The 72,089-nt window shown below is 38.4% G+C and overlaps 3 protein-coding genes across 3 annotated transcripts; 1 reads left to right on the forward strand and 2 right to left on the reverse strand.

The window, feature by feature from the left end:
* Window positions 1–1,561: 1,561 nt before the first annotated feature.
* Window positions 1,562–46,480, reverse strand: LOC134662633 (caprin homolog). The gene is made up of 4 exons (XM_063518906.1): window positions 46,268–46,480; window positions 45,322–45,504; window positions 44,382–44,548; window positions 1,562–2,591 (listed from the first exon to the last, which is right to left on the reverse strand). The coding sequence occupies exons 1-4, from the start codon at window positions 46,388–46,390 to the stop codon at window positions 1,562–1,564; spliced, it is 1,503 nt and encodes a 500-aa protein (XP_063374976.1). The 5' UTR covers window positions 46,391–46,480.
* A 2,163-nt stretch (window positions 46,481–48,643) lies between these two features.
* Window positions 48,644–49,667, forward strand: LOC134662872 (single-stranded DNA-binding protein, mitochondrial). The gene is made up of 3 exons (XM_063519179.1): window positions 48,644–48,680; window positions 48,962–49,052; window positions 49,270–49,667. Exons 1-3 carry the CDS (start codon window positions 48,663–48,665, stop codon window positions 49,611–49,613), a joined length of 453 nt encoding a protein of 150 aa, XP_063375249.1. The 5' UTR covers window positions 48,644–48,662; the 3' UTR covers window positions 49,614–49,667.
* Window positions 49,668–50,925: 1,258 nt separating this feature from the next.
* LOC134662324 (ets DNA-binding protein pokkuri) lies at window positions 50,926–53,863 on the reverse strand. The gene is made up of 3 exons (XM_063518510.1): window positions 53,560–53,863; window positions 52,922–53,476; window positions 50,926–52,702 (listed from the first exon to the last, which is right to left on the reverse strand). The coding sequence occupies exons 1-3, from the start codon at window positions 53,825–53,827 to the stop codon at window positions 52,107–52,109; spliced, it is 1,419 nt and encodes a 472-aa protein (XP_063374580.1). The 5' UTR covers window positions 53,828–53,863; the 3' UTR covers window positions 50,926–52,106.
* Between the last annotated feature and the right edge of the window lie 18,226 nt (window positions 53,864–72,089).

The following is a 72,089-nucleotide window of genomic DNA, read 5'->3' on the forward strand; positions in this document are numbered from 1 at the left end:
TGGTCATCCGACTTGTCTTGATGAGCACTTGGGAGACAAGTACCCAAGATAGAGCTGATGCTGAACCCTGGGTGTACCTAGTGGAATTCAGGTTTGGTGCAACATACACACACGCCGTTTAGGCTATTCGACTCGTCCCAATGAGCCAAACGGAATAATGGAATTTGTATGCAACATTCCAGTCCCGAAATCGAGACTGCAATGTTTTTAACTGAACATAAACTACGCACTTCGCGACCTATTTTTTAACCGGCAACGTCGACTTTGCCGTCCATTTTTGAGAAAAAGTTTTTATTTAACTTGCAATGTACCTATGTAAATATGTATGTATGTAGACTTCGCCGAAAAAAGAATTGAGATCTATTATCGGTGCCAAGTTCTAGTTCGCTTGGGATGTAATTGAATTGAAGTTCAGGATTTGTCTTGCGTAGTTTTTATACCACCAAACTAAATTTTAGAAAAGTAAAATAATATAGCGTGTACGTGTAAAACTAGCCAAGTCAAATCCTGAACTTTAATTACATCCCAAGCGAACTAGAACTTGGTGGCACCCATTTAGATCTCAATTCTTTCTCCGGCGAAGTTAACGACGCATTTTTTTAATATTGAACTTGGCTCTCATTTCATATTTATGTTTTTGATGGGATAAGTATCTTTACTTCATCGTCATCTAACACGCTTTACCAGTTGCATAAAATAAAACAAAATGCAGTTCATAGAATACTTTTAATTTGCTTGCACACAGCCTCTATTGAGAACAATGTAGAGTCAAATAAAATTGGAGGCTAGAACCAAATATAGAGTAACAATCCAGTGACAATATTTTTATGGTTATAACCTGCTCTTTTATTTATTTATCACTGGTTTAATGAAAAAAAGTACTAATATAAATACCCAAGCATACAAGTGTTTATATGCTTTTACATTTTTAATTTGTTAAATAAAACCTTAACAAATCACCACATTACTTCAATGCAATATCATAATCAGTGGTCACCGACTTCAAAATAATTCGGCTCAGGAAAACAAAAACATGTTTATAGCTGGTCAACCAAATCTTGTCAGTAAAAAAAAAGGCGCGAAATTCAAATTTTCTATGGGACGATATCCCTTCGCGCCTACATTTTTCAAATTTGCCGCCTTTTTCTACTGTCAAGATCTGGTTGACCGAGTATAACATCGTAACACATGTAATTAATGAATTAATATGAACGGTATGAAAACTAGAAAGATCAATGAGATTTGGAATCAAGGTCCCGGCAGTTAGAAGTGGAGCCGTGTGCTCCCGGCGCGGCGCTCGCCCACCGAGGCGACTAACTTATACAATCTAGAATTACGTAACTTATTATAATTGCATATATCGTACATCTAAATTCAAGTAACTTATTTTTATTCAGTTTCATCTTTTATCATTTTACTTTTTTTTTATTCTTTTTTTCATTTATTTTTGTATTGTACCATAATCTCCGTCTGTCGCTGCCACAGCGCGTTGTTGCCGGTGAAATCTGCCTTCCGCGAACGATTTAGTCCATACAGAAAAGTTAGGTTTACATGGCGGGGCTCACTGGTCGGCCGGGTCCTGTCGGCGCGGCGCGCGGCGCGGCGCGGCGCGCGCGCGCGGGCCGCCCCGGCCGCGGCTCTTGAAGCCGTAGCTCTGGCCGTTTTCGTGGTGCTCGCCGTCGCCGTTGCCGTACGAGCCGTCCCTGTGCCGGCTCTGGTAGTTGTCGTACTGCCGCGGGGGCGCGTCCTTGTTGGCGCGCGGCTGGTACTGGTAGCCGTCGTGCCGGTAGCCGCGGCCGCGGTACCCGTTGGGCGCGGGCCTGCCGCCGCGGTACCGCCGGAACCTGTTCTGGCCGTCGCCCTGGCCCTGCGTCTTGCGCTCGGGGCTGCGCGTCTCCGGCCACTCGTCGCGCTTGTCGGCCTCGGGCGTCGGCTCGCGCTCCTCGGGCGGGGCCGGCGGCGCGCAGGGCGCCTGGAAGTGCGGCACCGGCAGCGGGCCCGGGTCCGGCAGCGGCACGAAGTGCTGGTTGGTGAAGGTCTGCGTGGGGATGGGCCCCGGCGAGGGCGGGTTCACCGGCGGCGGCTGCGGCGTGCCGACGGGGCTGTCGATCTCGGACTCCTGCAGGAAGAAGAAGTTCTGCGAGCCGATGACCTCGGCTATGGGGCGCTGCTGCGGGTACTGCTGGGCGAAGTAGGCGTGCTCGACCTCCTGTAGCGTGATGGGCGGCAGCGGGCATAGCGGGTAGGCGGGCAGGCCGTGCGGCGCGGCGTAGAGCGGCGCGGCCTCCACACCCACACCCACACCCACCTCCACACCCACACCCGCCTCCACACCCACACCCGCCTCCACACCCACACCCGCCGCCTCCACACCCGGCGAGGGAGCCGCGGTGTCCGACACTTTGTCGAAGTAGCCGCAGCTGTGTACGGTCATGATGATCTCTTTGATGTGCGTGTACGTGGTGCCCAGAATCTCCTTCGGTTTGCCGTCGATGATGGCGTAGATGTGCTCGGCCGCCTTCGTCGTGTGGGCGGGGAATCCGGGCTGGCCCTCCTCGTTGGCCTCGTGTTTCGGCGTCACTTCGGGGTACCTTGGATGAAGGGAAAATACGCTCAATATCGTCTCTTAAAAAAATATACTTAATTAAAACGACACGCACGAACAACTTTCAGTCAAAACTCCGAGGGTAGGGCCAACGTATTATGAGCGTCTACCTGCGGAATTGCGAACCGAACCACCTGACGAAGCATTTGAACGCCAATCGAGATCCTTTTTATTAAAAAATCCATTATACTCTGTAAAAGAATATATGGAAATGACATCTAATATTATGAATTGATTTTAATACCTATATGATATCAAAATTGTTACTCTATTCTAATATTGTAATTATGCCTTGTAACTATGTACTTAATTTGACGATCATTACGAGATACGTACCTAGGTATAAGTAGCCATATTGATATCTTTTCCGTAATAATCTAATAATACTATCATTTGACATTGTATATTTATTTGACTTTGTGATGAATTTATTTTGCTATTGATATTTGATGATGATTTTTATCTATATTGACATTTGTATATAATAAATAGTTGACGATCATAATCAGGGGTCGGACAAAAAGTGCCGATGACGTAAAAATGACGTAATCTTGCACACAGGATGATGTTTGAGTTTGTATTTAAACTTCCGTGTGACATGTAGTAACAAAGTAGTATTAATGAAGTAACAAAATAATCGTAAATAAATCCATGGAATTAATAATACAGGTGGTAGGGTGATGTAGTGAATAAAATAAATTTCTTCGTTGGTATATCTTGATTACAGCAAGAGCAGTATACGTGTTTGTCACGTACCTCCAAAAACGGAAAATTGCCACAATATTCGAGTACAGATGACATTTTAGAGCGTTTTCTTATACATTAGTAAATATACATTTTAGCTAAATATAATCGTGAAGATACAATAGCTAAACAATAACGAAGTCTATTTATTGTTCATCTGATTGACAATGTGTCAATCAAAAACGTACTTACTCCTTTCAAGTGGCGATATCGTTTAATAAAGAGGTTGATAAATGATAAGTGATAATTGTTTATGAAAATCAAAAATACTATTTGAAATCATCCTATAAGTGGTTTGACGTCATCCGCACTTTTTGTCCGACCCCTGATCATAATAGATCATTCGTATAGATTAGCTTAGAATAATTTATAATGTAATTTCATAGTATGAAATAAATAAATCTAAATCTAAATCAAATCTCTCCCTCTCTGTCTAGTAGCGTAATCAAATTAGGGAAACAAGAGTGCTCAGCGCACCGGCCGATTATTCGTAGTAGATGCTCGTACTCTTATAGGCCTACCGGAACGGTTAGCATATATGTATTACTAAAACAACTCAACATTTATCAAGTAGGCCTGCTGACGGAGGTAAAGGAAAAACTTAGCTACAGCCTCTCTTGTTTCTGGTGTGTGAAATAATCGTGGCTTCGAGATTCGTTCTCATCGTGGCGATAAACTAGTGACGCGAAAGTACAGGTCTCGCCGTTAATGTGAATAATCGGCGATCAGAGATTGATATGTAGATCTTTTTCTTTTGTAAGCCCATTGGCACGCACGTCACCCCTCGCAACGCCTAGCCCACTCCTCGAAGGCTTACCCTTTTACCGGGCCCAGGCGAAGGTAGAGTAGAGGCGGCATCTGTTGTCGCTAACTTTGCTGCATTTCGCAAGTCGTGCCATACCAGCAAAAACGACACTTGTGGCGGTAGGTATCCATAAACGCGTTACAAACCGCAATCAGCTATTAATCGTTTGTCTTAATCTGCTATTTTGACTATTTGTAAGAGAATGATGTATTTGTAAGAAAGGGATAAAACAAATTGACTAATGAGGCTTGTATAGTTTTATGAATATAGTTAGTTATTCTGATGTTTCGATCGCGAAGGCTGCCGCAAATGCGATGTTCGTGAAGTTGACCGCCCCACATCGAGCGCCCGCAAATGGCATATCTATATCGTTAGTTCATCGTTAGTTCACGTTAGTTCAGTATATTAAATCGTTAGGATCCGACTACAACATCGATTTTTTTTAAAAACAAAAGTGGGGAGGTCAACTTCACGCAACCGCCCCAAAATCGATTTTATGGTTTTTATCAATTAGAATCGATAGATAATCGTTAGTTCACGTTAGTTCAGTATATTAAATCGTTAGGATCCGATTCTAAGTATTTTTTTTTTCAATTTTGTGGGGCGGTCAGCTTCACGTGAAGTTGACCGCCCCATATCGAGCGCCCGCAAATGGCATATCAATATCGTTAGTTCATCGTTAGTTCACGTTAGTTCAGTATATCAAATCGTTAGGATCCGACGCATAACTTGTGTGCGAATTTTTTAAAGTAGGGGATAGCGCCAGCACCGTCTTCCACTCTAAAACCGTATTTATGGTTCCTATCAATTGGAATCGATATGTAGTCGTTAGTTCATCGTTAGATTACGTTAGTTCAGTATATTAAATCGTTAGGATCCGACTACAACATCGATTTTTTTTTTAAACAAAAGTGGGGAGGTCAACTTCACGCTACCGCCCCAAAATCGATTTTATGGTTTTTATCAATTAGAATCGATAGATAATCGTTAGTTCACGTTAGTTCAGTATATTAAATCGTTAGGATCCGATTCTAAGTATTTTTTTTTTCAATTTTGTGGGGCGGTCAGCTTCACGGGAAGTTGACCGCCCCATATCGAGCGCCCGCAAATGGCATATCAATATCGTTAGTTCATCGTTAGTTCACGTTAGTTCAGTATATCAAATCGTTAGGATCCGACGCATAACTTGTGTGCGAATTTTTTAAAGTAGGGGATAGCGCCAGCACAGTCTTCCACTCTAAAACCGTATTTATGGTTCCTATCAATTGGAATCGATATGTAGTCGTTAGTTCATCGTTAGTTCACGTTAGTTCAGTATATTAAATCGTTAGGATCCGACTACAACATCGATTTTTTTTTTAAACAAAAGTGGGGAGGTCAACTTCACGCTACCGCCCTAAAATCGATTTTATGGTTTTTATCAATTAGAATCGATAGATAATCGTTAGTTCACGTTAGTTCAGTATATTAAATCGTTAGGATCCGATTCTAAGTATTTTTTTTTTCAATTTTGTGGGGCGGTCAGCTTCACGTGAAGTTGTCCGCCCCATATCGAGCGCCCGCAAATGGCATATCAATATCGTTAGTTCATCGTTAGTTCACGTTAGTTCAGTATATCAAATCGTTAGGATCCGACGCATAACTTGTGTGCGAATTTTTTAAAGTAGGGGATAGCGCCAACACCGTCTTCCACTCTAAAACCGTATTTATGGTTCCTATCAATTGGAATCGATATGTAGTCGTTAGTTTATCGTTAGTTCACGTTAGTTCAGTATATTAAATCGTTAGGATCCGACTACAACATCGATTTTTTTTTTAAACATAAGTGGGGAGGTCAACTTCACGCTACCGCCCCAAAATCGATTTTATGGTTTTTATCAATTAGAATCGATAGATAATCGTTAGTTCACGTTAGTTCAGTATATTAAATCGTTAGGATCCGATTCTAAGTATTTTTTTTTTTCAATTTTGTGGGGCGGTCAGCTTCACGTGAAGTTGACCGCCCCATATCGAGCGCCCGCAAATGGCATATCAATATCGTTAGTTCATCGTTAGTTCACGTTAGTTCAGTATATCAAATCGTTAGGATCCGACGCATAACTTGTGTGCGAATTTTTTAAAGTAGGGGATAGCGCCAGCACAGTCTTCCACTCTAAAACCGTATTTATGGTTCCTATCAATTGGAATCGATATGTAGTCGTTAGTTCATCGTTAGTTCACGTTAGTTCAGTATATTAAATCGTTAGGATCCGACTACAACATCGATTTTTTTTTTAAACAAAAGTGGGGAGGTCAACTTCACGCTACCGCCCCAAAATCGATTTTATGATTTTTATCAATTAGAATCGATAGATAATCGTTAGTTCACGTTAGTTCAGTATATTAAATCGTTAGGATCCGATTCTAAGTATTTTTTTTTTTAAATTTTGTGGGGCGGTCAGCTTCACGTGAAGTTGACCGCCCCATATCGAGCGCCCGCAAATGGCATATCAATATCGTTAGTTCATCGTTAGTTCACGTTAGTTCAGTATATCAAATCGTTAGGATCCGACGCATAACTTGTGTGCGAATTTTTTAAAGTAGGGGATAGCGCCAACACCGTCTTCCACTCTAAAACCGTATTTATGGTTCCTATCAATTGGAATCGATATGTAGTCGTTAGTTCATCGTTAGTTCACGTTAGTTCAGTATATTAAATCGTTAGGATCCGACTACAACATCGATTTTTTTTTTTAAACATAAGTTGGGAGGTCAACTTCACGCTACCGCCCCAAAATCGATTTTATGGTTTTTATCAATTAGAATCGATAGATAATCGTTAGTTCACGTTAGTTCAGTGTATTAAATCGTTAGGATCCGATGCTAAGTATTTTTTTTTTTCAATTTTGTGGGGCGGTCAGCTTCACGTGAAGTTGACCGCCCCATATCGAGCGCCCGCAAATGGCATATCAATATCGTTAGTTCATCGTTAGTTCACGTTAGTTCAGTATATCAAATCGTTAGGATCCGACGCATAACTTGTGTGCGAATTTTTTAAAGTAGGGGATAGCGCCAGCACCGTCTTCCACTCTAAAACCGTATTTATGGTTCCTATCAATTGGAATCGATATGTAGTCGTTAGTTCATCGTTAGTTCACGTTAGTTCAGTATATTAAATCGTTAGGATCCGACTACATCATCGATTTTTTTTTTAAACAAAAGTGGGGAGGTCAACTTCACGCTACCGCCCCAAAATCGATTTTATGGTTTTTATCAATTAGAATCGATAGATAATCGTTAGTTCACGTTAGTTCAGTATATTAAATCGTTAGGATCCGATTCTAAGTATTTTTTTTTTTTTTCAATTTTGTGGGGCGGTCAGCTTCACGTGAAGTTGACCGCCCCATATCGAGCGCCCGCAAATGGCATATCAATATCGTTAGTTCATCGTTAGTTCACGTTAGTTCAGTATATCAAATCGTTAGGATCCGACGCATAACTTGTGTGCGAATTTTTTAAAGTAGGGGATAGCGCCAACACCGTCTTCCACTCTAAAACCGTATTTATGGTTCCTATCAATTGGAATCGATATGTAGTCGTTAGTTCATCGTTAGTTCACGTTAGTTCAGTATATTCAATCGTTAGGATCCGACTACATTACGTTTTTAAAAAAAAATAACATAAGTGGGGCGGTCAACTTCACGCTACCGCCCCAAAACCGATTTTATGGTTTTCATCAATTAAAATCGACAGATAATCATTAGTTCACGTTAGTTCAGTATATTAAATCGTTAGGATCCGATTCTAAGTATTTTTTTTTTCAATTTTGTGGGGCGGTCAGCTTCACGTGAAGTTGACCGCCCTAATCGAGCGCCCGCAAATGGCATATCAATATCGTTAGTTCATCGTTAGTTCACGTTAGTTCAGTATATCAAATCGTTAGGATCCGACGCATAACTTGTGTGCGATTTTTTTAAAGTAGGGGATAGCGCCAACACCGTCTTCCACTCTAAAACCGTATTTATGGTTCCTATCAATTGGAATCGATATGTAGTCGTTAGTTCATCGTTAGTTCACGTTAGTTCAGTATATTAAATCGTTAGGATCCGACTACAACATCGATTTTTTTTTTAAACAAAAGTGGGGAGGTCAACTTCACGCTACCGCCCCAAAATCGATTTTATGGTTTTTATCAATTAGAATCGATAGATAATCGTTAGTTCACGTTAGTTCAGTATATTAAATCGTTAGGATCCGATTCTAAGTATTTTTTTTTTTTCAATTTTGTGGGGCTGTCTGCTTCACGTGAAGTTGACCGCCCCATATCGAGCGCCCGCAAATGGCATATCAATATCGTTAGTTCATCGTTAGTTCACGTTAGTTCAGTATATTAAATCGTTAGGATCCGACGCATAACTTGTGTGCGAATTTTTTAAAGTAGGGGATAGCGCCAACACCGTCTTCCGCTCCAAAACTTTATTTATGGTTCCTATCAATTGGAATCGATATGTAGTCGTTAGTTCATCGTTAGTTCACGTTAGTTCAGCATGTGAAATCGTTAGGATCCGACTACATTACGTATTAAAAAAAAATAACATAAGTGGGGCGGTCAACTTCACGCTACCGCCCCAAAACCGATTTTATGGTTTTTATCGATTAGAATCGATAGATAATCGTTAGTTCACGTTAGTTCAGTATATCAAATCGTTAGGATCCGACGCATAACTTGTGTGCGAATTTTTTTAAAGTAGGGGATAGCGCCAACACCGTCTTCCACTCTAAAACCGTATTTATGGTTCCTATCAATTGGAATCGATATGTAGTCGTTAGTTCATGTTAGTTCAGTATGTGAAATCGTTAGGATCCGACTACATTACGTATTAAAAAAAAATAACATAAGTGGGGCGGTCAACTTCACGCTACCGCCCCATAATCGATTTTATGGTTTCTTTCAATTAGAATCGATAGATATTCGTTAGTTCACGTTAGTTCAGTATATCAAATCGTTAGGATCCGACGCGTAACTTGTTTGCGAATTTTTTAAAAAGTGTCTACCAAAAACGGTCACCCATCCAAGTACTGACCCCGCCCGACGTTGCTTAACTTCGGTCAAAAATCACGTTTGTTTTGTTGTATTGGAGCCCCACTTAAATCTTTATTTTATTCTGTTTTTAGTATTTGTTGTTATAGCGGCAACAGAAATACATCATCTGTGAAAATTTCAGCTGTCTAGCTATCACAGATCACGAGATACAGCCTGGTGACAGACGGACGGACAGCGGAGTCTTAGTAATAGTTGGTATTAGGGTCCCGTTTTACCCTTTGGGTACGGAACCAATACCAATATGTACAATGACAGCATTATTCTAGACACCTATGATTACGACTTTCCACTGCCGTGTTGCTTTGGGCTTTGTACTAACAAATTTTGACTAAAGCTTAAAACTACTGGGTCTATACAAAATAGTTCGTTACCTATAGATGGCAAGAAAACCTAATAGAAATGTGCAGTCAAGCGTGAGTCGGACTAATTACGTACATTTTGAATCCCTACGGGGTTTTAAACGGCAATTCTCTCGCGTTTCATAAAAAGAATACATTGTTAAAAATTGGGTAATGTACGGAACCCTTGGAACGCGAGTCCGACTCGCACTTGGCCGGTTTTTTTCAACACAGTTTAATATTGTCAATATCTGTGTCCGATTGTTTTCCTTTTTAGAGCATAGAGGGCTATTGCCATAGTAAATTTTGTAGTCACGGTACATTTACTGCCATCTATCGACACACGATTAAAACTTAAAATAAAATTGAAAATGTATAAATTAATCAAAATATGTGTACGGATAAATGATTTTTAATTTTTATTGTTCCATACTGACCCATGTTCTTTCCCTGATATGTGTTCAAATTTTTAAATATCAAACGGTGTCGTCAACGCCTTCTAGCCGAGAATAGGCCAAAGGTATGGCGCCATCTATTCGAGAATGACTTTTCTTGATTTCCGAGGCACGTTTTTTTCTTAGACTTTATTTATTCTTATACGGAGTTACATATATCTTTGCTAGAGCCGAAGGGCTGTTTAAAACGATAAGCTTATGCGATTTATGCATACAATTCCGATCGAACACAGCACAGCGCCATCTGTTGTATACTGCTTTAACTACGTGGCCGGCCACTTCTCCACTAAAGATGTCACTACCAACGCCTATGCCCTCCTGTAAATATTAATTGGATTGCAGATTTTATTTTTATTTTATTATTAAGGTTCACCAACAGTGACAACAACAACTTATGCACTAAGACACTTGCGTACTATTCAATTGTGATTGCCCCACCAATTACAGGCGAACACAGCACGCATATTACTCTAAACATTTTAATATGATAAGAAGAAGGAATAAGGATATTGATTGATTGACTTCAGTTACCTAAAATCAAGGAGTACAAGATGTGCAATCGTCACTTAAGTGTTTGCAGTAGGTACAGTTTTAAGTCGCTTTTAAACTTATTCTTATTTGGCTCATGCCGAATGTTCTCGGTTAGACTATTCAGGTAATACGAAATTCTTTTGCTAATAGTTCTGTCACCATAATAGTTACTAACCCGGGGGACTTCAAATTTTCGCGCGGTTACTGCCCTTGTATGTATGTATGTATGTCACTTTATTGCACATAAACAGGTTTACATAAAACGGACAAAAACAAAACAAAAATAAGAATGTTATGTACAAAGGCGAACTTATCCCTAAAAGGGATCTCTTCCAGCTAACCTTTGAGAAAATGCGAAAGGATCAAACACTAACAGGTGAAAGACAATTTAATATGGACAAATAGCAATATAAGAATTTTGGATACACATAAAGGAAGACGAGAGCAATAAATAAAGAGAAAACCAGTACTACCTACTCATAAATACGCATAAACTATAAACATACTTATACATATATAAACCTATATACACATACATATACGTATACATAAACATACCGCTGTTTACTAACTACATAAACACATAATCTATATATAAATAATATATATATATATATATATATATACAAAGTATTCAGTTCTAACTACATCAGGAGTCTAATAACCACAACTTTTTCAACTTCTCCTTGAGTGAGGCAACAGATTGCGATTTCCTTACGTCCACTGGTAGATCGTTCCACAGCTTAAGAGGCCGGTATTGATTTTAGCCGCAAAAATGTAAAATTGATAGATTTAGGCAATGAAGTTGTACACCTTTTGTTACGTAATAGAAATAACAAGTACTCGTATCTATTAGCACGTCTTCTTATCTTCCACTTCTACAGATCAATTTTTTGAAAACAGACTCACTAAGTTAGTAATGATTGTTTTTCTGATGGACGTTTAGGTAAACGCGCGTTAAGCACTGATTTAGTCGATCTTATTTGTGAATTTCGTAAAGTTTGGACTGCTAAAAATGGTAATTTTGTATTACACATATCCTGTACTTCAACTGTCGTAGACTACATTTTTGTTTTTATGACTTTGAAATAGTGTAAATGAAGGTTAGACGAAATCAATTTTCTCCAGAAATTACCTCAAAACAAGTGGCAATTTCTCCGAAAATCTACTTATTTTCGACGTAGTTTTCATACTCAAATAATCTGCAACGTTTACTTAAACTGTTGTGATACATAATTTTATATAAATTGCAACTTTTATTTTTTGACGAATTTTTAAAAACTGCTCTCTTTATTCGTATAAGCAGTGACGCGCGCTCGCGGACTCATTCGCTCGCCAGAGCTTATAGAGGCAGGACGTGTGCTGATCGGCTCCGCACGTTGCATCGACGATCGCGAAGTTATTTATCGTTGTGTGCGTGCGCGCCGTGAAATAGTACATTATTGTCGAGGTTCGGAAGTAGCTACTTGCTGGCTGAGGATTCGTTTTAAACGGACGACCTTGGGAGTCCGTTTAATTGAATCCGAAGCCAGCAAGTAGCCTTCCAGCCGAGTCATATATAGTGCTTTTCTCAAAAATGGTGCAAGAAATAGAAATATTATATCTGTTTGCGTCTTTGGCTGTTATGGTATGCGTGTATACTACGACCAGGAACTTTAATCCTTGGTTGTAAGTACTTCTTTATTTTCTTGTATAGTTTATAGTATTATCATCGAACGAGCGAGCGAAGCGAAGCGAAGTTCTTACATTCGACTTTGAACACACGGCTGGCTAGGGGCACGTCCCGGCATTTCAATGTTTTTAAGCTGAACTTTCAGAGGATAGTTTGATACTCAATAACTTAAGTAAATTTATTCTAATTTAAATGAAATTGGGTGAACGTATAGTCGAGGGCATTATATTTTAGTAATTAAAATTTGAGCTGGCTTGAACAAGAGGTTATTGAGCTAGAAGAGCTTAAAATGCTAAAAAGCCATTTGTGAGGGGTCTTGCTATTCTGGTCATGTTAATTGCAAGAAAGTATGGTCGAGTTTGGTATCAAATGAACAATTTTGGAATCCAAGATGGCGGCCATGCACTGTCATTAAATCGTAATGGATATCATTTTATAGGTTTTAGGGGGCGCAGATTTCGAAAATGATGATTATTTTGGATTCCAAAATGGCGGCCATGCACTCCATGCACTATGTCATAAAAGTCGTCATGGATGTCGTTTTATATGTTTTAGGGGGCACAGATTTCGAAAATGATGACCATTTTAGATTCCAAGATGGCGGCCATGCACTATGTCATAAAAGTCGTCATGGATGTCGTTTTATAGGTTTTAGGGGGCGCAGATTTCGAAAATGATGCAGGGACCGGAAAACCCCTTTTAAAGATTAATCGTATCGATAAAGTAACCCTATTAAATGCTTACCCAGAGGTCATGGTTACCCTATCGTTTGGCTTACCCTATCGTTATGGAAACCATTTTGAATATGATTAATCATATTAGATGTGGTTACCAAATCAAATAGGGTGTAGATAAGGTAGTTAAGCCTATAATATTTACCGCTTACCCCAAGGGGATGAAAATTCGTCTTGGGGTGCGAATTTTATTTTAAGCTAGGAACTTGAAACTTCGCAAAAAGGTATTAAATTAAAATACAAGAAAACTTGTTTCAGCTTTTTTGAAAATTCATCCCCTAAGGTGGTGAGAAAGGGGTTGAAAATTTGTATGGATATCAAACATTTGTTTGAGTGCGGGACTTGAACCTTTGTATTGGGGATATTATTAGAAGACAGGAAAAGTAATTTCAACGTTTTGTAAAATTCATCCCCTAACAGGGTTAAAAAGGTTTTGAAAGTTTGTATGTGGTTTAAATTTTATTTTAAGCGAGGAACTTGAAACTTCCTAAAAGGGTATTATTTCAAAACGGCAAAAAACGAATTTCAGCGTTTTTGAAAATTCATCCCCTAAGGTGGTGAAAAAGGGGTTGAAAGTTTGTATGAAGATCAAACATTTTTGTGAGTGCGGGGCTTGAATCTTTGTACAGAGGCATATTATTAGAGTACAAGAAAAGTAATTTCAGCGTTTCTAATAAATTCTTCCTTTATAAGGGTTAAAAAGGGGTTGAAAGTTTGTATGGAGATCAAACATTTTTGTGACTGCGGGGCTTGAATCCTTGTATAAAGGCATATTATTAGATAACAAGAAAAGCAATTTCAGCGTTTTTAAAAATTCATCCTTTAAAAACTTTTTACAAAAAAAATAAAACCGACTTCAAAAAGGATGAAATAAAATATTATCCTTTTTGAAGTCTATGCGTTACCAACTGATATGTTTGAAGTCGGTGCCAAGCCAAGTAGTAACAATACCAGTTAAAAATGGGATTTATAGCCGTAAAGCTGATTATTTTTGACTGGTATGGTATTGTTACTACTTGGCTTGGCACCGACTTCAAACATATCAGTTGGTAACGCATATACTTCAAAAAGGATAATAATTTATTTCATCCTTTTTGAAGTCGGTTTTATTTTTTTTGTAAAAAGTTTTTATTTTTCCATTTTTAGTTTTAACGCATTGTTAATAGCGCGACACATGAATGAAAAAAATCGGACTACTCTGTAAAAAGTTATGCGTAAATATCAATCATCCCCTATTTTCCTACCCTTAAGGTTGGATTTTTTTTTCCAAATTTATATGGGACCAACTTCGGGGTATACCAAATCCAATAAAAAAATAATTATCAAAATCGAACTACTCTGTCAAAAAAAATATGTGATCATACATAAAAAAAAATACGCGTCGACTTGAGAACCTCCTCCGTTTTTTCGTCAGTTAAAAAGGGTTAAAAAGGCGGGGGTTGAAAGTTTGTTTGGGGTTCAAATTTTATTTTAAGCTATGAATTTGTAACTTCGTAAAAAGTTATTTCATTAAAAAAGAAGAAAACCTATCTCAGCATTTTTCTAAAATTCATCCTTTAAGTTAAGGTGATGAAAAAGGGGTTGAAGATTTGTATGGAAGTCAGACATTTTTTTAAGTGCGCGACTTGAATCTTTGTAAAATGGCATATTATTAAAATACGAGAAAAGTCATGTCAGCGTTTTTAAAAATTCGTCTCTTATAGGGTCGAAGGGGGGTTGAAAATTTTATAGGGTTCAAATTTTATTTAAAGCTACAAAGTTGAAATTTCGTAAAAAGGTATTTTATCAAAATAAAACTAATTTCAGAGTTTTTGATAATTCATCCCCCGAGGTGGTGAAAAAGGGGTTGAATTTTTTTTTTGTTTTTCGTGTTTTTTGAATATTACTTACGGGTTTCAAAGGGGAACGAAAATTTGATTATTTTTGCGCTACGACGCACGGTTTAGGAGATACAGCATTATAAAGTTTTTTTTTGTTTTTTTTTTATTTCTCTTTTGTGTTTTTTTTTAATATTAATTAGGGGCTTCTTACAGAGGAATGAACATTTTAATATTTTTGCGCTACGACGCACGGTTTAGGAGATACAACCCATAAACATTTTTCTTTCTTTTTTTAATTTCTTTTTTTGTTTTTCGTGTTTTTTAATATTACTTACGGGATTCAAAGGGGAACGAAAATTTGATTATTTTTGCGCTACGACGCACGGTTTAGGAGATACAGCATTATAAAGTTTTTTTTTTGTTTTTTATTATTTCTTTTTTGTTTTTTTTTTTATATATTAATTAGGGGTTTCTTACACAGGAATGAACATTTTATTATTTTTGCGCTACGACGCACGGTTTAGGAGATACAACCCATAAACATTTTTCTTTATTTTTTTTATTTTTTTTTAGTTTTTTGTGTTTTCTAAATGTTACTGACGGGTTTCAAAGGGGAACGAAAATTTGATTATTTTTGCGCTACGACGCACGGTTTAGGAGATACAGCCCTATAAAGATGAAAACTGATGATGATGATGATGATTAACCAAAACATGTCTATGGTTCACTCATCTGTCAGAAATGACAATTAAAATTAGGTTGCCAACAATTTATTCCATACAATATTTTTTAAGTGGTGATTACACGAAGTATCGTAAACGTGCCAAAAAGATACTGCGTGTATGCACAAATACTTTTTTGGGGAATAGACTAAAGACTTGTCTTGACAACTATAAGAGAGGAGTTTAAAGGTGTGTGTACGACCCTTTAAATGACAAATAAAAGTACGGGAGTAGAAAAAACATTTTTTTTATTTTGGCCATATGAAACGTAGAAATGTAGGTATATTATTATTTACCAAGTCCAGCCCCCTACTAAATAACTATGATTTTTAAGCCGGGACAATTTCCTTATCGGCCGGGACGCCGGGACACCGTGCTTCAAACCGGGACATGTCCCGGCGAACCGGGACGTATGGCAACCCTACCTTAGGGGCTTGAAACTTCGTAGGTTGTGAATAGGGTTGCCAACTATTTTTTGGTAGAATATAGTATTTTCCAGAATAGGGCATCAAAAATATAGTACATTTCAAAAAAATATGGTACTTTTAGATAAAATACTAAACATAAGTGTAACATACGTTTAATCAGAAATATAGTATTATAGCGTACTATATATTTTTCCAAAAGTATAGTACAGAGAGCCAAAATATAGTACAATACTATATAATATAGTACGGTTGCCAACCCTAGTTGTGAAAGACAAGTCTCATGCGTTGTATAATATTAATAATTAACAACTGATTAATCGTCCTACTGCAATCTTTTGCTGCATAATGTTCTAAGCTAACGTAGAATATATATTTATACCACCAAGTGAAGTAAGTACAGTAGAGTCCGATTAGTACGACTTCGCATATAACAACCAACCGCTTATAGCGACGTAAGTATAAGCACTTGTTTGGTTTTAGTATGAGCTACTATGAAAGTACAACCGTTTATTACGACTCCGCTTATAACGACCGACCGCTTTTAACGACGGAAATTGACACAAAATTCGTCCGTCAAGTCCGGTTACAACGACGAGCGACGTAATTTTTACAAATAAATTGTTGGTAAGAAGCTTACTCCGTCCCGCGCACCCAACTCCCCTCGGCCTTTGCCTATACGCAGCAAGATGAAAAAATTGTGACTTTTCGTAATCTTGCAAACTAAATAAAACCCAATTCGCATTATTCAATTGAGCTTAAACTTCACATACATAATTATGTAAGTTGGGTGACAATGCAATATTTTGGTACCTTCGAGCTAGAGGTGGCCATGGGGACTGTTTGATGGAACAACTCATCCTAATTGAGTTTGGGTTTGTGGGAATTGTCTCGATTGAGTATAGGTTGCTTGTTGAAACCAGGGATGTTGCGGATGCAGATTTTTTGACATCCGCGGATGCGGATGCGGATGCGGATTTTTAAAGGCTCACATCCGCGGATGCGGATGCGGATGCGGATGTCAAGATTAGGTACTTAGAAAACGTCAAATATTACATTTGTAGTATTTTTTTATTAAAAAAAAACCAAACGTTTAGTATTTGAGCAAGAATATAGGTGCGTTATATTTAATAAACAGTAACTTCGCCGACTTTTCTGGATCTAACGATTTCGTTATAGGTAATGACGAAATTACCTAGCACTTACGCCGCCGCTAAGACGTTCCTGTACCGACTTGTTCGACATCCGCATCCGCATAAGCTCCGCATCGATTTTATGCGGATGCGGATGCGGATGCGGATGTTGAAATTAATGCGGATGTTCCGCGGTTGCGGATGCGGATGCGGATGTTCGCAACATCCCTGGTTGAAACAGTCCGCGATAAAAGCTTGAGTCAAAATTGAAATGTTTGACAAAAAAACTTATTTATTTTTTGATTGTTGATGTACGATTGTCACCTTGATTAGATCCCTAAAAGTTACGACTTTTTATTTTACGGGATTCGAGTAATTTCAGTAATTTGCGGATGATGAGTGAGTACGCGAGCCTACAAAAGTGGCTTCTTCTAAACACACAAGTCTCTGCATTTAAGACAAAGAACGAGCTGTACGTTCTATCTATGGACTGGGCGCTCGAGCATCCCTGAGAGAGAAATTCAAAGAAGTGAACATTCTTACCCTTGCATCTCAATACATACTTGAGAATATTATGTATGTTCGGAAAAACGTCCACGAATTTAAGCTTAACAGTGATATCCATAACTATAACACTAGAAACAAACATAAACTTTCTGTGCCCGCCCACCGCCTCCGTAAGGTTAGTACGTCTTTCGTCGGGAACTGTACACGTTTTTATAACAAAGTTCCCACTGATATAGCGAATTTACCACTTAACAAATTTAAGTCACACATTAAGCGCTCCTTGTTGAGTAAGGCGTACTACACTGTAAATGATTTTATAGATGATAGAGATGCCTTTAAGCCGGCAGCTTGATTTCGATAGTATAATAAGAGTTAATATGTATTGTTTTTCTTTTCTTTTTTTTTCTTTTCATTGTGAATTAATCATGCTAGTCTCCAGTAGAATTGACACATGAGACCATCATGTTCTCGATTAATTAGGTATATTGTTTATATTGCTTAATTTAATTTTAGTTTTTGACACTTGGAGACCTTATACATCTCTAAGTTTTAATTTTATTTTTAATTTGTTTGTACATATTTATATTTTTAATGATTCTGACACTTGAGAGACCTATACATCTCTTAGTCAATATAGGGCATTTTGCTTAGTAATTATGTGAAGATATACCGTTTTTCATGTAACATACAAGAACAAAATGTTGTGTCTCACAGCTATACGTTATTACAATTTAAATATTAATATGGCCCGGCAGCTTGAATATGTCATGCTCGCTTAAAAGTCTTTGCTTACGGTGGCGTTGTTGATCGGGTCGCCACTTTCCCGAATGAAGGTTGAGAGAGGCGATGGCTGAGATACGCGTCATACTCGTGAACGGGTGCTGTTTGTGGAGACTGGTCTATTTAAGCTAACACGAGCTATTATATTTAGTAACTTTATTTTTGAGTATAATTACATGGACACACCTCATTCGGTTCTCGTATGCTATTTTATTTTTACTATCATTTTCTTTAATTTAATGAATGTTTTAATTAGGTATACAGGATTTTGACTCTTGGAGACCCTATACATCTCTAAGGATAATTTGATTAACTACTATATATTTTAATCTTTTAGTTATGATGACACTTAGAGACATTTACATCTCTAAATAATTTTAGATTATAGTTTTTGTATCTTTGTGTTTTTTTTTTTTTCAATACTATTGTTATTGCGTTTTCTGTAATTCGACATTTAGAGGCTTTATACATCTCTATGTTAGTTTGATTTGATATTTACGGCTTAGTTGTATTTTATAATTATTGATGTGTTTTTTTTTTTTGCTGTATGTAAATTCCATATTGACGTGTAAAAGTGCCCTTGTGGCCTATTTGCTGAATAAATGTTGATATTGGATATTTGATATTTGAAAGTGTTGTAATACTAACGTAAATGAATATTTTAATAAAATGTTTCTTTTTTCGTTGATTCTCGCATAAGTATTAATAAATACAAAATGACGTCATTATTCTGATTAAAAAAATATATTAAAATTGGCAGTTCGTTTAGTGCGACGTCCGGTTAGTACGACGTAATATCAGCGGTCCCTTGGGCGTCGTTATAACCGGACTCTACTGTATTCACAATATTTTGCAATTTAAAATTCCGCCGACCGCAACGCACTATTACGAGCTCCGTCCGAACAATTCTATAAACACAAACAGCAAGCTCGGACTTGTTCGCCGCCGCCGCCCGGCAAATCACAACGATATTTTCGCGCACGGACAAGCAATAATAGCATCTTGATCAAAGGCGTAAGCGCTACGGCTAATGCATAAAGTCTGTTTATTTGTGCGTGTAGGCTCGCTCGTGCCGCCATACTTGTACCTATTGTCAACCATGCGCTTGGATGTTGCTGCAATAACCGGACCGGACCGGTTCGGTGACGTCAGTACGGTCAGACGTACTTTTCGATCGCTCCGTGAGTTTTGCGCTAAAACCTAGTATAAAGTTGATTTATAAACTCCAACGGTGTATAATTCAGTGAATAACATCAGTGGTTAACGAAGTAAACAGTGTTAAGTGCGAAAACCTTAACGTGTAATAAAATAATTACGGTTAAAATCATTCCAACCGGACTTTGTAAACACTCTTTGTGCGGGTCAGCTGACGAGCTGTCAACGAATCAGCTGTTAGCATCCTGCGCATGCGCATTGGCTCAGTGTCAGTAACAGTCATCGAAAACTGAACTTTATTACCAACGCATATAAAACACTCTGCAATGGCAAACTGCGCTGGATGTTTAAATGCAGTAAACGATAAAAGTTTTTTAAACTGCTGTAACTGCCATCGATCTTATTGTCCCCTCTGTGCGAATGTTTCCCCAGACTATATACAAATTGTTATGGACCGAAAGTATACATGGAAGTGTGTGGAATGTAAAAGTGCTGAACCTAGGTCGGACAATACAAACACACCGGTACGGGGCGCAAACGACAATGTAACTGTGCATCGTGGGGCCGCCCGCCCTCCCGCGGCATTGTCCCATGAGCTCGACAACTCGGCCATGGAAATGTCGTTTACGGACAGTCATCACTTGAGTGATACCACCAGGTTTGACGCGACAATAAACACTGCTTGTTTAACCGATGTTCAGCAATTAGTTGCGGATTGATAAACAATTCAATATTGAGAGATGTACGGAAAGTCAAGTGCGTAAAATAATACAGTCCATAGAAACGAATGCAAGCGGACACGATGGTACGACAATAGATATGATTCGCCTAACGCTGGACGTCACTCTACCTATAATAACTCATATTATTAATACGTCTATCGCAACCAGTACCTTCCCAGAGTCTTGGAAACTTGCCAGGGTTAAGCCGATCCCTAAATCAAGTAGGATTGAAGTATATAAGGATCTACGGCCAATAAGTATTCTCCCTGTACTCTCTAAAGTTATAGAAAGAATTGTGTGCGAGCAACTATCCAAGTACCTGGAGGAAAATAACCTACTACCACACATACAATCAGGTTTCCGCAGTAAATATGGAACGGCGACAGCTATGGCAAAGGTCACAGATGACATTATTGCTGCGTCTGATAAGGGAATGGGTTCTATTCTGGTGTTATTGGACTTCTCGCGAGCTTTCGACTGCCTCAACCCAACATTACTCATATCTAAGATGGCATATTATGGTGTATCTCCATCGTCCTGCAAATGGTTCCATTCATTTCTCACGGGCCGTAAGCAATATATTGAAATAGACGGAGATCAAGGAGAGGTGATGAGATCAAAAACGCGCGTAATCGACCGTGGCACACCCCAGGGATCAATTTTAAGCCCATTACTTTTTATTTTGTATACAGCCGATTTAATAAAAAATCTTAAGCACTGCAGTGCACACCTATATGCGGACGATACCCAAATCTATCACTCCTTTTCTCCGAGCGACCTCGAGAACTCTTTGAGGAAAATTAATGAAGACTTGGAAACAGTAGCTGACTGGTCACAAAAAAACAATCTCGTTTTAAATCCTACTAAATCGCAGTTTCTAGTAGTGGGGAACAAATGGCAATGTTTAAAAATCAAGGAACAGAGTCCGAAGATTGCAATCGGATCCGAAACAATACCTCGTGTGGAGAAAGCACAGAATTTAGGCTTAGTAATGGATGGACAGCTTCGGTACATAGAGCACGTTAACTTAAAAATTAGAAATGCTTTCTATCGGCTTAAAGTACTATATGGAATTCGTAAGTATCTTTCAATAAAAGTCAGGGAAATCCTGGTTGAATCTTTAATACTTTCCCAATTCAATTACGCGGACATAGTATATGGGCCGAGACTCCTGGTACAGACGAAAAAGTCCATACAGCGTGTACAAAATGCGTGTGTTCGATTTTGCTACGACGTTCCCAAAAGAGCGCATATCACCCCGTTCTTAAACGAAAGAAAGCAGCTCAATATGGACAACAGGAGAAAATTGCACCTAGCCTGCGCGGTTCGAAAAGTATTGGAGTTTCAGAGACCTTGCTACCTGTTTGAAAAGCTAAAATGGGTCAATGATACACGCAGCAAATCGCTAAGGAGATGCACGAAACTTGCGATACCTACACACAAGACGACATTTTTTAAAGGGAGCTTTAAATTTGCTGCTGCAAAGATTTGGAATGACCTGCCGCCACCTATACGTGAACCGATGGGACTGTTAAAATATAGGCGGCTAGTCAAAATGTATTTACTTGATATGCAGAGCAAATTTTTTTCTCCCTCCTAAAGACACGAAATTTGGCACACAATTGGCACTTACATATATCCGCATGCTTAACTCATACCACACTGACACAGACACACACAATAACACACACAGATACACGCGCACACAAGTTTTATATATATATATATATTGGTTGAGTATGTTCGACTTACTAGTACGCATAGAATTACACTTATTTTATTTTATTCGTTGCACTTATTTATTCTACTCTTGTTGATTTTATTGTAATTGTTAAGCCTAGCAAAGCACGGTAATTTGTTAAACTGCGACCGACCGATCTCAAGGGTCCAGTCTGAAAACCAGCGCTAGGCCCTCTGCTTGGAGTGCTTGGCATATGCTGAGATTGGAGCCCATTGCCCAATCATTCTTATTATATTATTATAATTACCTATCTTTTTAATTAATTTGAACCTATTTTAGTATTTAAGTTTTATATATTGTACTTAGTTGATAAGGATTTTTTTTCGTGGCAATAAATATTTTTCTGATTCTGATTCTGAATAATCAGCCGAAAGCCTTGGTCACAGAGATTAAAATAGCTTGATCGCATTTGAAACCCACTTCATAGGGAAACTTTAATAAAGGGTTTTTGGTTTTGGTAAGCGCTTACCCGAGTTAACTGTATTCAATTTGGTAATTTTTTCGTTTGGGTAAGTCAATGATGTGCTTTCCGAATTGATAGGGTTTTTAAAAACCACTCTATCATTAACCCGGGGTAAAACCCTCTTCAGGGTAAGCGGTTCCGGTCCCTGAAATGATGACCATTTTAGATTCCAAGATGGCGGCCATGCAGTATGTCATAAAAGTCGTCATGGATGTCGTTTTATAGGTTATAGGGGGCTCAGATTTCGAAAATGATGACTATTTTGGAATCCAAGATGGTGGCCATGCACTATGTCATAAAATTCGTCATGGATGTCGTTTTATAGGTTTTAGGGGGCGCAGATTTCGAAAAAGATGACCATTTTGAAATCCAAAATGGCGGCCATGCAGTATGTCATAAAAGTCGTCATGGATGTCGTTTTATAGGTTTAAGGGGGCGCAGGTTTCGAAAATCATGACCATTTTGGATTCCAAGATGGCGACCATGCAGTATTTCATAAAAGTCGTCATGGATGTCGTTTTATAGATTATAGGGGGCGCAGATTTCGAAGATGATGACCATTTTGGATTCCAAAATGGCGGACTTGCACTATGACATAAAAGTCGTCATGGATGTCGTGTATAGGTTTTAGGGGGCCCCGATTTCGAAAATGATGACCATTTTGGAATCCAAAATGACGGCCATGCACTATGTCATAAAAGTCGTCATAGATGTCGTTTTATAGGTTTTAGGGGGCGCAGATTTCGAAAATGATGACCATTTTGAATTCCAAGATGGCTGCCATGCAGTATGTCATAACAGTCGTCATGGATGTCGTTTTATATGTTATAGGGGGCTCAGATTTCGAAAATGATGACTATTTTGGAATCCAAGATGGCGGCCATGCACTATGTCATAAAAGTCGTGATGGATGTCGTTTTATAGGTTTTAGGGGGCGCAGTTTTCGAAAATGATGACTATTTTGGAATCCAAGATGGCGGCCCTGCACTATGTCATAAAAGTCGTCATGGATGTCGTTTTATTGGTTTAGGCCCGGCGCAAATTTCGAAAATGATGACTATTTTGGAATCCAAGATGGCGGCCATGCACTATGTCATAAAAGTCGTCATGGATGTCGTTTTATAGGTCATGGTCATCATATTCGAAATCTGCGCACCTGTTTCAAATAAGATATAGATGCATCCTAGTAAGTCAACTATCGAAATGTACTTTTGATAGTAGTAGTACGAAATGTAATCTGAAAGGAATCAAGTAATGCATTCCTGTAATGAGGAATCGACATTGATTCCAATTACTAGTAATTGTAATATTCGAGAAATTGATTCCTGATTCCTCAAATGGAATTGTACTTAGTAATTCGGTATTGTTACATTACAAAGTACCTAATCTGGGAATCGGTAATCAGATTAAAAAGTAATTTCAAGTAATCGTGGAATCAGGATTCAATTACGAAATGCCCATCTTGGACTAAGTAGCACTGCTTTCATTTGATCTTTTTGACGAACCGCGAGTTCTCAGTTCGGGGCGAACTACTAGTCTATTATTGGTTAGATCGTGTTTAGGCTTGATTGATTCGTCTCAAAAAGATATTCGACACAATGTGGTATTCAGGGTCTGATGATGAAGCCGACAGGTACTCAAGCGTACTCATCAAGCAGGTCGTGAAACCACGTCGTGTTTGGGCTTGTTTAATTCTTCTCAACAAGATCTTTGACACGAGATGGTATTCAGGGTCTGGTGATGAAGCCGACAGGTGCTCAAGAGTCCTCATCAACCAGGACGTGAAACCACTTCGCGTTTGGGCTCGTTTAATTCGCCTCAACAAGATCTTTGACAAGAGATGGTACTCAGAGTCTGACGATGAAGCCGACAGGGGCTCAAGAGTACTCATCAACCAGGTCGTGAAACCACGTCGTGTTTGGGCTCGTTTGATTCGTCTCAACAAGATCTGAATGCCATCTAGTGAGTTTCGCTCTAACTGGTAGGTATTAATATAACTCGAGTACTAACAGTGATGTGCTTAGGGGTTTCAAGTAATGCGACGAAATAACGCTAGATGGCGTTAACCTCAATTATACATAGTGCATTTTGCACTAGTCTTTGAGTTTTCACTTCTGCCGGCACTCCCTGAGTGCAACCCGTTGTTTTTTTTTTTTAAATAAAAGCGTGTTACACCTTTTTTATTCCTCTGCTGCCAAAATGTAACACGATATTTTTTAAAAACGGTTAGTAGTAGCTTTATATATATATATATACTAGATATGAGCGCCGCGCCGGCGCGCCGCCGCCCCCGACAAAATTTTCGCGCCGCCGCCGCCGACGTTGCGCTATCGGCGTGGCATCGGCGTGACCTTGGTAGTTACTACTACTTTCAGAATCAGATAATATATTTTTAATCGAGTTTAGATCATTAACGGCGCCACTTCGAATAGTTTATAGGCATTGAAAAGGTATTGTAGGCCCATATAATTCAAAAATATCGAAGGCAAATGCAAACTTATCTGTCTAGTAACCGCGCTACTAGTTTTGGGGAAACGAAATTATTAAATATCAATTTTAACATCAATATGCTTGTAATAAACATACTGATTACCTTCCAGTTTTATTGTGGAACGTTCCACATTACAATTTATAGATTGTATATATACACTAGACATGTCAATCACAATGAAAAAATTTACTGTGATCAACTCTGGCTAACGTGAGACTCGAACCCACATCTTTGGATTACCGATCCAATGCATAACTAATTTTGCCAGCTAACCATCCGTCATTTACCGCGAATTTAACCATTGCAAGCATGGTTAAACGTCTTTAAAAGGTATAAAATGGGGTTAATTTTGAGATTTTAAGCGTTTTCACGTCCAAATGTCCGGGCCGTTGGCTTCACACGGAAGGGCGTCGGAATCGGGTCTCAATTAAACTTGGCCACTGTTGAAATTTCAAGTTTTGCTCTCTCGCAGCTCAATGCTCCAGGCGTTCAGCCGTCAGCCAAGCTTACACTTGGCGTTCGATTCTTAGCTGTATGCTTACTTGCAGCTCATCCTCTGGCCTCGCATTGGGAGGCGTCGAAATCAAGTCTTCGGTGTTATATGAAGCTCGGCATTGGGCCTTACTTTTTGACATAAATCGGTTTTGTTTGGTCGATATTGGTTAATGACGGAGCTCGTTTTTTTTTTTTTACTGTCGACAAGACGTTTCCCTGATACAGTCAATCCGCAATTTTTAACTTAGTACAAAAGATAAGGGCCTCGCTAAGATCTTCCGGCCAAAGCCTCGCCATGATTAAGACCGCCTCTGATGCCGCGCGATACCGCTTATCCACAGTTTATACGATATCAATTTTTTTCGTACCATTATTCAATAAATTATCCTTGAAAATAAAAAATGCATTTATTTCGTAACTTTCTTACAGCAAAAACATGTTTTTTCGGTAAAATTTTGGTTTGAATTCTTTTTTCATTAATCGAAGGTATTTCAAGGCCACGCCGCCGATTCGCCGCCGCCGCCGACCAATTTTGACCGGCGCGCCGCCGCCGGCTATATGCCTATCGGCGCTCATATCTAATATATACAGGGGTCGGACAAAAAGTGCGGATGACGTAAAAATGACGTAATCTTGCACACAGGATGATGTTTGAGTTTGTATTTAAACTTCCGTGTGACATGTAGTAACAAAGTAGTATTAATGAAGTAACAAAATAATCGTAAATAAATCCATGGAATTAATAATACAGGTGGTAGGGTGATGTAGTGAATAAAATAAATTTAACGAAACTTGTTACCATAAGGTATAATTATTTGAAATTAGTTAGAACACTTAGAACAAGTCTGTGGGATCCTCAGATAAATAGGTTTAATAGTCAAAAGTGAGAACAGTAGGTAAGATTAGTAAAAATAAAAAAAGATAATTTGATGTTATTATACTTTTATAGCTAAATTTTAGCTAAATATAATCGTGAAGATACAAAAGCTAAACAATAACGAAGTCAATTTATTGTTCATCTGATTGACAATGTGTCAGTCAAAAACGTACTTACTCATTTCAAGTGGCGATATCGTTTAATAAAGAGGTTGATAAATGATAAGTGATAATTGTTCATGAAAATCAAAAATACTATTTGAAATCATCCTGTAAGTGGTTTGACGTCATCCGCACTTTTTGTCCGACCCCTGTATATATATATATATATATATACAGGATGGATTTTCTTTTTGGGTCAGTGAGGGCAGCTACCAGATCCCGTGCTGCTACGAGAAAATGGTCTTAGAAGACCTTCCCTCGATTTCAAATCAATGAAGATTGGCTTTTACAGATTTTGGAAAAAACATACAGGGTGCGAGAAAAAGGTAATTTTTGACAAACTTTTTATTTGATGCCAATCGATCCCATTTCTATTGAGGATCAAAACCTTGTATGGAAGCAAAAAAAAATTTCCGGCTAGAAAAGCCACAAATCGAGGAAAACTTTTCCCATACAATTTGTATGAAAATGAAAACTTTTATTTTTCACATGATATTTTTGTATGCCAATCGATCCCATTCCTATCCAGTATCATTCGTTTCCTAGGGGTCAACTTACGGTAATGTACTAAAAAACTTTCTCCATAAGTAATCATTTATTGTCAGATTGTGAATGTCAGTTTACAGATGTTACAAAATTATGTATCATACAACGTTTTACAGTAGGTACATATGGCCATTTTAATATTCGACATAGTTAAGTAATGTGCTAATTATCGCACTAGTGCCGTAAAGTAGCACCATCTGTATTGTAAAATGTATTTTTCTACTCCCGTACTTTTGTCATTTAAAAGGTCGTACACACACCTTTAAACCCCTATGTTATAGTTGTCAAGACAAGTCTTTAGTCTATTCCCCAAAAAAGTATTTGTGCATACACGCAGTATCTTTTTGGTACTTTTACGATACTTCGAGTAATCACCACTTAAAAAATATTGTACGAAATACATTGTTGCCAACCTAATTTTAATTGTCATCTCATCTCTGACAGATGAGTACTAACTAGTAGAAACAATAAAATTGCTTCAGAAGTCAGAAACGCGCATGTGACACCCGTAATATAGCAAGATCCATAGACTACGAACACCGCTTAGCGTTGCTTGTTAGTCTCCATAGGCTACTGTGGTCAAAATCGAGAAAAAAACTGTCCAAAATTGTAATTTAACTAAGAGCAAGTACCAGGGCCTCATGAGTTACAAGAAGGTGTCGCTGACCAACCGGCCGGGGGGCGCGGGGCGCGGTGGCCGGGTCGCGTATCTTAGCTGTATACTTTTGGTTTGTTTACCTACGTATATGTCCTATATGATTCCCCTTGTTTAAAGTATTATTTTTGTTGAATGAAAAATATTTGTTAAATTTACAAATTTTTTTCAAAGTAAGTGCTTGGTCGTAGAAAAAGTATTGTATGCAACGTTGTTTAACTGAGTCAAAAAATACTCGTGGCGTCTTTATTAACAATTTTCGGCTTCGCCTCAAATTGTTACTCACGCCACTCGCCTTTTTTGACCCCTCTTAAACAACGGTTGCATAAAATACTATAATAAAATGGTAGGTATATTTTTTATCAAAATTTAATTATTTAATTAGTTTTTGTTAGGTATTAACAAATAAAAAATCTTATATTCATATATATTTTTTTGAACTTTTTAGCTTCATCAAATCATCATCAAACTCTTTAGGACCAAAGTACTCGCCAAGACAAATCAAACGAGCCGAAACTCGACGGGATTGAGTTGTTTTATTACGGAGTTCCTATGGCCACCTCCCAGCTCCATTATCAAACCCTGGAAACTATCGAGAGACCAAGTACTCGTCAAGACGAATCGTACTAGCCCTCGTCAAGACGAATCGTACTAGAAGAAATATCAAACTTTGATCTCTTGTTGTACAAATAACTATTATATGAATACATGGTTGGTAAGTATAATAAACGAATATATCAAATTTACCGAAAGTTTTATTTTAACCCAACTAAAGTTCTAAAGTTACGCATATTTTGTTGCGAAAGTATCAATACTGTTTAAGACGGTCGCGTTGTTTCAAGCAGGGGCCGGCGTTCGGTTACTGTGTAAATGTCGTATCTTCGCGCGTTTTCAAATCGACTACGGCCTCTCAGTAGGCCGTGAAAGACTTACAGTACGCACGCGACTTTTTCGGCGGAATGGCTAAAGTCAGATTTTCACTAGATCGCAGACGGTGACCGCTAACAGTAGCCAGAAAACTAAATCTCTCTGATAGATACGTAGGGGATGCGGGATTAAATAACACGTTAAAGAGTAATGACAGAACATGCACATCCCTACGACGACGTATCGGAAGCAGGGACCGGAAAACCCCTTTTAAAGATTAATCGTATCGATAAAGTAACCCTATTAAATGCTTACCCAGAGGTCATGGTTACCCTATCGTTTGGCTTACCCTATCGTTATGGAAACCATTTTGAATATGATTAATCATATTAGATGTGGTTACCAAATCAAATAGGGTGTAGATAAGGTAGTTAAGCCTATAATATTTACCGCTTACCCCTTCATAGGGTAACCCTTTTCCCGTCTCTTTTCTACGTAGGCGGCGATTCTACCTTTCTCATTGAACAGAACAGGATAGATAGAGATACGTAGGCGGGGGGCGGGGGGGCGGCAGCCGCAAAAGCGAAACAAGTGGAGTGAATTGGAGCAGTCACATCACATTCTGGAGTCCTCTCTAATTACTCGTGTTACTCGCGTCCTGAGTTTGGTGACACGACGTCATGGAATATACAGGATGGATTTTCTTTTTGGGTCAGTGAGGGCAGCTACCAGATCCCGTGCTGCTACGAGAAAACGGTCTAAGAAGACCTTCCCTCGATTTCAAATTAATGAAGATTGGCTTTTACAGGTTTTGGAAAAAACATACAGGGTGAGAGGAAAAGGTCATTTTTGACAAACTTTTTTTTTGATGCCAATCGATCCAATTCCCATTAACCTGTCGAATCCCACGATATGACGTCACCATAAGCGTTCTGGCTCATATATGAGCCGTGGGAGCTGACAGATTAAGGATCAAAAGCTTGTATGGAACCAAAAAAAATTTCCGGCTAGAAAAGCCACAAATTGAGGAAAACTTTTCCCATACAATTTGTATGAAAATGAAAACTTTTATTTTTCAGATGCTATTTTTGTATGCCAATCGATTCCATTCCTATCCAGTATCATTCGTTTCCTAGGGGTCAACTTACGGTAATGTACTAAAAAAGCCACAAATTAATAAATACTTTTTCCATACATTTACTATGGATATTTTTTTTGGTTCCATACAAGCTTTTGATCCTCAATAGGAATGGGATCGATTGGCATCAAAAAAAAGTTTGTAAAAAATGATCTTTTTCTCACACCCTGTATGTTTTTTCCAAAATCTGTAAAAGCCAATCTTCATTAATTTGAAATCGAGGGAAGGTCTTCTTAGACCGTTTTCTCGTAGCAGGACGGGATCTGGTAGCTGCCCTCACTGATCCAAAAAGAAAATCCACCCTGTATAAATGCAAGTGTCCGGACGGACTGACTGATTCATCAACGCAGAGCCGAAACTACAAAAGATAGAAAGTTGAAATTTACACACCAGATTACATTTATAGTGTACAAGAGATAAGAAGCGATTTTGAGAAATTCAACCCCTAAGGGGGTTAAAAAGGGGAGGAAAGTTTGTATGGGGTTCAAGTTTTATTTTAAGCTAAGAATTTGAAACTTCGTAAGAAGATATATTATTATAATACAAGAAAACTAATTTCAGCTGTTTTGAAAATTTATCCCCTAAGGTGGTGAAAAAGGGGTTGAGAGTTTGTATGGATATCAAACATTTTTTCGAACGCGGGACTTGAATCTTTGTATTTGGGGATATTATTAAAAGACAGGAAAAGCAATTTCAGCGTTTTGTAAAATTCATCCCCTAACAGGGTTAAAAAGGGGTTGAAAGTTTGAATCCATTACAAATGCTTTGAAACTTCTTAGAAAGGCATAATTGCCGATTACAAAAAAAAAGTAATTGCAACGGTTTTGGAAATTCAACCCCTAAGGGGGTTAAAAAGGGGATGAAAATTCGTCTTGGGGTGAGAATTTTATTTTAAGCTAGGAACTTGAAACTTCGCAAAAAGGTATTAAATTAAAATACAAGAAAACTTGTTTCAGCGTTTTTGAAAATTCATCCCCTAAGGTGGTGAGAAAGGGGTTGAAAATATTATGGATATCAAACATTTGTTTGAGTGCGGGACTTGAACCTTTGTATTGGGGATATTATTAGAAGACAGGAAAAGTAATTTCAACGTTTTGTAAAATTCATCCCCTAACAGGGTTAAAAAGGTTTTGAAAGTTTGTATGGGGTTTAAATTTTATTTTAAGCGAGGAACTTAAAACTTCCTAAAAGGGTATTATTTCAAAACGGTAAAAAACGAATTTCAGGGTTTTTGAAAATTCATCCCCTAAGGTGGTGAAAAAGGGGTTGAAAGTTTGTATGAAGATGAAACATTTTTGTGAGTGCGGGGCTTGAATCTTTGTACAGAGGCATATTATTAGAGTTCAAGAAAAGTAATTTCAGCGTTTTTAAAAAATTCTTCCTTTATAAGGGTTAAAAAGGGGTTGAAAGTTTGTATGGAGATCAAACATTTTTGTGACTGCGGGGCTTGAATCCTTGTATAAAGGCATATTATTAGATAATAAGAAAAGCAATTTCAGCGTTTTTAAAAATTCATCCTTTAAAAACTTTACAAAAAAAATAAAACCGACTTCAAAAAGGATGAAATAAAATATTATCCTTTTTGAAGTCTATGCGTTACCAACTGATATGTTTGAAGTCGGTGCCAAGCCAAGTAGTAACAATACCAGTCAAAAATGGGATTTATAGCCGTAAAGCTGATAATTTTTGACTGGTATGGTATTGTTACTACTTGGCTTGGCACCGACTTCAAACATATCAGTTGGTAACGCATATACATACTTCAAAAAGGATAATATTTTATTTCATCCTTTTTGAAGTCGGTTTTTTTTTGTGAAAAGTTTTTATTTTTCCATTTTTAGTTTTAACGCATGGTTAATAGCGCGACACGTGAATGAAAAAAATCGGACTACTCTGTAAAAAGTTATGCGTGGTCATACGTTACAATCGGTGAGTGAAAAATCAATCATCCCCTATTTTCCTACCCTTAAGGTTGGATTTTTTTTCCAAATTTATATGGGACCAACTTCGGGGTATACCAAATCCAATAAAAAAATAATTATCAAAATCGAACTACTCTGTAAAAAAAAATATGTGATCATACATAAAAAAAAATACGCGTCGACTTGAGAACCTCCTCCGTTTTTTCGTCGGTTAAAAAGGGTTAAAAAGGCCGGGGTTGAAAGTTTGTTTGGGGTTCAAATTTTATTTTAAGCTATGAATTTGTAACTTCGTAAAAAGTTATTTCATTAAAAAAGAAGAAAACCTATCTCAGCGTTTTTCTAAAATTCATCCTTTAAGTTAAGGTGATGAAAAAGGGGTTGACGATTTGTATGGAAGTCAGACATTTTTTAAGTGCGCGACTTGAATCTTTGTAAAATGGCATATTATTAAAATACGAGAAAAGTCATGTCAGCGTTTTTAAAAATTCGTCTCTTAAAAGGTCGAAGGGGGGTTGAAAATTTTATAGGGTTCAAATTTTATTTAAAGCTACAAAGTTGAAATTTCGTAAAAAGGTATTTTATCAAAATAAAACTAATTTCAGAGTTTTTGATAATTCATCCCCCGAGGTGGTGAAAAAGGGGTTAATTTTTTTTTTTGTTTTTCGTGTTTTTTAAATATTACTTACTGGTTTTAAAGGGGAACGAAAATTTGATTATTTTTGCGCTACGACGCACGGTTTAGGAGATACAGCATTATAAAGTTTTTTTTTGTTTTTTATTTTATTTATCTTTTGTGTTTTTTTTTAATATTAATTAGGGGCTTCTTACAGAGGAATGAACATTTTAATATTTTTGCGCTACGACGAACGGTTTAGGAGATACAACCCATAAACATTTTTCTTTCTTTTTTTAATTTTTTTTTTGTTTTTCGTGTTTTTTAAATATTACTTATGGAATTCAAAGGGGAACGAAAATTTGATTATTTTTGCGCTACGACGCACGGTTTAGGAGATACAGCATTATAAAGTTTTTTTTTGTTTTTTATTATATCTTTTTTGTTCTTTTTTTTTATATTAATTAGGGGTTTCTTACAGAGGAATGAACATTTTATTATTTTTGCGCTACGACGCACGGTTTAGGAGATACAAACCATAAACATTTTTCTTACTTTTTTTAAATTTTATTTTAGTTTTTTGTGTTTTTTAAATATTACTTACGGGTTCCAAAGGGGAACGAAAATTTGATTATTTTTGCGCTACGACGCACGGTTTAGGAGATACAGCCCTATAAGATGGAAACTGATGATGATGATGATGATTAACCAAAACATGTCTATGGTTCACTCATCTGTCAGAAATGACAATTAAAGTTAGGTTGGCAACAATGTATTCCATACAATATTTTTTAAGTGGTGATTACACGAAGTATCGTAAAAGTGCCAAAAAGATACTGCGTGTATGCACAAATACTTTTTTGGGGAATAGACTAAAGACTTGTCTTGACAACTATAAGAGAGGGGTTTAAAGGTGTGTGCACGACCCTTTAAATGACAAATAAAAGTACGGGAGTAGAAAAAACATTTTTTTTTAATTTTGGCCATATGAAACGTAGAAATGTAGGTATATTATTATTTACCAAGTCCAGCCCCCTACTAAATAACTATGATTTTTAAACCGGGACAATTTCCTTATCGGCCGGGACGCCGGGACACCGTGCTTCAAACCGGGACATGTCCCGGCGAACCGGGACGTATGGCAACCCTACCTTAGGGGCTTGAAACTTCATAGCAGGGATGTTGCGGATGCCGATTTTTTTACATCCGCGGATGCGGATTTTTAAAGGCTCACATCCGCGGATGCGGATGCGGATGCGGATGTCAAGATTAGGTACTAAGAAAACGTCAAATATTACATTTTTAGTATTTTTTTATTTAAAAAAAAACGAAACTTTTTGTATTTGAACAAGAATATAGGTGCGTTATATTTAATAAACAGTAACTTGGCCGACTTTTCTGGATCTAGACGATTTCGTTATAGGTAATTACGAAATTACCTAGCACTTAGCCGCCGCTAAGACGTTCCTGTACCGACTTGTTCGACATCCGCATCCGCATAAGCTCCGCATCGATTTTATGCGGATGCGGATGCGGATGCGGATGTTGAAAATAAGGCGGAAGTTCCGCGGTTGCGGATGCGGATGCGGATGTTCGCAACATCCCTGCTTCATAGGTTGTGGTTGTGAAAGACAAGTCTCATGCGTTGTAATATTAATAATTAACAACTGATTAACCGTCCTACTGCAATCTTTTGCTGCATAATGTTCTAAGCTAACGTAGAATATATATATATAACCACCAAGTAAAGTAAGTATTCACAATATTTTGCAATTTAAAATTCCGCCGACCGCAACGCACTATTACGAGCTCCGTCCGAACAATTCTATAAACACAAACAGCAAGCTCGGACTTGTTCGCCGCCGCCGCCCGGCAAATCACAACGATATTTTCGCGCACGGACAAGCAATAATAGCATCTTGATCAAAGGCGTAAGCGCTACGGCTAATGCATAAAGTCTGTTTATTTGTGTGTGTAGGCTCGCTCGTGCCGCCATACTTGTACCTATTGTCAACCATGCGCTTGTATGTTGCTGCAATAATCAGCCGAAAGCCTTGGTCACAGAGATTAAAATAGCTTGATCGCATTTGAAACCCACTTCATAGGGAAACTTTAATAAAGGGTTTTTGGTTTTGGTAAGCGCTTACCCGAGTTAACTGTATTCAATTTGGTAATTTTTTCGTTTGGGTAAGTCAATGATGTGCTTTCCGAATTGATAGGGTTTTTAAAAACCACTCTATCATTAACCCGGGGTAAAACCCTCTTCAGGGTAAGCGGTTCCGGTCCCTGATCGGAAGCCAGCCAAGCTGCGAGCGGAAGGCAGACACGCGATCGTACTTACGTAACCCGAATATATATCTAATGCAGACATTTTGCAAGCGCTCTAGCTTGTCAAGCAGCCCTTGCAAGCCCTTGTTTTATGTTATGAGCCCTTATTCTTTAGAGCGAGCGTTCACCGATTGTGCGAAATAACACTCTCGATAGATGGCGTTAGCGCTCGGTACGCGAGCGCCGGCAACGCTAAGCGCGTTTCAACGCAGACAAGTATAATTTTGATACTTTTCAACTTAATTGCAAGTAAATTCATTTTAACGTTATATTGGCACTCTTTATTATTACAAGCTTTTATTTAGTTTCACCTGTCCCGTTGTCTGTAATCAAATCTTGCAAGTTAAATTTCAAAGTGGATCACCACTTCCCGGTTTCCGATTGAGCTGAAATTTTGCATGCATGTATAAATCGGATGCCAATGCAATATTATGGTACCATCGAGCTGATCTGACGATGGAAGTGGCCATAGGAACTCAGTGATGAAACAACGCAACCTAATTGTGTTAGGGGTTTGTAGAATTGTCTCGATGAGTTGTTTGTCGTAAGAAAAGTACAGTCAGCGATAAAAGCTTGTACCAAAAATGAAATTTTTGCCAAAAACTTATTTTATTTTATAAGCATGGCAGTAGTCAATAGAGTGTATGTGTTGAGATAATATACATGTCGGCGGCTGATCGTAAGATCAGGCATATCGCGGTGTGGTGCGATAGTGTGTTACGTTACGGCATTTAATTAAACAGAGAATTGCAGATTACATTGTCATAATGTCGCATCGCTATTTTAAAGCTGCCGCCCGTGTAGTTTTCATGGCTCCTCTACACGATGGGCCAGCGCTGGGCCAATGAGTTGGCCATACCGCCATACGATGGTTGGAATGGCTCCTCTACACGATGGGCCAGCGCCAGCCACTCCAAGGGACGCATTTATGCGTTAGAGGGAGCAAGTGATATTGCTATCTCATTCTACCGCATGGCTGCGTCCCTTGAAGTGGCCGGCGCTGGCCCATCGTGTAGAGGAGCCAGAACGCAACTACACGATGGCGACATTCAGTTGTGATCTATCCGGTTTCCAAGATGGACGTGGAAGCATTAGTCGTTGCAGCAATTTATCTTTACGCCACGTACCAATATTTTCTTCAAGTAATTAAAAAAAAAATGGCGTAGAAGCTGCAGGAGTTTTTTGATGATACATACTTCCCGAAAAAAATGAATGTTAGATTTTTTTAAAGAATTAAATTAATTAAATATCTTTTTTAATTTCATGTTACCATACAATTTGCTTCGATTATTTTAGATCATATTATAATTTTGTTAATAGCTTACCAACATAGCTGTGCAAATTGTGCAGTGTAGGTACTTAATATGTATAGTTAGATATGTATAGTTTGTAGCTTTCTAATAGACCCCGAAGGCTAATTCTATTGTCTATTGTTAAGAAAAACCGCTCGTGCCACGTGCCACAACCACCTGCATAAAAAATCGGTACTTCGGTTACTGAGTGCCGGCGAGTCGAACGCTACAGAACCAGTCTAAAATGTGTCATCGAGATGCGTAACAAAGGCGCGTTATCGGAGAGCGCACCTACACTGGTTTTTTGAGCGTTGGACTAGCCCGCGCTCAGGAGCCAAATAGAATACTTAGGACCCTTTTTTGCAGGTAAGTAGCACGTGCGGTTTTACTGAACAATAGACAATAGGATAAGCCTTCGGGGTCTACTAGAAAGCTACAAACTATATCTAATATTCATTTATTTAACGATTAGTATATGTATCTGCTCTCTACACGTTGGCCCATCATATTGGACCACTAGATTGGGCCAACGTGTAGAGGAACCATCAAAGGAGGCGGCGCCTAGGCATCGTTTGTGTTGTACCGCTGGCCTATAGCGAGCAAGCCGATCCGTTTAAAGCATGCCGACATTGCCGACTAACGTTGCAAACTCGACTGTATTATAGTAGACTAAAGTTAAAATTAACGGCATTTTGAAAAGAAGCCGCGTTCGAGTGCCACTTGTTCAGTGTTGCCAACTTGGCATAAATGATGCCTGATCTGGCATATTTTCACTCGCTTTGGCACCTAAATTTTACATTTAGCATCTGCCATATTTTTTAGCATAATTTAGTCTAAGCCAAGTTTGCACCAACTTGGCAGCAACAATATGCGCCATCGCCCTATGTGGTTCATATTTTCATATGAATTTTGACTTTCGTGGGCAGATGGACGTCGACAGATATATGTATGTATAATTTTTTTTTATTTTTTCGTTGAATTGACATATTTCAGTTCCGTTTTGCAGATTTGGCGAAAATTGACCCATCTGGACTGGCCTTCACTGATCTTGTAAGGCCTTACATAAATTTAGCCAAATGTCTGTTTTGCTATTTTGCTGGGATGGGACAACAGTCGGCATTTTAGTCCTAGCAGAGGGCCTACCACGAACGTCGATAACGAACATTTCGAGCAACTACCTCTTTTACTCCAATTACCTAAGGCGTAATTAGATTGACAGAGATAGTTGCTGGAAATTTTCGATGTTCGCGGTTATACGCCGCTTAAACGGATAAGCTTTGCTCGCATTTTGAGCTCACTTGGTCAGTAATAAGGCTGGCCACAGACGCACGGAATTTTTCGTACGGAATGACAGGTGCAAACGAGACATGTATAGTTATGTGTATAGCGACGTCCCGTTCACACTGGGGGCCGATTTTTGAATTTCGACCGCTCGATTTCGTGTATTTCGTTCCACTACTAGGCATATAAATTCTACTAATAGAATTGAAAACGAGTGGTCAGTACCACTCGATTCCAAATTTCTATCACTCGATTTTCAAAAATTAGAGTTTCGCCGTTTTCCACCGATTTTCGAGTGCCAAAATCGAATGATCGAAATTCAAAAATCGGCCCCCAGCACAGCGCCATCTGTTGTATACTTCAGCTTTAACTACGTGGCCGGCCACGTAGTTAAAGCAGTATACAACAGATGGCGCTGTGCTGTGTTCGATCGGAATTGTATGCATAAATCGCATAAGCTTATCGTTTTAAACAGCCCTTCGGCTCTAGCAAAGATATATGTAACTCCGTATAAGAATAAATAAAGTCTAAGAAAAAAACGTGCCTCGGAAATCAAGAAAAGTCATTCTCGAATAGATGGCGCCATACCTTTGGCCTATTCTCGGCTAGAAGGCGTTGACGACACCGTTTGATATTTAAAAATTTGAACACATATCAGGGAAAGAACATGGGTCAGTATGGAACAATAAAAATTAAAAATCATTTATCCGTACACATATTTTGATTAATTTATACATTTTCAATTTTATTTTAAGTTTTAATCGTGTGTCGATAGATGGCAGTAAATGTACCGTGACTACAAAATTTACTATGGCAATAGCCCTCTATGCTCTAAAAAGGAAAACAATCGGACACAGATATTGACAATATTAAACTGTGTTGAAAAAAACCGGCCAAGTGCGAGTCGGACTCGCGTTCCAAGGGTTCCGTACATTACCCAATTTTTAACAATGTATTCTTTTTATGAAACGCGAGAGAATTGCCGTTTAAAACCCCGTAGGGATTCAAAATGTACGTAATTAATCCGACTCACGCTTGACTGCACATTTCTATTAGGTTTTCTTGCCATCTATAGGTAACGAACTATTTTGTATAGACCCAGTAGTTTTAAGCTTTAGTCAAAATTTGTTAGTACAAAGCCCAAAGCAACACGGCAGTGGAAAGTCGTAATCATAGGTGTCTAGAATAATGCTGTCATTGTACATATTGGTATTGGTTCCGTACCCAAAGGGTAAAACGGGACCCTAATACCAACTATTACTAAGACTCCGCTGTCCGTCCGTCTGTCACCAGGCTGTATCTCGTGATCTGTGATAGCTAGACAGCTGAAATTTTCACAGATGATGTATTTCTGTTGCCGCTATAACAACAAATACTAAAAACAGAATAAAATAAAGATTTAAGTGGGGCTCCAATACAACAAAACAAACGTGATTCTTGACCGAAGTTAAGCAACGTCGGGCGGGGTCAGTACTTGGATGGGTGACCGTTTTTGGTACACACTTTTTAAAAAATTCGCAAACAAGTTACGCGTCGGATCCTAACGATTTGATATACTGAACTAACGTGAACTAACGAATATCTATCGATTCTAATTGAAAGAAACCATAAAATCGATTATGGGGCGGTAGCGTGAAGTTGACCGCCCCACTTATGTTATTTTTTTTTAATACGTAATGTAGTCGGATCCTAACGATTTCACATACTGAACTAACATGAACTAACGACTACATATCGATTCCAATTGATAGGAACCATAAATAAAGTTTTGGAGCGGAAGACGGTGTTGGCGCTATCCCCTACTTTAAAAAATTCGCACACAAGTTATGTGTCGGATCCTAACGATTTAATATACTGAACTAACGTGAACTAACGATGAACTAACGATATAGATATGCCATTTGCGGGCGCTCGATGTGGGGCGGTCAACTTCACGTGAAGCTGACCGCCCCACAAAATTGAAAAAAAAAAATACTTAGAATCGGATCCTAACGATTTAATATACTGAACTAACGTGAACTAACGATTATCTATCGATTCTAATTGATAAAAACCATAAAATCGATTTTGGGGCGGTAGCGTGAAGTTGACCTCCCCTCTTTTGTTTAAAAAAAAATCGATGTTGTAGTCGGATCCTAACGATTTAATATACTGAACTAACGTGAACTAACGACTACATATCGATTCCAATTGATAGGAACCATAAATACGGTTTTAGAGTGGAAGACGGTGCTGGCGCTATCCCCTACTTTAAAAAATTCGCACACAAGTTATGCGTCGGATCCTAACGATTTGATATAGTGAACTAACGTGAACTAACGATGAACTAACGATATTGATATGCCATTTGCGGGCGCTCGATATGGGGCGGTCAACTTCACGTGAAGCTGACCGCCCCACAAAATTGAAAAAAAAAAATACTTAGAATCGGATCCTAACGATTTAATATACTGAACTAACGTGAACTAACGATTATCTATCGATTCTAATTGATAAAAACCATAAAATCGATTTTGGGGCGGTTGCGTGAAGTTGACCTCCCCACTTTTGTTTTTAAAAAAAATCGATGTTGTAGTCGGATCCTAACGATTTAATATACTGAACTAACGTGAACTAACGATGAACTAACGACTACATATCGATTCCAATTGATAGGAACCATAAATACGGTTTTAGAGTGGAAGACTGTGCTGGCGCTATCCCCTACTTTAAAAAATTCGCACACAAGTTATGCGTCGGATCCTAACGATTTGATATACTGAACTAACGTGAACTAACGATGAACTAACGATATTGATATGCCATTTGCGGGCGCTCGATATGGGGCGGTCAACTTCACGTGAAGCTGACCGCCCCACAAAATTGAAAAAAAAAAATACTTAGAATCGGATCCTAACGATTTAATATACTGAACTAACGTGAACTAACGATTATCTATCGATTCTAATTGATAAAAACCATAAAATCGATTTTGGGGCGGTAGCGTGAAGTTGACCTCCCCACTTTTGTTTAAAAAAAAAATCGATGTTGTAATCGGATCCCAACGATTTAATATACTGAACTAACGTGAACTAACGATGAACTAACGACTACATATCGATTCCAATTGATAGGAACCATAAATACGGTTTTAGAGTGGAAGACGGTGCTGGCGCTATCCCCTACTTTAAAAAATTCGCACACAAGTTATGCGTCGGATCCTAACGATTTGATATACTGAACTAACGTGAACTAACGATGAACTAACGATATTGATATGCCATTTGCGGGCGCTCGATATGGGGCGGTCAACTTCACGTGAAGCTGACCGCCCCACAAAATTTAAAAAAAAAAATACTTAGAATCGGATCCTAACGATTTAATATACTGAACTAACGTGAACTAACGATTATCTATCGATTCTAATTGATAAAAACCATAAAATCGATTTTGGGGCGGTAGCGTGAAGTTGACCTCCCCACTTATGTTTAAAAAAAAAATCGATGTTTTAGTCGGATCCTAACGATTTAATATACTGAACTAACGTGAACTAACGATAAACTAACGACTACATATCGATTCCAATTGATAGGAACCATAAATACGGTTTTAGAGTGGAAGACGGTGTTGGCGCTATCCCCTACTTTAAAAAATTCGCACACAAGTTATGCGTCGGATCCTAACGATTTGATATACTGAACTAACGTGAACTAACGATGAACTAACGATATTGATATGCCATTTGCGGGCGCTCGATATGGGGCGGTCAACTTCACGTGAAGCTGACCGCCCCACAAAATTGAAAAAAAAAATACTTAGAATCGGATCCTAACGATTTAATATACTGAACTAACGTGAACTAACGATTATCTATCGATTCTAATTGATAAAAACCATAAAATCGATTTTGGGGCGGTAGCGTGAAGTTGACCTCCCCACTTATGTTTAAAAAAAAAAATCGATGTTGTAGTCGGATCCTAACGATTTAATATACTGAACTAACGTGAACTAACGATAAACTAACGACTACATATCGATTCCAATTGATAGGAACCATAAATACGGTTTTAGAGTGGAAGACGGTGTTGGCGCTATCCCCTACTTTAAAAATTCGCACACAAGTTATGCGTCGGATCCTAACGATTTGATATACTGAACTAACGTGAACTAACGATGAACTAACGATATTGATATGCCATTTGCGGGCGCTCGATATGGGGCGGTCAACTTCACGTGAAGCTGACCGCCCCACAAAATTGAAAAAAAAAAATACTTAGAATCGGATCCTAACGATTTAATATACTGAACTAACGTGAACTAACGATTATCTATCGATTCTAATTGATAAAAACCATAAAATCGATTTTGGGGCGGTAGCGTGAAGTTGACCTCCCCACTTATGTTTAAAAAAAAAATCGATGTTGTAGTCGGATCCTAACGATTTAATATACTGAACTAACGTGAACTAACGATAAACTAACGACTACATATCGATTCCAATTGATAGGAACCATAAATACGGTTTTAGAGTGGAAGACGGTGTTGGCGCTATCCCCTACTTTAAAAAATTCGCACACAAGTTATGCGTCGGATCCTAACGATTTGATATACTGAACTAACGTGAACTAACGATGAACTAACGATATTGATATGCCATTTGCGGGCGCTCGATATGGGGCGGTCAACTTCACGTGAAGCTGACCGCCCCACAAAATTGAAAAAAAAAATACTTAGAATCGGATCCTAACGATTTAATATACTGAACTAACGTGAACTAACGATTATCTATCGATTCTAATTGATAAAAACCATAAAATCGATTTTGGGGCGGTAGCGTGAAGTTGACCTCCCCACTTATGTTTAAAAAAAAAATCGATGTTGTAGTCGGATCCTAACGATTTAATATACTGAACTAACGTGAACTAACGATAAACTAACGACTACATATCGATTCCAATTGATAGGAACCATAAATACGGTTTTAGAGTGGAAGACGGTGTTGGCGCTATCCCCTACTTTAAAAAATTCGCACACAAGTTATGCGTCGGATCCTAACGATTTGATATACTGAACTAACGTGAACTAACGATGAACTAACGATATTGATATGCCATTTGCGGGCGCTCGATATGGGGCGGTCAACTTCACGTGAAGCTGACCGCCCCACAAAATTGAAAAAAAAAATACTTAGAATCGGATCCTAACGATTTAATATACTGAACTAACGTGAACTAACGATTATCTATCGATTCTAATTGATAAAAACCATAAAATCGATTTTGGGGCGGTAGCGTGAAGTTGACCTCCCCACTTATGTTTAAAAAAAAATCGATGTTGTAGTCGGATCCTAACGATTTAATATACTGAACTAACGTGATCTAACGATGAACTAACGACTACATATCGATTCCAATTGATAGGAACCATAAATACGGTTTTAGAGTGGAAGACGGTGCTGGCGCTATCCCCTACTTTAAAAAATTCGCACACAAGTTATGCGTCGGATCCTAACGATTTGATATACTGAACTAACGTGAACTAACGATGAACTAACGATATTGATATGCCATTTGCGGGCGCTCGATATGGGGCGGTCAACTTCACGTGAAGCTGACCGCCCCACAAAATTGAAAAAAAAAAAATACTTAGAATCGGATCCTAACGATTTAATATACTGAACTAACGTGAACTAACGATTATCTATCGATTCCAATTGATAAAAACCATAAAATCGATTTTGGGGCGGTTGCGTGAAGTTGACCTCCCCACTTTTGTTTTTAAAAAAAATCGATGTTGTAGTCGGATCCTAACGATTTAATATACTGAACTAACGTGAACTAACGATGAACTAACGATATAGATATGCCATTTGCGGGCGCTCGATGTGGGGCGGTCAACTTCACGAACATGCAAATGCGAGTTGCTTATGCAGTCGTTTCGCGTTACTCCGCACATCCATCCAGCGCACCATGTTCATTTCCGTGACACCGGAGATCCTGCTCGAGTCGCTTAAGCACTGGCCACGACTTATGTTAATATGGTTAATTTTGGGTTAGCAAATTACACCGTAATTCGCTTATTATTTGACATGTCAACATTTTGTCCAGGTTTCGATAATGATGTCTAATATCCTTGAGATCTAAGACGCATTGGTCAGATTCCTTTTTCGTCAGGATAAATTATAGCCTGTTTTGTTTCGGACGAAAACGGAAATACTTTTTGGACAGAAAAAATCTTAACTATAATTATAATGTGGAAGATTTGGAATTATCCTGTGATACTTGCATCTCTTAATATGATCCACCAGTGGATCGAACAATTTAAACATTTCCTTCACAACTTAACCAGACGGCCTATTTCTGGGCGCTTTGCCCTTCGAGCATCTGAAGCTACCTAACGAACTTTACCAACCTACGCTTGTCTGACTTGTCTCCCCAGTGTAATGTTTTCACGAACGTCACACTAAATCAATAGGTAGGTAGGTTAGGTTCGTTAGGTAGCTTCAGATGCCCGAAGGGCAAAGCGCCCAGAAATAGGAGCCCCGCGACGGGGCTCCGTCTGGTTAAGTTGTGCAGAAAATGTTTTTGGAACAAAAAATTCTGACAAATGCGGAATCTGACCAAAAGTCTGTTGTCGTCCGAAAAAAAAAACAGGCTATAATTTATCCTGACGAAAAAGGATTCTCACGAATGTGTCTTAGATCGCCGACAAGGACCCTGCTTGTTATGTTGCAAGCTAATGTGTCAGCAGGAGACACGGGACAGCTAAGGTGAATGTTTACACACACTTTTGGTCAATAATGCAGTTGGCTGCTGAACTTGCTATCAGTATGAAAAAAAAGCCGGACAAGTGCGAATCTGACTTGCCCACCGAGGGTTCCGCACTTTTTAGTATTTGTTGTTATAGCAGCAACAGAAATACATCATCTGTGAAAATTTCAACTGCATGTCTTAGTAATAGGGTCCCGTTTTTACCCTTTGCGTATGGAACCCTAAAAAGAACACATGTTGTGTGCTGTGGTGACAATACCTATATATTCACCACATTTAGTCTAAGATGACCCAATCTCAAATGATTTCTTCCACATTTTCACAACCCCTGTGTGTCCCCCAGGGTTTTTTGACCGCTATTATACAACTGCTACACAAAATAGTATTTTTAATATGCTTGCTGCGGTAGGCACTGTAACTTGCATAGCATCTCTCAATGCAGCATGTGCATGCTGCACTGTGTTTGTGACTGTATTAAGAAACTAACACAACATTTTCAATTGTTACACTTAATTATTAAAGCATACTTACAAATCATCAAGAATTTTAAGATCCTCCTCAGTCAATTTAGCTGCTCCATTAGTTCCATTTAGGAAATCATCCCTGGCTTCAGCATTGCCCATTTGCGTGAGGCAATCCAAGATGAGGAGAACCTCGCGGATCTTGTTTGTGTCGGCCGCATAGCGAATCCAGGTTTCCTGTAATATATAATTCTTATTATAACAGTACATTCAGGCTCATAGAATTCCTATTTTAAGTCACTAAACCTAGTATAGTAAAAATATGTACTTTTTTGTTCATATACAACATACACTGTTTAGGACCAACATCAGAGCAGTGTTTTATTCCAGATTCCAATAAGTAACAAATCATGTTTATGCAAAACTCAAGAGTAGCTCAATCACACTGGGTTGTTTACCGTTGGCAAAGTATGAAGGCACAAATCATCTCAAGCCTAAATGTCTTCCTAGTTGGATTAAGTTGGGATAGCAGCTAGGGTCATTGGATCCTCAGGCTTACCTGATTAAATATTTCTGTAGTTAGGTAACAAGGCAGACTGAGGTAACCCCACACACCCCTTTTTTTTCTCTCTTTTTATCTGCAATCAGCTGTTTTAGCCATAATCAGATGTTATGTCTTTTTTGAGGGTTTTGAGAGGTATTCCATTAAATACTCTCTCTTGATTTTGATAGAATTTATCTTCTAGTGCCACTTAGTGCCTCTGGTCTAGTCTAGTCCCACACACCCCTGATCAAAACACCACCAGTGCAAAACAGAACTACATAGATGTTTTAAAGTCGTGTTTTGTGATTAATTCCTAAATTAAAACTTATTTGTTGCAACCAACAAATGTCTAAAAGTGTGCATAGTTTTCTAATACCATATTTGTTTTAGTGATAACCTGCCCAAGGTATAGTCATAATACAGGCATGCAGCATATCAACACAAATAAAAACAAATGAACATGTACCCTTTTTGCTTGTTTTTTAGCTTCCTTTTCGGTTGAGACAGCGATGGACGTTATTTGTTTTGAGAGGTCTCGAGCAAACTCTAACGTCTGAGCTACTTCGTCGTACTTGGCAACTGCTATCTTTTGATCAGCATTTAGTTCTTTGCCAGATTTTTGTAAGTCTCTGTATGAAGTCAACTTGCTCTGAAAATTAACAATGTTTACAGTTTAGGAAAATAATAGGTTGGGCACGAAAAACAAAGAAAACTTCAAAAACTATCCTTTCTAGAAGCCATTAAAAGTCAATATAATTATATAGTCTGTTATGAATATAATCTTAGCATAGCTTGTTATCATCAACTTTTCAAGAAAACCCTTGACAAGTTGTATAAACAATTTTAAATTTGGGTGCTGATATTCTGGAAGGGGACAAAATAGGGTTGCTTGGAAGTGCATTTAACGTGTTTCATGCGGACAAAGTCTCAGGCAGAGGCTAGTGTTACATGTACTATTGAATATCAGCAAAACAAAGAACATACTTCTAACCGCTCGTAACAAACATTTCAACGAAGAAAATCAACAATATCATCATAATCATCATGTTGATGTCGATAAAAACCTTTAAGTAGATTTAAACTATCTGTCACTAAACAACAGGAGCATTGTACCACGTGTTAGTTTCAATAAGTGCCGGTTTAGTAAACGAACTACGTGTTTGGGCGCTCATTATGTCCACCTTTTGTATCGTCAACATTGGATGATGGGATGAGCACATGTAAAAATGGCGTCAGCAATTCACGGCAAATTAACTCACTTGTGCAAGATACTATACTAGCGAAAGTATAACACTTATACGGGCATAATAATGACATTTTGTTAAATATTAAAAATGTTGATAGTTGAAGACGAAAGATACATAAATACATCTGGGCGTCGGGCTCGTGCAATATATTAGCAGCGCACATACCTTTCTTTTCTCCAAATTACGGATTTTATGTTCAATAATCGTCAATACTTGTCGTACTGGTGAATTATCCGTGGCCTCCGAAGAGGCCGGCTTTTCGGACTTAGGATTCGCAGCTGAAGGCATCCTTCACAGGCAACAACTTTTCCAGGATTAGGTATGGTGGTGGTTTTTGGAGTTAAAACTTATCTATAGATAGGTATAACCACAAATACAACTGTCAATGAACCAACGAATGGAAAAAAAAGAGGAAACAAAACGACGCATTGACGACTATTTTGTTCGTGGCAACATTATTTTCAAGGGCTCTACAGATTTGACAAAATGTAGGCGCGAAGGGATATCGTCCTTGGAGGATATAATCAAACGGAGACGCCATGTCTGTAATTTTCTGTACAAAACAGTCTGCCGATTTTTGCGGGGGAGGGGAACGTCAAATGTATGCGTAACGTAAAAATAGCCATGTCAGATAAACGTCAGTCCATACATTGTGTATGACCGTTGGCCGCCTATTTTCGACAGAGGGGAAAGCCTGTTAATGGCTACTCCGTTTAGTTGTATCCTCCAAGGATATCGTCCCATAGAAACTTTGAATTTCGCGCCTTTTTTTACTGACAAGATTTGGTTGACCAGCTATATAATCACCACCAACACGAAACGGATTAATTAGATTGACAATTTGATAACAAAAACACCCACACACACCCCACAGACTTCGCTGGTTCGGGCACCTATTGAGAATGGGAGAGGACCGGGCTGCCAAGAGGGCGTACCTGGGAAGACCGACTGGTGGCCGCCCGGTAGGTCGGCCCAGATACCGCTGGGGAGACAGTGTGGAAGCGGATCTGCGTCAGCTCCAAGCCGATAATTGGCAGGAAACGGCGCAGGATCGGGAAAAATGGTGTGCTCTCGTTTCGGAGGCCAAGATCCTCTTTGGGTCGCTGAGCCGTAATAGTTAATTACAAAAACAAATTGGCGACTATATCATCTAGCGTCCACACATATCGTCGGGTGACAAGTAAAAGTCACTAAGTACTATCAAAAAATTAAAGTAACAATGCACTTTATTACACTTGTAACACGGTTTATTGTCCAATAATTTCAATGATGTTAGTTAGTGACTTTTACTTGTCACCCGACGATATTATACTACTCTTTTGTCCACACGTACACAATTTAATCACTAGAATAGTCTAGCGCTCAAAATTAAAAAATTGTCCTTAAAGGAGCATACCTACTTGAAAAATGACATTTTTACGTCCGCACCTCTTGATTTGATGAAATTGATTGGTCATTGAGCGATTACAGACGGCCGATCGTGTGTAAGGTGGTCCGCCGCCGAACGTAGACCACACCAAGGACATGGTCCGATACGCCTGTCTGTAATGGCTTTTATTACCTACAATTGAGTCAAATGGGATCAGCGCCTACCGCGAACCACGTTCGACGTGTTGCCTCTCTGTCGCACTTGTAAATTCGTATGTAAGTGTGACAAGTATTTAACTCTAACAAAATTTTGGTGGTAACTACTGGGAATAATTTTTCCCAGTAGTTACCAGTGGTAAAAGGTGGGAAAAAAATTCTCAGTAGTTACCACTGGTAACAACTTGGTGGTAACTAGTGGGAATAAGCCAACTATTAGTATGTATTGTTATATTTATTTATTTAAATTGTAAATGTACTGTCTGCGTAAAATTTTCTATTTCTTCATTACTTCCATAATGAGGCCACGTACTCGTCATTTTTAATTTAAAAAGCCGTAAATTGATACTGAGCACAAACGTCCACACTCGACCGCGTTCGAGCGCGCACTGTGGATTGGGCCACGTGTAGATGCGTACCGCCATCGCTGGCCCACTACCTATGATGTGTGCCGAAAAACCTACACCGCGGCCATCCCATCGCCATTCGCCGCGCCATAAGCCAACCGACACCACTACCCTCTCTACACGTTGGCCCATCATATTGGACCACTAGATTGGGCCAACGTGTAGAGGAACCATAACAGTCTGATCACAAATTCGATAATTAAATCAATAGGAGGCGGCTCTAATAATATAGTACTAGGGCCCGGTCCGATCCGAGGCCTGATTGAGTGGAAGATGGTCCGCCGTACGCCTGTTATATCCATAACACACTATCGCACCGCACGACGCCAGACGCCAAAAGTATCGAACTTCGTGCGTTTTGTAGACAGGACGATGAGTGCGTGGAGCCCTTAAAAACTTTCACAGTTGTTTATGGTTTTTTTTTATATCCCATATTATATTATCTTTTTTTTAACACGAATAAAGTGAACAAACGCAAATTATACAAATAGATATTCAAAAACTTTTACTTAATTAGTTTCGGATAGATTTACAATTCAATCACGAGTTGCTACACAGCACACTTCAAAATGTTTCGCATTTCTAGGGTAAGTTATATTAAATTTTGTCTTTAATACATGTTATTTTCACTAACCTAACTCTTCATACATATTACCGGCAAACACCTTGTTGTAACTTTAAAATCTTGTTGATAGACGATTTTGATATTGTTTTATTGTTAAGCGTAAGAAGAAAACTTATATTAACATTAGTAAGGTAAGTTTCACTGTAATAATTCCTGTGACTTGTGTTTGTAAATGTAATTAGAGGTTATGAATTACTTTTCTGTAATTACTTATTTGTAGTTAATTCAAATTATGATTTTTAGATTTATAGCGCCACACGCCAATTCACAGCAGTCCCATACTCGGACGTTCATACAACAGCCATTAAATTTGATACACAGAAATCTGAAAAGAGTATGTATTAAAATATTATTTATAGCTGGTCAACCAAATCTTGTCAGTAAAAAAAGGCGCGAAATTCAAATTTTCTATGGGACGATATCCGTTCGCGCCTACATTTTTCAAATTTGCCGCCTTTTTCTACTGTCAAGATCTGGTTGACCAAGTATAATTAAATGTCAGATATTTATTTTGTTTCCATTTCGTTCAATAAAATATTTTTTCTTTTTAGCTATTAATCAAGTCACACTTCTCGGAAGAGTAGGCGCCGATCCTCAAAAAAGAGGAACAGATGAGCGCCCCGTTGTGAATTTTTCACTTGCAACACATTTCAATTACAAATATGAATCAGGTGATATGTTGCACAGAACAGATTGGCACAGAGTGAGCGTATTTAGGCCTGGTCTAAGGGATACTGTATATAAATATCTCAAGAAAGGGCAAAGGGTTTATGTCATGGGAAAGTTATCCTACGGAGAGGTTAAAACTGAGGATGGACAAATCCGAACAGCTTCAACAGTCATTGCCGATGACATTATCTTCTTCCAGAGCCAAGTTGCAGATGCTGAATCATAGGTTCTGGTGACAGTTCCTTATATTAATTAAGTATACTAAGCTGTAGTGATATTGCTTATTTCAATAAATGCCATTTCTTTATTTTATTTTGTATTCAATAATTACCACTAACCTGATCAATCATACTTATGATTTTAGACTAAATCTGTGTTGTTTACAAAACTACAATATATTTTTTTTTATCTAGTCTATTTCAGTAAGCATCAACACCCAAATAACTCATCAAACATATTCAGCAAATAGGCCACAAATTTTGTACAAGCAATAAAAATAACCAAAAATTACGAAATACAATTACTTACGCGAGGGAACAGGAGTGGCACTTTTTGTTTTTGAACTGTTTATATAGTCGGTAATGCTACTCGGCGATAGATGGCGCCTCTATTTCTGATTCTAATAATAATAAAAAAACACCTTATTGCACAGAACAGGGATGTTGCGGATGCCGATTTTTTGACATCCGCGGATGCGGATGCGGATTTTTAAAGGTGCGGATGTCAAGATAGTACCATAAAAAACGTCAAATATTACATTTTAGTAATTTTTATTTCAAAAAACCGGCCAAGTGCGAGTCGGACTCGCGTTCCAAGGGTTCCGTACATTAAGTCCCACTCACGCTTGACTGCTCATTTCTAATAGGTTTTTTGGTTAATGACTAAATTACCTAGCAGTCTAGCACTTACGCCGATGCTAAGACGTTCCTGTACCGACCTGTTCCACATTAAATCCGCATCGATTTTATGCGGATGCGGATGTTGAAAATAATGTGGAAGTTCCGCGGTTGCGGATGCGGATATTCGCAACATCCCTGGCACAGAACAAGTAGAATGTAGATACTAACAACATATGTAGATCCAAATACAAAAGCGAACTTATTCCATTGAGGGATCTCTTCCAACTCATTTTATAAATTAACCTGTTTAATGCCTGTGCCCCAGTCTCATCTAAGTCTGAGCTGTGCCGTGCCTCATGAATGAGCGTTTTTAGGTACCTATAAGTACTATGGTTTTTAATATTTTTGTTGATAATCAATTAAGGAACTCAAGTTTTCTCGCTGTTTCAACTTTGTTGACCGAACGAGTGAAGCATCTCCGTTCTAGCTTAAGGCTGACCGGCTATTCTCCTCTACAGGTTGCTTCTCTTCGGTTTTGTTTATTCTCGGTATGCAAACATGTAAAAATTATCATATATCGTATTCTATACCTACCTTAGTGACCATTCTCACGTCGCTTCGTGGTATGTAGTGTTGTTAGTCTTAAATTTCTTATGTCTTCTGATCTATAGGGTTCGATATTAAAAATTGAATAACAAGTCAGTTAACATTATCTTCATTTATTTTTATGTTATAATAAATCTGACACAATATTTTTAAATGAAACACATGCTTATATTGTGTACAACAAGTTGGAAAATCATGGCAAGTTTATGCCGATGTAGAAATAATTGTAAAAATACAAACTCAGGTGTAGGTACTAGTACATACAGAATATACTAGGTATTTTTATAAAGCTCCACTTTTGTTTTACAGATCATATACATACATTCTCTTTACAGTCAGTTTCTTAATGCTAGTTACCTTATAATAGCTTACGTAATATTTACAAGATATCTTTATATTTATTCTTCATGACATTTACCTATATTGATAAAAGAGATCACAGAAAATTGTAGCTGGAAATCTTTGAGTTTAAGCCCTAGAATTTTCTACACGTCTACCACTTTACATTTATCACAGGGGAAGTTTTAATAATTTTCAAGGCATTTTAGGTAATTGTTGTCTATTATTGTCAATTTTGTAAATATTTATTTTATGACATATTAATTATAGCTGCCGTATTTGTGGTAGGCTTCGAAATAAATCTGATTTGCACGCTACAACATAATTGGATTGCCAAAATATAATGGAAGACAATATTGGTATCTTTGAACAGGTTTTTATGGTTTAAACTTGTTATTGTTGTTACATGGTTTAGACTTTTTGCTAGTACATAAAAAGAATAAACATGCATACGACTAAATTAAATTACAAAATGCATCATCAAGCGCGTATCCAAGTAACTAGTTACGCACACACATACTTATTGACTTTTGGCAACAATGATCTCTGCAACTGCTCATACTCACGGCAGCCGTTTATTCATTGCACAAAATATAACAGTCTCTATTATGTTAACACAAATAAACTCTTGTCCCTTTTGCTAACTACTTAATTTAATTTACACTTAAAATTAAAAATCACTTGGCACAAAGGCATTAAGGTCCATACCCTGCTTCAAACTCCAAAGACCATCTTAAATTCGTCAAAGTACTCTCAGCTATTTGTGACGTTAATCGTTGGAATCTCACCAAATATAAATTATTTTATAGGAAGACTGCAAGAAACCCTTTCTGAGAGGATTTTGACTAGAATTTTAGTGGGTGGAGCTGTTGTCGCACGAATGCTTGCATTATTCACGCGTTGCACAGTTAGTGTCCAGCTTACGTTTTCGATGATCATTGTTCACATTTTTCACTTTTGAGATTTAGTGCATAATGTTCAGGAGTATATTCGGATTCTCGTTTGAGTAGCATGCTCTCTCCGATGAGGGCACTGATGCGATGTTTCTCGTGCGGCGCGGGCGCGGAGATGGGTTCGGGGCGCGCGCGCTTCCGCCAAGGCTCTGACGCGGCCATACTCAAGTCGGTTGGCATATCCTCGTCCGCGGGATCTTCTTCACAACGTTCTTCCTTCATTTCTGTCTTTACTACAGGCTGCGGGGCTACACGGGTTGGACTCATTTGTTGCCTCAAGAGAGAGATATTTTTTATGTTCTTCAGTTCAATCGGGTTCCTCAAGAACTGGTAGCAGTGTCGTTCACCCTGTACTTTCCGTAAAATATTTACACGGTAGTAGTATCTCAGAGCGCGGGACATCTTGTCGTAGTTCATTGAAAGATGGTTTTTCTGAATCCCCCATAGTTTTGCCAAGCCAGCGGGGTCGACGATCTTGAAGACACCAGTTTCTCGGTTCTTCCATGCGATATAGTTTGTGTATCGCTGTGTTGGGTCATTAAGCAGTTGTTGGAGGAAGTCCCATAAGAGTCTTCCATCTGAAAATAATATAAAAAACGTTTAGAGACTATTTCTATTCTACCAGTGATTTTGTCGTAATATGTATAAGATCTTTATGCTTGTGGTTTTTCCTCAAGGTCGTAGTGGCAGTATAGTTCAATTTTTGTGTGGAAAAACATTATTAAATACGTCGGAATGAAGTATGTTTACTATTCATTAACTTAGTAATGCGAATAATGATACTTATATTTACTTACTTGTGTTAGATTCTGGCATATCACTCGGAAAGAATTCTCTATGTTGAGCGCGATAGTGCGAGTGCTGTTGCGCTTGGTGGTTTTGCGAAACTGAATTCGCCATTGGAACTTCCTTTGGCGAACGTGGTTGAGGCGTAAATTGAGCTTCTTCATCTGAATCCGAATGATTGCTTCCAGAGCTTGCGTTCTGAACCACAGCAGTCGTAGATGGTGCATATGATGGCGCATAACTCATTGTTTCTCCTCTTTGGGGACTTCCTGAACTGTCGACAGACGGTGCAGGGCTCAATGTTACTGAGTTGGGCTGCGCGGCAGCCGCAGCAGCGCTATGGAAGTGGTGGAAGCCATCCATGGCCCATGTCGGGGTCGGAGGGTGGGAGTGCGGCGATGGCGGGTAAGGGGCGGCGCGCGCCGTCGGAGTTACCGGGGACGACGGCACTCTCCCCAAAAGCGCAGCATCTCGCACCAGCATTTGTAAAACATTGTGTAAAACGTCACCAGCCCCCGGACAGCGTTCCCCGAGATCCGTTTTGGTAAGGAGACATAACGCTTTACCTGCAAACAACAGGAGCGATTAGCAAACAATTCCTTTTACCAGAAAAGGGATATAAGTACTCGCCATTGATTGTGTCGCTTACCATTCATTTGAAAAAGATCCATATCAAAGTTTGGTAGATCGAATTCCCTTTCACACCATTTGAGGAAAACGGCGACGTCTTCTCTGGTCCAGAGACGGGGTTCTGGCGGGAGACCAGCGGGCAGCTGGGCCTTTGTGTCACCAAGAGGTGACGGAGGCGGCGGCGCCCACGGCAACGGGTACCGCCACAATAGTTCCGTCGGGCTGAATGGCAGCGGAAGCCGCTCCATGCTCGGCCCGGAAGGCAGTTGCAAACTGACCACTTTCATCACGATTATCTGCAGACAAAATAATGTTCTATATAAAAAGTACGCCTAGGGACAAGCTATCTATAGATTACATTGTATTAACTACTTATTACATATTAAGTTTAGGATGTTCCTATTGTTTCCACGCTAGTAAATTACAATAACATGTTATTGTAAGCTTCATAAATGTTTGCACTGCGATTGATAAAAATACAAATCTAAAGAAAAAAGTATGGCACTGGTATAGTAATGTTGTTCACAGTGGTCTTGTCTTGATGTATATACCGAAAGTTGCTTTTTAGCGATAAGACCGCTTGTTGTGTAACCTCTTCTGTATTATTTTCTGCAATGAGGTGTGCCATAAAGACTATTTGTATTGTATTGTTGATACTCTTAATAAAGAGAAGATTGTTACTCGGCACCGGCATGGCAGTCGTATGGCAACAAGGCGTCACTTTAAGTGGCGCTTGTTGAATGTCTTAATTAGATTTGAAATCATAATGAGTTAGCAATAACTACAATAGTTTTACCTAAGATATTAAAATTGGATGTGCAGTGCCATTTTCTGAAATATTTCGTTTTTAATAGGTAATTTGTTTTTAATCATTTAGGCTGTAGTGTAATAACTAATAAGACTAGTTTTAAACCTTTTATTGTGTGTAATAACTAATAAGACTAGTTTTAAACTGCTAACAGTTTAATTAAGATGGGTTATCGCGTCATTCTAAAGTTTTTATTTAGATTTGTGTTAAAAATACAATTTAGTTGTTATTTACTTGCCAAACGTTAGAAAGGAAGTTTACTATAGCCTATATTATTTCTAAATTACATTGAAACATACTGTATTATTTGTTTTGTACGTTATTGGGGGCGTATACCCAATGGTCCGGGGCATAACCCAAAGTGATATATTTAGGGTTGTCACCTGCCGGAGCGCATATTTGCAAGGATCAATGGGGACGTTGTTACATTGTAGGGGTGGGTATTATTATTTCGAATCCCCTAATCACGAGGGATATTATAAGAGGAGTAATATAAAGGGTATTTTTATTAGAGATGTATTTGTACATGCCGACAGGAAGTTACAAGTACCTATCTAAAAATAGATAACAAAGTAAGTTCACATAGGTTTTGCGCTATGACACGGTTCTTGCTGGTCTAAACTGGCCTAAAACGGATTCTTAGTACATACTTAATATTTTGCCCCTTTGCCGTATCCAAATTAGCTGTCTTATCGGGCGCAGTCGGAAATGCGTGAGTAGAGGACGCGATAGCGCGTTTGCGATAAGCTTCGATAGTTACTCAATACTCACCGGCTATAAACAGATCCGGAACTGGCAGTTTTAAAAATCCTGGTATTAGATGTCAATAGAGTAACTTCAGCACACTTGCATCATAGTTCACAACACTAATAGCACAGTATCCAGCGTTCACAGAGCACCAGGCACACGCGTTGATGCGTCGGTCCCTCCAAACGTGTCGTGTTACGGCACGCCGTAAACCAGCAGCGTATCTGAGGGAACACACTCACGGACGAGCGTCGCGGTCGGCTCTCCGGCGCGGACTGATGATGCGGTGCGGTGGCGGCGCGGGCGGACGAACCGCGCTCGGGCCCCCCGCCGCGCGCCGCCTCCCCCGCCGCGCCTCGCACACATTGCTTGCTGAGATAAAACTTCGGGAACAAGAACAAGACGGACGACGACTAATGTTTGACTACAACGGCGAATGCGAGTGATGCTTCCGCAAAATGTTATCGCGAATTCCCGCCTCTGACAAGCGACATTTTATGCGGATACTGATTATTATTTCGTGTGGTATTTATTATGTATAAATAGGCAAAGTTTTATAAGGTATTCGAGCAGGTACATATGTTTACTTTTTAGACGCGGAAATGAAATCTTAAATATCTTTGCTATGGTTTGTTACAGCTACACTTTATTATTATAAAGTGTCCATTCTGCCTAGGCTAGGGCATGCGGAAGTGCTAAGCGGGCAGTAGGTATTACGTCAGCGCAACAGTTTTAATAACTTTCAATATTTCCTGGTTTGCAGTTTGCAGTGTCGTTAATTACTGTGAGTACTGTGACACGACTTGTGTTTAATGCTGTTAGCATGCAGTATGTTTCCAGTCTGGTGATATATTTGACATATACATATTATGTTTTTGAAAATCTTCTACGGTCTCGTAACGGGCGTCATCAATTTGGAAGGCACGCGAGTCGTGGCAGTGTTGAGACAAAGCACAGGAAATGTCGGAGCGGTCGCGCGGCGGTTTCCTGGTGCAGAGTGAGACAATATGAGTGCCAACCGGTTTCAGCTGAGCTCATTCGACCCAGCTACATCTTATACGTATGTTCGGCAACAACTTTAAGTGGGCACATACGAGCGGCTTATAGGCACCTACATTTGTGTGCTGTCCGTTAAATGTCATAAGTATTATTGCAGGGATGTTCGTTTGTACACTTTGTACCAATACTTACTTAAAACTTACTGAATAGTCGTTAATTCTATCTAAATGCTTTATCTATCTATCTATCTATCTATCTAATTGTAGTAAGTACGTCAAGATATTGTATCTTTAGTTCTTGTTCTTGCTCATTATAAGAAACGAGTTACGTAATCTTTTAATTCCTGACGCTCTAACTGAAGCAATTAATTATCTGGATCAGACGAGACGGCCAATGCTCCGTTTGTGTGTGAATATGTGCACGTTTAAATGAAACTTGTGTGTGCCCTGGCCGTCGTCCCACTACCGGTTCGAGACAGAAATATTCGGCAGCCAAGACGGAAGTGGCCTCGGAATCTTTACCTGTTGCTCCCTTCGCCTCCCGCCCGCCCCGCTCGCCGTCGCCGCGTCTCGCTCCTACGCGGCTGGTCTCCGCTGGCGGCACGCAGGGCAGGCGTCTATCATGGAACTCGGGAGTTGTGACTGTTGTGAGCAGTAATTTGGTTTGGTGTACAAAAGGCGGCGTTGTGTGGATCGTATAAACTTAACAACGTGACCGTGACCGCAGAATCTTGTAAAGGGGTGATCATGCGAGTCTTCCTTTAGATTAGGACAAATCGTGGTTATCAGACCCTATTGTATAGGAATGTGGATGGCTACGTAGGTTAACCTACCTACCTGTTTATATACTCTGTAATTACATTTTTATATTTTAATTTACTTCTTGGTAGGACTTGATACAACCAAATTGATGGTGTACCTGTACCTATTTATTTATTTATCGTATGGCATTAAAGTTACTGGATTTAATTTAAATATTATCCTAGAGATTGATGTTTGCACTCTTCAGATACTCGACCTCAGATACCTGTAACTAAAGCTGTAATTTTCAGTTTTCATCACTAGTATGATATGTATGGGGTCATCCATTAATTACGTCACACGTTTAGGGGGAGGGAGGGGGTCAAGAAAATGTGACATGGGGGAGGGGGAGTCACAAACATTGTTAATAATGTTAATGTCACTTTAACTTCATCAGTAACCGAAAATTAATTTATATTTTTTTATTCGCTGTACAGTTAAATAATGAGATTTTGGATGTAACTTTCGTTGTGTTATAAAATTACTAATATTTATATATCAAAAATATTTTTTTATTAAAAAAATAATGCCGAGTTAATATTGTCGATTTCGTTGAAAACAAAATTGCCTGAAATGTGACGTCACACCAGGGGGGGAGGGGTTTGCAAAATGTGACCAAGTGTGACAAGGAGGGGGGAGGGGTAAAAAACCTAGAAATTCGTGTGACGTAATTAATGGATGATCCCTATGTACCTTTATGGGAACAAGTATAAAGCTCTTGGCAATTAAGAGACCTCTTTAAGGCAAATGTTCACATCTTAATATGGTTTATGACATTTTTTGCTCATGCGGATGTAAATGCATTCAATATTAGGTACCTATGTACTAGAGATGCCCCGAATAGTGGTTTTGGCCGAATATCGAATATTCGGCACCTCTCTCGGCCGAATATTCGGCATGACATGCGAACATTTTGTCACAATTATTTTGAAAACTGTTCGCCAGCAAAGCACACGATTGCTTAGATATATTTTTTGGTTAAACAGAATTTATTAATGAAGTTGAGAGTCAATCAAATCAGACCCATGATAAAAACAATTATATTTTGTAATCAACAAAATGCTCAAAAAAGGGTCTTCGTATTTAACAACTTTCCAAGAACACATTTTAAATATGAAATAATACCTAGTTTTTGGTTATTTTTAGTGTGTAATTTTTCTTTTTAGATAGGCGCAACAGATATTCGGTATTCGGCCGAATAGTAGGTAACATTCGGCCGAATACCGGATATTCGGCAAAGTGGCCGAATAGGCCGAATATTCGTGGCATCTCTACTATGTACATCGTGTTTTTGGGGTTCCGTACCCAAAGGGTAAAAAACGGGACCCTATTACTAAGACTCCGCTGTCTGTCCGTCCATCCGTCCATCCGTCCGTCCGTCCGTCTGTCACCAGGCTGTATCTCATAAACCGCTATAGCTAGACAGTTGAAATTTTCACAAATGATCTATCTCTGTTGCCGCTATAACAACAAATACTAAAAATAAAATAAAATAAATATATAAGGGGGGCTCCCATACAACAAACACGATTTTTTTGCTCTATTATTTGTTGGTGGCGCGGAACCCTCCGTTCGCGAGTCCGACTCGCACTTGGCCGGTTTTTTGATTTCCGTTAATTTCAAGTATGCATTCTTGAGCTTAAATCAAGTAACTTTCACAAAGACACCGGTATTCTAATTAACTCCATTTCGGAAACTAACAATTTTTTTTCTGATATGGTCCCTACGAGCATGTACACTTGCCTTAGGGCCTGTTTACATATTGATTAGTGTTTAGTACGAGTTCGTACATTTTTGCTACTAAACTTAGGTAATCTCGGACGATCGATGTTCGAAATGACATTGATATGATGTCACAGTTTTCAATTGTTTGGTTGAGTTAAATGTAATGCCCGTGTTACAACAACGCCATATGCAATTATTTAGAAAAAAAAACAAAAAAGATTGTTTTGAAAATTAACAATGTATGTTGTTAATTTTAACACTTACTTAACGATACCCCGAAATTAATGGAATTCAATAAAAACACGGTATTTAATATGAAAAGGGAGCATGTCTCAAAATGTCTTTCATGATGTGCCTAATGTCTGCAGCAGACTATGTTTCGTGAGAGCCAATAACGTTGTTGAACTTAAAACAAAATCAGAGAAATACATACTTAAGTCGGAAATGTAAGTAAATAATTTATTTAAGACACACAATTAAATACACATGGAACCTTAAACAAGCTTAAAAATAATAAACTATCTATAAGTAAACTTAGGAAATTAATATAGGTACACGCTGTACCTACACGGGAAGAGGAAATTAGGCAGCGACGGCCGTCAGCCACCGGAAGCACGGGGGTTACCAGGGAGGGACGCGCGAATCTCTGCTTTACTTCCGGTGATGGCCGCGGCCCGGAAAAGGAATGGGGCCACGTAGCGGAAGCGCGGACCCGTCGCCTCGCGTCCGCTTTATCTATTTCTACTTCGTAACTACAACGATGCTGAAACATTGTTTCTTTGAACATTGTTTCAAACTAGAGCATATGATGGTAGAATTTACTTTTTATTCCTTTCTTGCGCGTATCAAAGAGTAGCGTTAATTTGCTATGCGAACTTTAGTCAAGCCTTCTATGAGTCATGGTATGCTACTATTAAAAAAGCGGCCAAGTGCGAGTCGGACTCGCCCATGAAGGGTTCCGTATTTAGGCGATTTATGACGTATTAAAAAAAAACTACTTACTAGATCTCGTTCAAACCAATTTTCGGTGGAAGTTTACATGGTAATGTACATCATATATTTTTTTTAGTTTTATCATTCTCTTATTTTAGAAGTTACAGGGGGGGGGGGGACACACATTTTACCACTTTGGAAGTGTCTCTCGCGCAAACTATTCAGTTTAGAAAAAAATGATATTAGAAACCTCAATATCATTTTTGAAGACCTATCCATAGATACCCCACACGTATGGGTTTGATGAAAAAAAATTTTTTGAGTTTCAGTTCGAAGTATGGGGAACCCCAAAAATGTATTGTTTTTTTTCTATTTTTGTCTGAAAATCTTAATGCGGTTCACAGAATACATCTACTTACCAAGTTTCAACAGTATAGTTCTTATAGTTTCGGAGAAAAGTGGCTGTGACATACGGACGGACAGACAGACGGACAGACGGACAGACAGACAGACAGACATGACGAATCTATAAGGGTTCCGTTTTTTGCCATTTGGCTACGGAACCCTAAAAACTATCAACTTATTTTTATCTTCTAATACATAATTTCTTCTCTTCCTGCCCACCAATAAATTAGTCTGATAACTGATTGAAGCAATGCTTTTGTGAGCGTTTACGCTCATCGTTCTCTCGCTCTTTAACGAATCAAGGAAAGTATTGGTAATGACCTACCTGCCATTGGCTGGCATGGCTGGTAGCTGCAGCATGGCTGCCAATCAATTTAGGTCAGCTGTGTTGTCGCCAGTTCCTTAAGATTCATGACGCGTCCTTTGGCCGCAATGAATCACAATATTCAGTGTTGCAACGTCTTCACGCACTTCCGAGCGTGGTCTGTAGTCTGTACCCGCGAGCCGCGACCCCAATTCAAGCGTTTTTGTTTCTGGTTACATAATCGGGTGCCACTCGACTCAGAACTAGGCAATGATGTCACACCGCAACATTGCGCCACTTACCTACTACTTGTGGACCGAAGAGGCCTATCAAGTAATGTTGTAACAGTGCTGATGCTGGCCTTTACGAACATTACAATGGCTTCGAAATCTTCAGATAACAAAAGAGTTTTGTTTTGTTACTGTATTCGAGTCCTGGTAAGGAAAGGAGGGTGGGCTAATTGCCCTATTTGACCAATAAGGACAAGCGATATGTCACTGGATAGCTTATTCTGAGTTCTAAAACTTTTACTACGACAGGTAGTCCCAAATCATCGTGTGAAAAAAGTTATCGAGCATAAAAGTAGTTTGAGCTGAAACGTTACTGTGTAGGTTTTTTTGATAAGTACTAAGTTCTTGTATGGCTTTACAGGCTTTTTTTACACAGCGATTCGAGATTTCCCGCCATACAAAAAGTTGTAGAATATAAAATAGTTATTTGTACAAGTGATCAAAGTTTGATATTTCTTCGAGTGCTTATTTTGAGTCCCGTGCAAGCGAAAGATTCTATAATAGATTCACGAGCGTAGCGAGTGAATCTAATTTAGAATCTTGAGCGTAGTAAGGGACTCAAAAGCGCACGAAATGTAAATAACTTACACAACATTTTTCATTTTTCACCTCAGCGCAGTGAGAACATACCTATTAGACAACTTGAAAAATGTAATCCTTCTTCATCACTTAATACCTGCACTCATGTTTTCTTAAGATATACAAACAATTAAGTTTAATTACCGCAATGGAACACAAAAACAAAACGTAATAATAAATTCCAGTAAAATAATATAGAAATAACAAACATTAACTGACACTTCAATCGACAACTTGCGGATACGTACTAATTGTCAACTATGGTAGAAATTCTTAAAAGTAAAATAATTAATTTTGCGTGATGATCTGTGTATTTTTTGAGTTCGTTATTTTAATTGTACAATAAAATACCTAAAATATAATATTTTATCAGTTTTTATCAATTCTTAAACTTTATTTTTATTTATTAATTATTAAGAATTCATACTCGCACAAGACAGGGATCGAAAAATCAACTCCGCACTGAACCTATTAGATTGACCTAGTCATCTAAAATTATGTCACATGTAGGACCTAAAGTATACAACAAGCTTCCAGCGGTGATAAAGAATGCGGGTAGTTCACAAATATTTTTAAAAAAATTAAGAAAATGGTTATTGGACTACTCTTTTTACGATGTTAAAGATTTTTTTGACCTACCGAATAATTTGTAAATGTAATTTATTAATAATAATGTAATGTATCTAATTTCATTGAATAACTGACATTGTAATTGTATCTATCTTGATATGTTAATTAAGCTGATTACTTAATTAATTTGAATATTATATAACAACGGAACCTAATACCTAAATAAATTGACATGTAATATTTAAAATATTATAAATAAATGACTATGACTACTCGTACGTGGTTTGGAACGATGCGGTCTGAAGTTTTTCGGGGGTCTATTATAAACCGTGAATATACTGTTGAATGTCGTTTTAACTTTTTATTGTCTGTTTCTTTTTGCTAACAGTGTGAAAGGGACAGAGATAATAGAACTCAAGTATTTCGAACTTTTATTAGACCCCGCATGTTGAAATGACATTTGACTATAAAGGTCACTTGAATGCCATTTTGTCTCACTCAGTGAGCAAAATCGCATTTTGCTCACTGTTTTTGAGAATCAAAGTACCCTTGTTCAAGCTGCTGAGGTGAAAAAACCTTTTCAATGATATATGGCTTGTCATTATCATTATTGGTTTCTTTCTAGGCCAGAGTCCATACGAATCTGCCCATCCTCCTTTGTGTTTATCACAAATATTTGTTTCTGAGTTATGGATGTTTTCTATGTATACATATAATTATTTATATAATTATAACTACCAGGGACCGGAAAACCCCTTTTAAAGATTAATCGTATCGATAAAGTAACCCTATTAAATGCTTACCCAGAGGTCATGGTTACCCTATCGTTTGGCTTACCCTATCGTTATGGTAACCATATTGAATATGATTAATCATATTAGATGTGGTTACCAAATCAAATAGGGTGTAGATAAGGTAGTTAAGCCTATAATATTTACCGCTTACCCCTTCATAGGGTAACCCTTTTCCCGTCTCTTTTCTACGTAGGCGGCGATTCTACCTTTCTCATTGAACAGAACAGGATAGATAGAGATAGGTAGGCGGGGGCGGGGGGGCGGCAGCCGCAAAAGCGAAACAAGTGGAGTGAATTGGAGCAGTCACATCACATTCTGTTCTGGAGTCCTCTCTAATTACTCGTGTTACTCGCGTCCTGAGTTTGGTGACACGACGTCATGGAATATACAGGTGGATTTTCTTTTTGGGTCAGTGAGGGCAGCTACCAGATCCCGTGCTGCTACGAGAAAACGGTCTAAGAACACCTTCCCTCGATTTCAAATTAATGAACATTGGCTTTTACAGGTTTTGGAAAAAACATACAGGGTGAGAGGAAAAGGTCATTTTTGACAAACTTTTTTTTTGATGCCATACGATCCAATTCCCATTAACCTGTCGAATCCCACGATATGACGTCACCATAAGCGTTCTGGCTCATATATGAGCCGTGGGAGCTGACAGATTAAGGATCAAAAGCTTGTATGGAACCAAAAAAAATTTCCGGCTAGAAAAGCCACAAATTGAGGAAAACTTTTCCCATACAATTTGTATGAAAATGAAAACTTTTATTTTTCAGATGCTATTTTTGTATGCCAATCGATTCCATTCCTATCCAGTATCATTCGTTTCCTAGGGGTCAACTTACGGTAATGTACTAAAAAAGCCACAAATTAATAAATACTTTTTCCATACATTTACTATGGATATTTTTTTTGGTTCCATACAAGCTTTTGATCCTCAATAGGAATGGGATCGATTGGCATCAAAAAAAAAGTTTGTCAAAAATGATCTTTTTCTCACACCCTGTATGTTTTTTCCAAAATCTGTAAAAGCCAATCTTCATTAATTTGAAATCGAGGGAAGGTCTTCTTAGACCGTTTTCTCGTAGCAGGACGGGATCTGGTAGCTGCCCTCACTGACCCAAAAAGAAAATCCACCCTGTATAAATGCAAGTGTCCGGACGGACTGACTGATTCATCAACGAAGAGCCGAAACTACAAAAGATAGAAAGTTGAAATTTACACACCAGATTACATTTATAAAGTGTACAAGAGATAAGAAGCGATTTTGAGAAATTCAACCCCTAAGGGGGTTAAAAAGGGGAGGAAAGTTTGTATGGGGTTCAAGTTTTATTTTAAGCTAAGAATTTGAAACTTCGTAAAAAGATATATTATTATAATACAAGAAAACTAATTTCAGCGGTTTTGAAAATTTATCCCCTAAGGTGGTGAAAAAGGGGTTGAGAGTTTGTATGGATATCAAACATTTTTTCGAACGCGGGACTTGAATCTTTGTATGTGGGGATATAATAAAAGACAGGAAAAGCAATTTCAGCGTTTTGTAAAATGCATCCCCTAACAGGGTTAAAAAGGGGTTGAAAGTTTGAATCCATTACAAATGCTTTGAAACTTCTTAGAAAGGCATAATTGCCGATTACAAAAAAAAAGTAATTGCAACGGTTTTGGAAATTCAACCCCTAAGGGGGTTAAAAAGGGGATGAAAATTCGTCTTGGGGTGCGAATTTTATTTTAAGCTAGGAACTTGAAACTTCGCAAAAAGGTATTAAATTAAAATACAAGAAAACTTGTTTCAGCGTTTTTGAAAATTCATCCCCTAAGGTGGTGAGAAAGGGGTTGAAAATTTGTATGGATATCAAACATTTGTTTGAGTGCGGGACTTGAACCTTTGTATTGGGGATATTATTAGAAGACAGGAAAAGTAATTTCAACGTTTTGTAAAATTCATCCCCTAACAGAGTTAAAAAGGTTTTGAAAGTTTGTATGGGGTTTAAATTTTATTTTAAGCGAGGAACTTGAAACTTCCTACAAGGGTATTATTTCAAAACGGCAAAAAACGAATTTCAGCGTTTTTGAAAATTCAACCCCTAAGGTGGTGAAAAAGGGGTTGAAAGTTTGTATGAAGATCAAACATTTTTGTGAGTGCGGGGCTTGAATCTTTGTACAGAGGCATATTATTAGAGTACAAGAAAAGTAATTTCAGCGTTTTTAAAAATTCTTCCTTTATAAGGGTTAAAAAGGGGTTGAAAGTTTGTATGGAGATCAAACATTTTTGTGACTGCGGGGCTTGAATCCTTGTATAAAGGCATATTATTAGATAACAAGAAAAGCAATTTCAGCGTTTTTAAAAATTCATCCTTTAAAAACTTTTTACAAAAAAAATAAAACCGACTTCAAAAAGGATGAAATAAAATATTATCCTTTTTGAAGTCTATGCGTTACCAACTGATATGTTTGAAGTCGGTGCCAAGCCAAGTAGTAACAATACCAGTCAAAAATGGGATTTATAGCCGTAAAGCTGATTATTTTTGACTGGTATGGTATTGTTACTACTTGGCTTGGCACCGACTTCAAACATATCAGTTGGTAACGCATATACATACTTCAAAAAGGATAATATTTTATTTCATCCTTTTTGAAGTCGGTTTTATTCTTTTTGTAAAAAGTTTTTATTTTTCCATTTTTAGTTTTAACGCATTGTTAATAGCGCGACACGTGAATGAAAAAAATCGGACTACTCTGTAAAAAGTTATGCGTGGTCATACGTTACAATCGGTGAGTGAAAAATCAATCATCCCCTATTTTCCTACCCTTAAGGTTGGATTTTTTTCCAAATTTATATGGGACCAACTTCGGGGTATACCAAATCCAATAAAAAAATAATTATCAAAATCGAACTACTCTGTAAAAAAAAATATGTGATCATACATAAAAAAAAATACGCGTCGACTTGAGAACCTCCTCCGTTTTTTCGTCGGTTAAAAAGGGTTAAAAAGGCCGGGGTTGAAAGTTTGTTTGGGGTTCAAATTTTATTTTAAGCTATGAATTTGTAACTTCGTAAAAAGTTATTTCATTAAAAAAGAAGAAAACCTATCTCAGCGTTTTTCTAAAATTCATCCTTTAAGTTAAGGTGATGAAAAAGGGGTTGATGATTTGTATGGAAGTCAGACATTTTTTTAAGTGCGCGACTTGAATCTTTGTAAAATGGCATATTATTAAAATACGAGAAAAGTCATGTCAGCGTTTTTAAAAATTCGTCTCTTAAAGGGTCGAAGGGGGGTTGAAAATTTTATAGGGTTCAAATTTTATTTAAAGCTACAAAGTTGAAATTTCGTAAAAAGGTATTTTATCAATATAAAACTAATTTCAGAGTTTTTGATAATTCATCCCCCGAGGTGGTGAAAAAGGGGTTGATTTTTTTTTTTTGTTTTTCGTGTTTTTTAAATATTACTTACAGGTTTCAAAGCGGAACGAAAATTTGATTATTTTTGCGCTACGACGCACGGTTTAGGAGATACAGCATTATAAAGTTTTTTTTTGTTTTTTTTTATATCTCTTTTGTGTTTTTTTTATATTAATTAGGCGCTTCTTACAGAGGAATGAACATTTTAATATTTTTGCGCTACGACGCACGGTTTAGGAGAGACAACCCATAAACATTTTTCTTTCTTTTTTTAATTTTTTTTTTGTTTTTCGTGTTTTTTAAATATTACTTACGGGATTCAAAGGGGAACGAAAATTTGATTATTTTTGCGCTACGACGCACGGTTTAGGAGATACAACCCATAAACATTTATCTTTCTTTTTTTTAATTTTTTTTAGTTTTTTGTGTTTTTTAAATATTACTTACCGGTTCCAAAGGGGAACGAAAATTTGATTATTTTTGCGCTACGACGCACGGTTTAGGAGATACAGCCCTATAAAGATGAAAACTGATGATGATGATGATGCTTAACCAAAACATGTCTATGGTTCACTCATCTGTCAGAAATGACAATTAAAATTAGGTTGGCAACAATGTATTCCATACAATATTTTTTAAGTGGTGATTACACGAAGTATCGTAAAAGTGCCAAAAAGATACTGCGTGTATGCACAAATACTTTTTTGGGGAATAGACTAAAGACTTGTCTTGACAACTATAAGAGAGGGGTTTAAAGGTGTGTGCACGACCCTTTAAATGACAAATAAAAGTACGGGAGTAGAAAAAACATTTTTTTTAAATTTTGGCCATATGAAACATAGAAATGTAGGTATATTATTATTTACCAAGTCCAGCCCCCTACTAAATAACTATGATTTTTAAACCGGGAAAATTTCCTTATCGGCCGGGACGCCGGGACACCGTGCTTCAAACCGGGACATGTCCCGGCGAACCTTACCCTACCTTAGGGGCTTGAAACTTCGTAGGTTGTGATGTGAAAGACAAGTCTCATGCGTTGTATAATATTAATAATTAACAACTGATTAACCGTCCTACTGCAATCTTTTGCTGCATAATGTTCTAAGCTAACGTAGAATATATATATATAACCACCAAGTGAAGTAAGTATTCACAATATTTTGCAATTTAAAATTCCGCCGACCGCAACGCACTATTACGAGCTCCGTCCGAACAATTCTATAAACACAAACAGCAAGCTCGGACTTGTTCGCCGCCGCCGCCCGGCAAATCACAACGATATTTTCGCGCACGGACAAGCAATAATAGCATCTTGATCAAAGGCGTAAGCGCTACGGCTAATGCATAAAGTCTGTTTATTTGTGTGTGTAGGCTCGCTCGTGCCGCCATACTTGTACCTATTGTCAACCATGCGCTTGTATGTTGCTGCAATAATCAGCCGAAAGCCTTGGTCACAGAGATTAAAATAGCTTGATCGCATTTGAAACCCACTTCATAGGGAAACTTTAATAAAGGGTTTTTGGTTTTGGTAAGCGCTTACCCGAGTTAACTGTATTCAATTTGGTAATTTTTTCGTTTGGGTAAGTCAATGATGTGCTTTCCGAATTGATAGGGTTTTTAAAAACCACTCTATCATTAACCCGGGGTAAAACCCTCTTCAGGGTAAGCGGTTCCGGTCCCTGATAACTACCTATATATTATATCTGTATATCGTCGTCTAGTGCCCGCAACACAACACAAGCTTTATTGAGCTTACTGTGGGACTAGCTAGTTCGACCTGTGTAAAATTATCGTATAATATTGATTTATTTATTCTTACTATCAGCGTTTTTAGAGTTCGGTAGGCGATAGGTGACAAACGACACCGTATTACTTTTAAGAGTTTTAAGAGTACTAAATAGGGTAGGGCATTCTCCCGGTCCTGGTTTTGTATGGCGAGAACCGTTCATTCATTCACAGTGTATGATGGTAGTTTTTGTATCTCCGCTATCCATCCGTTCCGTAGGTACGGCTCTCTGTCTGTTTATCAAACCGAATTTACAATTCTAGACGTAATTTCAGAGTTACTTCCTGAACCTTTGAGTTAATTTTATTCGTTTTAATTGTCCACGGCGTAATTTATGTAAACGTGTCTTAATCAAAAGAAAGAATTAGCACTCGTTTGAATAGTTAATAATTTAGGTACTTTATTAGGCGTAGGTCACTGTTGAACACTAAAAGGAAAAATCCAGATTAAGTAGGTATATCTTTGCCCACTATCGGCGCAAGTAGGTAAATAATATACATACAAAGTTATGAAATCTTATATATGTAGTTTAAAAGTAAAAAATATAATTTTGAGTGGGTACCTACGTATATTTTTGATAACTCTCCCAGTCAATTGTTTCTTGGAGAAACGAAACCTAGCTTATACCCCCTATTTTTTTGTTCCCGGCTTTTACTCCCTGCAATTGAACCGCAAAAAATTGTTGTGTTATTTTGTTGACATTCTATTTATCCTTTTCCTTTCCATTGCATGCATGATTTATTTAGGTATTTAGACCAATTTCATAGCGTACCTTACTTATACATATTATAAATGCTGCTTTGCCAAAATATTACTTAGTTTGTTATTTATTTATAAAATTGCTGCGCCCTTGCATCAGGGTCCATATTATGTCCTAATATTAATATGTTTGCAATAAATGCTTTTGACTGTTGATATCTGTCACATAATTTAAGCTACACTTTATCAAATAGCTATTATGCTTTAAGACAACATTGTGCATGGTGGCCACTCCCTGCAGCCCCTGATTATGCCGTTAAGAAATCGTCTGCTTCCGCTGGCCTCAGCCAACGACGCGCCGATCCAACTCACTCGTGGTTCGTGGTCACGCCACGCGACAACAACACTCCAACGATATCTTTCACAATATTTTAAATATACTAATAATTGTGAAATAAATCGATGAAAACGGATTATATCGCGTTGTATGTGGGTAGTTTTGCACATTGTAGTGTTTCCTCCGTCACCCGTTGACCACGAACGCTGTAACGAAACGTCGGGATGTAGAATAAATTCAACATACGCGGTATAACCGTTTTAATAGTTTTATTTCATGAGTAACTATCCCGGTAACCGAAGACAATATTATATACTAAGTAATACTTCCTATTCCTACCGTCTATAGCCTAATATTATTACATGTATGTATGTATGTACATATTTATTATAACTATTAGGTACCTACTCAAATACATAGTAGCTTTTTAAAGTCACATGAATGTTTAGCTTATTTTTCCTTCCTTTTAGAAATATGTATGTACGAGGGGTGTTCAAAATATTCTCGGTATGAGAATGAAAACAAACAAGTACGAAAAGTTTGATATTTTTATTTTTCAATATACTCCCCCCCTATGTTCATACACTTAAAAGATCGATCAATTTTTTTTTTAATCCCTCGTAAAAATATTTTTTATCTTTCGTGTAAAAATGCTCCTCCACTGCCGCCTTCAATGCTTCATCGTCAGAAAATTTATTTCCACGCAGATCCTTTTTAAGATTGGGGAGCAAAAAGAAGTCGCTGGGGGCTAAGTCCGGACTATACGGTGGGTGAGTAACAGTTTTAAACCCACATTCAACAATAGCTGCCTTGGCAATATGAGCAGTATGGACGGGGGCGTTGTCATGCAGAAGCAGAATACCTTTGGTTAACTTTCCTCGCCTCTTTTCTTTAATTACATCCTTTAATTGACGTAGAATGTTAGCGTAGTACTGTCCTGTGATATTTACACCTTTTTCTTTATAATCGATTAGTAGTACTCCTTCACAATACCAAAATATCGTGGCCATGACCTTGCCAGCTGAAGGGATGACCTTGAACTTCTTGGGATGAGCTGAACCCTTAATGTGCCACTGCATGGACTCTTGTTTACTCTCTGGGTCATAATGATGAACCCAGGTTTCATCTCCAGTAACTATTCTTTGCAGCACCTCATCAGGATTTTCACCGCACAGGTCAATAAAATCGGAACAACAAGCTACACGCATGTCTTTTTGAAGCCGAGTCAGCATTCGCGGAACCCATCTTGCACTTACTTTTGACATATTAAGATGGTCATGTATAATATCATGTACGGTACCAATAGAGAGATTGGTTACTTGTGCTATAGATTTTACCTTCACTCGACCATCTTCCAATATAAGTTTTTTCACTTTATCAATATTTTCTTGTGAAGTAGCTACTACAGGCCGGCCAGGTCTAGGGTCATCTTCAATACTCTCCCTTCCGCGTTTAAACTCGCTTGACCACTTTTGAATGGTAGATAAAGAAGGAGCAGACTCACGGTAAACACAATCCATTTCCTCTTTTATGGTTTTTTGATTTTTACCCTGTTTTGTCAAGAATTTTATCACGCATCGATGTTCTAATTTAGTTAACATTGTCAATTCGCACATGATGTTCATGTTTGTTCAGCAATTGCAGAAAAACAAAAGACTATCTCGGTTCGAATTATACTTTTTTTTAATGTCAATGAATAAACCTTAGCGGCCAGTAACGAAAGAAATTTTAGAAGAGGTCGTAAGATATCAATACCGAGAATATTTTGAACGCCCCTCGTACTTAGTTATACTAGTTATTAGTGCGCCCAACATAACCATGGTTTAAAGCTTTTTTTGTGAGTTCCGTTCACTGATTATGAGTACATTTATTAAACATTGGATAATTGCACGTACTGTTTTAATGTCTGTACTTAGAAAAAATAAAATTATCTTAAAGGCTTGGCCAGACACAGAGCGCGACGCAGCGCCGCCGCGGGCCGCCGCGTCGCGCTGGGTCACATCAGTTGGATCGGACGTTAGGCAGCGAGCGGTGGCGCGCGGCCGCGCCGCGTTCGCGCGCGCGATGAGGGCGTGTTGAGAGCGCGGTCCGCGCGCGTCCTGTTTGAACAGTCATCGCGTCGGCATCACGCGGCGCTGCGTCGTGCTCTGTGTCTGGCCAAGCCTTAAAGCACGTATAATACAGCTAAATATCAGATGAACTTTTCGGCTTGAGTTGATGGTGCAGTGAAAGATGAGGTCATCTTGAGTCATCTCTAGCCTAATATGTACCTATTCTCAATTTCTCATGAATTTAGCAGTTAAAATTAGGCCTGTCTGCTTAAGCTTCCAGGCTACGTTATAGCTTACGCAATTAATCCTTAATTTGAACGAGTAACCCCCAGGGGCCAGATTCTATGCGCACAAGTGTCACATGACATGACAAAGAGACCCCCTTCGTGCATTTGGGATCAACGCGTTCAAAAAAACCGGGTCGGGAATGCACCCGTATGGGGAGGGCACAACTTGCTGCGTGACATGTGTGGTGCAACACACGAGAGATCACATTTTACTGATCTAACTCGCTGTCTGCTCCTAGTTTGAGCCATTTGCACCAACTACCTAACTACATTATATAGTATAGAGTGAACTATGAAACCCATAGGTACAATATTTAGGCTTTGCGCAACGGTGCAATGCAATCGACCCTTAATGAATTAAAAAAAAATGTCTGTATTATGTATCCTACCTATTTGGTCTACTTGTGAGTTTATTAGAAAAAATATGTTTCCATTTTTTACGGGCATTATACTGAAAATATTTGTAAAAATATAAATCAAAATATGTAATGTCTTTCCAAAAACCAAGTCTAAGATATTTAAGTAAGATCATGGCGTGGCGCGTAGATATTTTTTGTGGGCCCCTTATTTAGGTGTACTAGGTACAGTCAGCAGCAACAGCTTCAAAGAAGCGGGCGAGGTGTTCAAAATGATCTTGACGCGACTTTATGGTTAAGAGAATTAAAGCGTGTCAACGTAATTTTGAGCACCTCGCCCGCTTAGCAACTTCTGCTGCTGACTGTACTCACGAAACAACAACTCAACGTCAACCATCTACAGTTGCATTACGATCTAGCCTGAAAACGGCCTCGAACCCTGGCTTGCTGCTAGCAAGTAAGGATGAATTCAATCTTATTATTCGTAAGCTCATAACCCTAGGGGTAGATAGAGCGTTGCCTTATTATTATGCGGCTTGCGACAAATAATTGTAATAATCAGTGTCGTAAAAGTATCGTCTGGGGGCTCGCTTGGCTATTTCCCAATCGGGGCCATGTGCGCGCGCTCCCACGCGAAGCAGACGCACAAGTGTGCGAGACGAGCGCCACATAACAAACC

This window comes from Cydia amplana, chromosome 3 (genome assembly GCF_948474715.1).
Source record: "Cydia amplana chromosome 3, ilCydAmpl1.1, whole genome shotgun sequence".
NCBI classification, from domain to species: domain Eukaryota; kingdom Metazoa; phylum Arthropoda; class Insecta; order Lepidoptera; family Tortricidae; genus Cydia; species Cydia amplana.

What these genes read in the sequence shown, in the direction of transcription:
- LOC134662324 (XM_063518510.1), bottom strand. Translation starts at nt 53,827, where the DNA reads ATGAAAGTGGTCAGTTTGCAACTGCCTTCCGGGCCGAGCATGGAGCGG. An exon ending in GGATCTTTTTCAAATGAATG is followed by an intron (nt 53,477 to 53,559) that starts GTAAGCGACACA and finishes TGTTGTTTGCAG; the next exon opens with GTAAAGCGTTATGTCTCCTT. An exon ending in TATGCCAGAATCTAACACAA is followed by an intron (nt 52,703 to 52,921) that starts GTAAGTAAATAT and finishes TATTATTTTCAG; the next exon opens with ATGGAAGACTCTTATGGGAC.
- LOC134662633 (XM_063518906.1), bottom strand. Translation starts at nt 46,390, where the DNA reads ATGCCTTCAGCTGCGAATCCTAAGTCCGAAAAGCCGGCCTCTTCGGAG. An exon ending in CTAAAAAACAAGCAAAAAGG is followed by an intron (nt 44,549 to 45,321) that starts GTACATGTTCAT and finishes TATATATTACAG; the next exon opens with GAAACCTGGATTCGCTATGC. An exon ending in CTTAAAATTCTTGATGATTT is followed by an intron (nt 2,592 to 44,381) that starts GTAAGTATGCTT and finishes CCTTCATCCAAG; the next exon opens with GTACCCCGAAGTGACGCCGA.
- LOC134662872 (XM_063519179.1), top strand. An exon ending in TACACAGAAATCTGAAAAGA is followed by an intron (nt 49,053 to 49,269) that starts GTATGTATTAAA and finishes TTTTCTTTTTAG; the next exon opens with CTATTAATCAAGTCACACTT.